Here is a 62,885-nt window from a genome sequence, read left to right as displayed (position 1 = left end):
ATATAATCAGCAAAGTGTTAAGAGCTCACGGAAAATAATGTGGTGTATGGAGACTTACTGTATTTTTCGGACTATAAGACGCACTTCTTTCCTCCCAAAATGTGTAGGTAAATGGGGGGTGCGTCTTATTGTCCGGATATATTGGCTCTGGTGGGGAGGTGGGGGAGCAGTATCGGAGGAGCAGCGGGTCACAGAGGCAGGAGCCTGCTGCTGCGGCTAACTCCTGTGCCCGCTGCTAAAGAGAAATTAATATGCACTGCATTCCACGCAAATGGGCGTGGAGGGCAATGAATATTCATTTATTCCAGGCATCCTGGTATGACTGATTGCCTCCATCCCAGTCCTGGTATCCATGGCACCATCAGAAGAGATTTAAAAAAAACAAACCTTTACTCTTACCTTCCTCCACTCCCTCGCAGTCGCAGCGTCCAGCCCCGGTGCCAGCAGCTGCTTAATGCTTGTAAGCAGTGCTTGGCAGGGACATCATGTGCTGCTCACAAGCAGAGCACAGCTGCCGGAATACTCACCGGGTGTTCATTGGAGATCGCAGTGAGTACCTGCTTCCTGCCTGCGGTCACGTGTGCCTGCCAATACTTAAGAGAAATGAATATTCTGAATAAGTATAAGTATTGGCACATGTGACCGCCAGCCGCAACAGGAATCAGGCGGCTGACAGTGCGCGCTACTGAATAGGAATGGATACTCACCATGATCTCCGATGAACACCCGGGGAGCATTCCGGCAGCTGTGCTCTGCTTGTGAGCAGCGCATGATGTCCCTGCCATGCGCTGCTTACAAGCATTAATCAGCTGCTGGCATCGAAGCAGGACACTGCGACTGCTAGGGAGCGGAGGAAGGTAAGAGAAAAGGTTTTTTTTTTTTTAATCTTTTCTGATGGGACCTTGGATACCAGAACTGGAATGAGGCCAATAAATCATACCAGGAACTGGATGGGGCCAATCAATCATACCAGCAACTGGATAGGGCCAGTCTATCATACCAGGAACTGCATGGGGCCATGTATACCAGGAACTGGATGGGGCCAATCAATCATGCCAGGAACTGGATGGGGCAAATCAATCATACCAGGAAAGGGATGGGGCCAATCAATCATACTAGGAACGGGATGGGGCCAATCACTCATAACAGGAACAGGAAAAATCAATCATACCAGGAATAGGATGGGGCCAATCAATCATATCAGAATAAGAATGGGATCATGCATACTAGGACTGGGATGTGGCCAATCATATCAGAATAAGGATGGGGCCATGCATACCAGGATAGGGATGGGGAGGACCATACTTACCAGGATAGGTGATCTTAAGGGTAAGTTCACACAGGGCGTTTTTGCTGCTTTTTTTTCTGCAGCCAAACCTGATCATCTTGGCAGAAAAGAAGCTGCGTCAAAAACGCAGGTTTAGGTGCGTTTTTGCTGCATTTTTTTTTCTTTGTCTAGGCTAATGTCCTTGAATTTTCAGCAGCAAATAATGATACCGGCGTTTTTTTTCAAAACTCATTCAAGTCAATGGGTGAAAAAAAACAGCAAAAACGCTGAAAGAAGTGACATGCTCTATGTCAAAAAACGCAGCAAAGCACAAAATACTGATCACACAAAAAACCAATGTGTGTGCATGGGATTTCTGAAATCTCATAGGCTTTGCTGGTACTGTAAAAGGCAGCAAAAACGTCCTGTGTGAACTTACCCTAAGTACAGAATTGACCACATTTTTTGCTAGTTTTTTTTTTCCTAATTTCCTCCTCTAAAACCTAGGTGCGTCTTATAGTCCGAAAAATACGGTAATTTGTTTTTAGGATTTTTTTTTTTTCCCCAGAGGACCCTGTTCCAGTGACTATGTCAGTAATCCATGGTCACCAGACCAGAGCCCCTTGGACCACCTCTCAACTGCCGCAATCCCTGGCAGTTGGCTCTTCTGATTTGTAAGTCCAGCGTTATGCCTTCATGACATTATGCCAAACCTACTAATCAAAAGAAGCACTGACAATCCCGGCAGGTATGATGTGGTTTGCACAGCTCTGCGCCAGCCACCACAAACCACCGACCAGGGTCCTGCAAATATTTTTGGTCTTCAATTTTTTATTTTATGAAAGTTAAACCAGAGAGTCCTCCAAAAGAGCAGAGATCACATCAGGAGACCTGGCGGTCGAACAATTTTTCCGATGCCCTTGTTTCATGGATGTATGAAACCGGCCAAAATTGACAACAATAACATCCTATCTTTAAAAAAAAGTATCCAATAGAAATTCCACAATTCTTTTAATTGCACTTGTTTCTTGTTTTTGTATTTTCTTGTGATGGCATGGTGCTACACAAAAAAAACCCATACATAAATACTTATTATTGTGTATAATATTCATTTAGTACCAATAAGGGCTCCCTAGATTATAAAATCTGTTAGAACAAGTGGAATACATAAAGAGATTGAAATACTATAAAAAGGTGCTATGCTTTACAGTAATTCCACACGCCACCAAACATGGCAAGAAATCATGCTGTATATACGGGGTAGAAAGGCAGCAATCATACATTCTGTCAGTTCTACATACATTTCCTTATGAAGAAATGCTTTGTAACAGGCTATGAACATTTAAAACAAAAAAATATAAAATATCAGATACATTTTAACAGGATACCCCGTCACAATCACTAATGTATTTATATACCCTCGCACACAGAGTGCTGCATTAAAGTTTATGAACCCTTCAGAATTTTCTATATTTCTGCATAAATTTTACCTTAAACTACATCAGATTTTCACACAAGACATAAAAGTAGATAAATTACACAAACAACTAAAAAATTATTACACTTTATTATTTTATTTTAGTGAGAAAAATGATCCAATATCACATCCGTGAGCTGCCAAAGTATGTGAACTCTTAGGGCTTGTGCACACGCTGCGGATTCCATTGCAGAATTTTCTGCAGCAGATTTGATAAATCCCCAGTGCAAAACCGTTGCAGTTTTTACTGCGGATTTATCGCGGTTTCTATTGCGGTTTCCTTTGCGGGTTTTCACCTGCAGATTTCTATTGGAGCAGGTGTAAACCCGCAGCGGAATCCGCACAAAGAATTGACATGCTGCGGAAAATAAACCGCTGCGTTTCCGCACGTTTTTTTTCCGCAGCATGTGCACTGCGGATTTCATTTCCCATAGCTTTACATGGTACTGTATTTTACTAGATAATTTGTACTGAAAAACAGGAGAAAAAAAAATCAAAACTAGGATAAATTGTGAAAAAAAACCATTGCAATTTTGCCATTGTTTTTTTTTTTTTTTTGAAGCACTTCTTTCTGCAGAAAAATTATCTGGCAAAATGATTCTCCAGGTCAGTACGATTTATGAAGATATCTAACATGTCCAGTTTTTCTTGTTATTTTAGTGGTGAAAGACAATTCAGAAATTTGTAATAAAAAAAATATATATTGCCATTTTCTGAGAGACGTAAAGATATGTGCACACAGTGCCTGAAAAAGCGCTTAAAAACCATTAAAATGAATGAACATATGACTGGAATATAATAAAGACTGTGCATAAGTTCAGGCTTTTGAGCTACTACCTCATGTTTGTAAAGACGCACAGCAGTTAAAAGAAGTGACCCCATGCTTCATGTGGTTTCTACTAGAAGTGACACGACCATTCTCCATCTGGCTTCTGCTTGTAGGAGTGACCTGACCATTCTTCAGGTGGCTTCTGCTTGTAAGCCACTCACAGTTTCATACAAGTAAAAAAATGCTGCCAAACACAACCACAACCACACGATTGAGATGCTTGAAGAAAAGCAGAGATGACGTTTTCATGAAGCTTTTTCTGCCTGAAAAACGTAGCAGGTACGCTGGAGTCTAAAAGACTGTGTGCATGTGTACACATATCCTAGCTTTTTAATTTTTCTGTTCATTCTTAGTGCCGTCTGAGGGCTTGTTTATTACGAGCTGAACTCATGTTTTTACTGACATAATTTAGGAGTACATATGAGGTTTATCTCTTTTAAATGTATGTATTTTTTATAGGAACTACAGCAACCAAAAAGAGGCAATTTTTGCATTTTTCTTTTTGGTGTTTAATATGGGAGGCAATTAAATTTATTTAGATTTTTCAAAACTTTTTTTTCCAAATTATACTTTATTTTATAATCCCCTAAGGAAACTTGACCTTGCAACTGTTTGATTGCTTATATTCTGCAATACCACAGTACTGCAGAATATAGAGACATCATGATTCTCCTATTGAGCTCTACCAATCCACAGCCAAGACAAATTTTGTATAAATGGAAATTCAAGACCATTATTACCGTTCTCAGCAGAGGTCGACCAAAAAGATCACCCCAAGAGCAAGGCGTATATAAGTCCACAAGGTCTCAATCTCAAAAGGTACCGAAGGTAACCTATAAACAACTAAAAGCTTTTTACACAATTTTATGTTCATGCGTCCACCATCAAGGCATTGAACAACAATGTTATGCATGGCAGATTTAGGCTGGGATCACACATGCGAGAAACATGGCCGAGTCTCGCATCTTAATATCTATCACTGCCACCGGCACTCAGGAGTGAAGCGTGCGGCTCCATGTATTGCTATGCGGCCGCACGCTCCGCTCCGGAGTGCTGGCGGCAGTGACAGGTATTAATATGTAAGACTCGGCCGTATTTCTCGCATGTATGATCCCGGCCTTAGAAGGAGAAAGTCATTGCTAATGATCACCTGGATCACTTAGATCAAGACAGATGACTATTGTAACATAATGTTTTTGTTTAGATGAGAAGCATTATGCTTGGAGAAATAAAAGTATGAAAACCTCTTACCATGTGTGAAACATGGTGGTGGTGGTATCTTGGTTTGGGCCTGTTTTGCTGCATCTGGGCCATGACGGCTGCCATGCAGTTACTGGCTGCTACATTTAGAAGGGGGATCACGCAAAGGTTCAAACTTTTTCCACTTATAGATGTGCAATTTTGGAGTTATTTTCCTCAATGATAAATTACAGACTAATATTTTTAACTCAATTGTTTGATCTGGTTCTCTTTATCTACTTTTAGATTCTGTGAAAAAAATATATGCAGAAATATGGAAAATTCTGAAGGGTTTTCAAGCCTTCAAGCATCACTATAGATCTCAAAACTAGACAATCATGTATACATTTTAGACCTTTGGTTTATTTTCCATATAGGTAGCCATTTTACAGTCTAGGCTTTCTTAAAATGCTTGGAGTTGTAGTGTGCCCTCATATCCTTCCTCAGGTTAAATTTTGCACCACAAACTCCACAAGTATACAAGTGAGTATCCATGTGTTCTTCTAGAAGTTCGTTATTTGGGAAGATCTGAAAGCACACCTGACATATAGTTTCGCCTGCTGCCAAGTGGGAAATCATGTGACGCACATGGTCATGTTTGCGAAAGTTTCCTTGGTCGCAAATTGAGCAAACGTACCTAGCCATGCCCGTGTGCATATCGTTATGCAGCCTGAGCTGGCGCTCCCGTAAAAACTGCTTTCCACAAATCTGGCATGAAAACTGCTTCTCCTTGGTGTGTACGGTATAATGTTCTCGAAGGTGGCAGCGCTGGAAAAAGCCTTTACCGCAGATGTCACAGAAATGCTTTCTTCGATGATCTTTATCGGTGTCATCAGAAACTGAACCTCTGAAGACTTCATTGTCCAAGCAGTGAGACATGTGCTCTACCACCAGGTTCTCAGCCTCAAACCGCTGCCCACAATTAGGGCAACGGTAAGGGCATGAGGAATTTTTATAAACCTCTCTGGCATTCACAGCCCCTTCATTTACGTCATCCCACATGTCTGCTAGCACCTCGCCCATTGCTGAGGATTCCTCAACGCCGTCTTCAAAGTGCATCCTCTCATCGATATGTCTACCATCGGTTTCAGGTCGCACCTGAGATTCTCCACATCTTTGAGCGTGTTCTTGAAGTTGTCTACCTTTCACAAGAACTTGCCCACATTTGCCGCAGGCACATATATTTTCTATATGTTGAGACAGGTAATGGGAGGACAGGTCATGCTCGGTGACTGTCACACCACAAAGTTCACATGCCATTTCAGATGCAGCCTCGCTGGTTTCTGCACCATCTTGATCTAGAAAGTCAACATCTTTTCTACCCAGCGCTTGATGCAAATTGACAGATTTCGGATTCATACTTTTATATTGTTCACTGACGTAATAGCCGCTGAGTGCCTCATCAACATCATCATCTAACTCATCAATGTCTGAAGACTCAAAATATTCTTTATCTGAGATTTTTACAATATTAATATCATCCATATCCACAATGGAGTTCTCATCAGCTTCGATTTTTATAATGACCGAGTTCTTCTCAGTAGTGTCTATCGTTTCGGTTTTTATTTGGTCTAGACTGATGAGTGTATTTTTTGCACTTTCAGAAGACACAGACGCCTCTAAACACTGACTTGAGTCTGCTCTTTGCATGTTGTCTTGGGTTGGAGAAAACTTAGAAACGGGTGATTCACTGCCGCTCTGGCTTTGATCGTTACTGGAGTTCTCCCTATTTTGGAAGAAATGCCTATTTGTGCAGGTTTGAGAGTGCTCGTCGAGAAGTTTTTCACAGCTGAATGCAAAGCCACAACTCTCACAGGTGTAACTGCGTCCGAAGCGTCTGCTCCCACGATCTCTTGGGTTAGACACTTTTGGGGAAGGGGTTTTCTTGCAGATGTTCTGCATCTGTTTACGCAGCGTGGAAGGCATGCTGGCTTCAGTTGGCTTTTCAGGAACAGTGTTTACAGGTAATGCAGGTTCCGAGGGCCACCTGCTCGGTTCCTCTCTGCTTTTTGTAGTGGGTTCTTCATACATTCGGACGCCAAAAACCATTTTGCTAGTCAGGCTACTTGATGCAGAAGAGGTGCATTTAATTGAAGAATCGATATCTTGTATGTCTTCCAAGCAGTCAGGGATAACATAGAGCTGCAGGTAGCTCATGGCATTCTTCAACTGCTCAAAAGTTTCTGGGGCTTTGAGGATTTTACCCAGGTACATGAATTGTAGTATCAAGTCAAAACATTCGGCGGTGATCTTGGTGTTGGTGAGATTGATCTGTGCCATGGTGTGCGGATGATTTATGAACATCATCTTAAAATAAGAGCTGCAGGCGGCCAGGATGGCCTTGTGGGCTTGGAAGTAGGTATCATTGATAGAGATACAGCAATCACAGAGGAACCCCCATTCTCTCTGATTGTAGAGTTGCTGAAGTACATAACTGCAGTGGCTTGCTTTTCCCATCATGATTTGTTTCAGCGGTACCTTTATGGGAAAAAGAAAAGGAAATAAAATTGTGATATAACTTAATTTATCATATGATGCACTTTAGACCATTTTCAGATGAGCAAATACATAACTAGTCCATTTTCATCCATGTCATACGTATGTCTTTTTTTTTTCCACATGTGTATGGCACCAGTTTTTAGCTTTATTAATGGCAGGTGAGCACTGCAGCCCATCAGCGGCAGCTGTCCAAGTGGTGGACAATCCATCAGTTTTTGTTGCACATGGAGAGAGAAAAACAAAAGTTTTTCCACCTTGCCTTATAGGTCAATCTGTGAAAATCAGATATCATCCAAGTGCTGTCCGATTTATTCACAGACCCTTAGACTTGCATTAACATTCTGATCTGAGCCTCAGATCAAAATCAGACGTCTCTGATATTTTCAGAGGACCACTCGGTCTGGGGAAAAGAAAAAAATTTAAAATATCGGACATGTGCACAGCCTCATAGACTATCATAGGTACGAGTGCTATCCGTGAAAACCATGCCTAAAACTTGTACGAGAAAATTGGACATATGTACGAGCCTTAAAGGGAACCTGACAGCAGATATTGCCGCTATAAGATATGGCAACTACCTTTCAGGGCTTATCTACAGCATTCTATAATACTGTATATATGCCCCCGGTCCGACCTGCAAGTGAAGAAAAGTAAGTTATATTATAATGACCCGGGGGCAGTCCGGTCCGATGGGTGTCGCAGGTCCGCGTCAGGTGCCTCACATCTTCTTGTGACGCCGCCCTCCTGCTTTTTCCTCGCTCCCCAGCATCGTGCTCCTGCACAGGCGTACTTCTCTGCCCTGTTGAGGGCAGAGTAAAGTACTGCAGTGTGCAGGTGCTGGGAAAGGGCAGATAAGTATGCCTGCGCAGGAGCGCCGATGCTGGGGAGTGAGGAAGAAGCAGGAAGGCGGCATCGCAAGAAGATGGGAGGCGCCAGACCAGCGACACCCATCGGACCAGACCGCACAGGACTGCCCCCCTGGGTGAGTATAATAAAATGTATTTTTCTTCCCTTGCAGGTTGGACCGGGGGCTTATCTACAGCATTATAGAATGCTATAGATAAGCCTTGAAAGGCAGTGGCCGCATCTTATAGCGGCAAAATCTGCTGACAGGTTCCCTTTAAGTGTCAGTGTTTCCCCATCCGTTATTTCATCCCCTGGCGACAACCTTCTTCTATCATGGGTAAGGGTGCAATATTTGTTACAGCCATATAACATTACCTCGGGATACAGCAGAGGCATGTGTTAGGTGTCCATTGTTGACAAGTACCGTATGTACTATATCTTCATACACACCATTGGGCAGTACCAATACAAAACTCCCTTGTCTCTGATTGCTTCATACGGATTTCAAGATGCTGTTTATGGCAGCTTACATTTTGGAAATTTCATAGCCATGCTTATGACGGTTTCATGGATAGAACTTGTAACTGGGTTACAGTCCAACATGGAACAAGCAGCTAGCAGACCATCTCTACACTGAGGGGATCACTCCAGAATCTGCAATATAACTGGTTTCCCTACCGAGGATTGCACGGAAGAGTTTTACAAGGATTAAACACATTGTGGCGCCCGTGCTTACCATCTGGTTTTCCAGCTCTGATGTGTACATGTTGCCATAGAGGAACCTTTAAACGGGTGACCTGAATTTTTTTTTCTCTTTGCTATATTAAAGTCTATGGGGCTGTTCACATGTCTGTGTTTTTTTGTGGACAGAATGTTGTGGATGAAACTCGCCTCTTCAAATCAATGAGTGGATGAACAAAACGGACAGTAAATGGACGCCATCCATGTGTCAAGTGTGTGCAGATTGATTTTCACTGTATAGGAAAAAACAAACCAGACATGTGTGTATGTGATCTGATGAGAAATATATAGTACACCGCACACTCTAAATGTATATGATGCAATAGTGAAAATTTATTAAATAGCACGAACAACTATGTGTTTTGAAAGCGACCAGAGGTAATTATGACGTTTCGGCTCTACCAGAGCCTTAATCACACAATCGCTTTATTATGCAAAAGAGAAGAGGATAGAGATCCTTGGAGATTCGAAATGCACACTTTAAGCATTTATCCACTGTGGATTCTAAGCCGCAATAGAATGCCCTGATCTGGGATCTGGAGTTGTTAGTCTGTCTAACAGCAGGGCGCGGGAGCGCCGCTCACAGACTAACAACTCCAGATCCCAGATCAGGGCATTCTATTGCGGTTTAGAATCCACAGTGGATAAGCGCTTAAAGTGTGCATTTCGAATCTCCAAGGATCTCTATCCTCTTCTCTTTTGCATAATAAAGCGATTGTGTGATTAAGGCTCTGGTAGAGCCGAAACGTCATAATTACCTCTGGTCGCTTTCAAAACACATAGTTGTTCATGCTATTTAATAAATTTTCACTATTGCATCATATACATTTAGAGTGTGCGGTGTACTATATATTTCTCATTATATTTGGGGCTTCTAGAGCCCATTACACCAGCACCTCGCTCCCTCATTATCCTGAGTGTGTGCCAATTTTCTTTACCTGTATATGATCTGAGTCAGCGATGAAACAGATGCCACGATGATGGTAATAATGGACATATGGACCAAAAATACATGAAAACTGAATCCAGTACAGTGATGAAAAATGAATGTTTTTTTGCAAAAAAACCCCAAAACATATGTCTGAATGAGGCCTAAGTATGCGCAAAATGTTAAAATGCAAGCAATGCATGATACATCCAGTTAGTGCTGATGACAGAGGATACAGTGTGCACAGATGGATATATACATTAGTCTACAGATGATCACAACAGACAATTGCAACCAAAATTATTGATTATCTGATGAATGGACCAACATATAGTGATCAGCGGGGGGATACAGTGGATAAGTGTTACATGCAGCATATCCATTTGAGGAGGCCATCAACCTTCTATCTAATGTTTATGGTCACCTTAAAGGGAACCTGTCACCCCCAAAATCGAAGGTGAGCTCAGCCCATCAGCATCAGGGGCTTATCTACAGCATTCTGTAATGCTATAGATAAGCCCCCAATGTATTCTGAAAGAGGAGAAAAAGAGGTTAGATTATACTCACCCAGGGGCGGTCCGATCCGATGGGCGTCGCGGTCCAGGGCCTCCCATCTTCTTACGATGACGTCCTCTTCGGGTCTTTACGCCGCGGCTCCGGCGCAGGAGTACTTTGTATGTCCTGTTGAGGGCAGAGCAAAGTACTGCAGTGCGCAGACGCCGGGAAAGGTCAGAGAGGGCTGGCACCTGCTTACTGCAGTACTTTGCTCTGCCCTCAACAGGGCAGACCAAGTGCGCCGGAGCCACAGCGTGAAGACCAGAAGAGAACGTCATCGTAAGAAGATGGGAGGCCCCAGACCGGACCGCGACGCCCACCGCAGCGGGACCGCCCCTGGGTGAGTATAATCTAACCTCTTTTTCTCGTCTTCAGGATACATCGGGGGCTTAGCTCACCTTCGATTTTGGGGGTGACAGGTTCCCGTTAAGAACTTCTGATTATAAGAAATTATCAAACATCCAATGGAGGAGCACCAATCACCTGAACGAGCACCTGCATTACAAGGAGGAGATGAAGAGCACAGATAGTGCATGCATCCTGCCACTCCAAAGTCTACAGCAATCGCAAAGGTAGTCAAATGCAGAAAAACCCCTTTGACCCCCCAAAACATTTATGACAGCCCTATTTGTTCTCCATAGAGCAGTTCCGGCACATAAGAGGGAGATCCGAGAACAAGACCCCTGTATAATCCCCATATGCACTAAGACCCCTGTGTCTGGCCTGTAGATATACTCCTGCAGATATGGCTGCTGCAGCATGACAAGTGACATGAATTCTATCGACACCCCATCATAATCTCCCGGCTATCTAACATCGGCCAATGAGATAGAATTTCCAGTGCAGAGGGCTCGGTCCACCGGTCAGTCTGAGATGTGACTCCACGGGTTCAGGAAGGGGTGCAATGTCCTCCCACCCCTCCACTCTGTGTTGTCATCACATGACGTCACATCCCCCAGACAGCCAATAGCACTGCTCTTATGAGTTGCAACTTGCTGGTGGCTATGGCCTGTCAATCAAAACTGCACCCCGGGAACTAGCCCCTTCCACCCTGACAGTAGCCACCTAGTGTGGGAGTACATTGTGCAGTGGCAGGCTGCTCAGTGGTGTGGGCTCTGTGCAGGAGCTGCTGCCATCACATAGTGACCACAGAGGAAGGAGAAGCTGCACTCACCTTGCTGAGGGGCTCCGGCTGCCTGCAAATATGGCTGTTCTGGAGTGGTGGGCACAGCCTGGACAAGCGCTGTATGGCTGGCAGAGTCTGTGCGCCCTGATGCCAGAGAGCTGCCCCCTGCAGCAAGAACCCCGAATCCCACCTGACGGTGACCCCGATCAGTGACTCAATCACCGATCTCCTCGCTGCCCCAGAGCATTGAGGGGAAGGGGAGGCCACACTCAGCTTCTTCCGTCTATGTCTGCTGCTCGGATTCCTGACGCCCCCTGCAGGACGCTGACAAGTAACACAGTCAGTGCTAGACGGGAAATGGCCAGAGCAAAGTATTGGGGGAACTGCATAAATAACAACTACCTTATGATTTACTAGGCTTCTAAAAGGGAGGCGACGGGAAATGCCACTTCCACCCTGCAATCTAATGCCTGTAGATGATCATGAGCTAGAGTAAGCAGGAAGAGAGCGCAGGTCACACCTTGTATGAACCTTTCCAATTGTGGCGATTTGTCATTTTGTTTTGTCTGTATAGCTTTCCACGGACGGATATGTCAGCCCTGGGTCTAGTGAGGCCTTCTGAAACAGAGAGGTGAAATACAATATAGAGGCCCATCCCGATTGGGTACACCTTGTCACGGCTTGTTACACTTTTTTTTAATCATAATAGTGTCAACTAAGCCCATGTTATTTACATGTAGCATTACTACTTACTTACTGCAGGGTCACAGTGTTTGCTCATTGTTCTTAGCCTGGGTTTTGAATTTTCATTTTTGGCACTTCCATTTTTATTTCATCTTTCACAAGCAACAACTTTTATTATTTTTCTGTCCACTTTTTTTCTCCACAAAATCTGAAACACCATTTACTTTGCCATATACTGCACGGGGAAAATGTGAAACGGGGAAAATGTGAAACGGGGGGGGGGGGGGCGGGGGGAAATGCTACATCATCGTTTTTTTTTGGAGGGGGTGTTTTTATGGTATTCACGGTGAATAAAGACAGCATGATTCTCTAGCAATACAATGATGGTGATACCAAACTTAGGCTACTTTCACACTAGCGTCGGGCTCAGCCCGTCGCAGTGCATCGAGCCGAGGTCCCCGACGCTAGCGTTGTCTCCGCCGCACAACGGGGGCAGTGGATGCATTTTTCCAGCGCATTCGCTGCTCCATTGTGAGGTGCGGGGAGGTGGGGGCGGAGTTCTGGCCGCGCATGCGCGGTCGGAAAAAGCGGACCGTCGGGAGCAAAAAACGTTACATGTAACGTTTTTTGCTCCCGGCGGACCGCCACAACACGGCGCAACCATCTCACGACGGTTGCGACGTGTGGCAATCCGTCGCGATGCGTCGCTAATGTTAGTCAATGGAGAAAAAACGCATCCTGCAAGCACTTTTGCAGGATGCGTTTTTTCTGCAAAACGACGCATTGTGACGGAATGCAGTTAACGCTAGTGTGAAAGTAGCTTTATAGTTTATATAAGTGGTTCAAAAACATTCTGAGGTTACATTTTTACTGATACAATTGTAGGGTGATAGTCGCTTTTTTTGAAGGTCATACAAGACCAAGAAATACCAATCTAGGTTTTTTTTTTCTTTAAGGTATTTCCCATATGGGTAATTTAATTTCTAACTTATTTCATAGATGTGATACAAAATATGTTAAATTTTTTTATTGATGAAAATGTTTTTACTTGTTTTCTAAGCCCCTATAGGGGACTTGAATATTTCAGCAATGCAGTATGTAGAATATCAAAGATGTTGGTGATGGGGGGGTAATGGCTGTCATGGTAATCCACCAGCTAGTTCTTCGCATGACTGTATTTTTGGTCTGGGTGCTGTCCATAAAAAAAAAAAAAAAAGTTAGTCAATAGAGCAGATGAGCAATTTTTTTTTCACTTACCGAATCTGCATGTGAAAAAAAAAAAAAATCACGTTACTTCTGAAAATCAGATAAGACTCTGCGACGCTCGCTAGGGCCATGGGGCACTCAGAACCGGATCGGACAGTTCTTCAGGGAGTCGTCACGGCAGCTGTGACACGGTCCGTGGCCCTGGGCGGGTAATAAAAATGATGAGGGACCGTTTGTAGGGGATTTAACGTGACGCCACCTGTGGTGTTCGGCAATGAGTGGCTGATGCTGCTTAAGGGGACCGCTGGTGACGCAGCTGGGATGGTTCTGCTCCCCACAGGTGGAGTGGGGCCCAAAGGCTACCGGTATAGTTTGTAAGGGATCGTGGACTTGGGGGTGCAGGACTGAGGGTGCGGGAAATGACTGGAGGACACAAGGACTGTAGTTTTCTTTACCTTTACTTGATAGTTGCAGGTGCAGTCCGGGGCACAGATAATGGACTCCGCTGTCCAGTTGCTAGCGCTCAGCTCTGGGGTGCGCTTGGTCACAGCTCCACTCCCCAGGTTCTCGACTTCTCTCCTCTCCCTCACTCTCTCAGACTCACACTAAGGCCGGGGACACACACAACATATAAAAAAACTTTCCGTTTTTCACGGACGAGAATCGCACAAATGTTTCCAAAACAGTGATCCGTGTGCAGTGCGAGGATGCGATTTCCTCGCATCAAATGATCCCTTTGACATCCGTGTGACATCCGTATGGCATCCGTATGCTGAGATTTTCTCGCAGGCTTGCAAACCCGACATCTAATGGATTTATGTGCTCAAATGTTCGTTAAAAAATATATACAGTATATATACAGTATATATAAGTATATATATATATATCTCATTGAGACACATATATATATATATATATATATATATATTCTGTATTTATATTTAATTCAGCGTGATATCTGTGAAAAGCCGGTAATTCAATTGCCGGCTTCTCATTTCTCCTTCACAAACCCGACATGATATGAGACATGGTTTACATACAGTAAACCATCTCATATCCCTTTTTTTTTTTGCATATTCCACACTACTAATGTTAGTAGTGTGTATGTGCAAAATTTGGCCGCTGTAGCTGCTCAAATAAAGGGTTAAATGGCGGAAAAAATTGGCGTGGGCTCCCGCGCAATTTTCTCCGCCAGAGTAGTAAAGCCAGTGACTGAGGGCAGATATTAATAGCCAGGAGAGGGTCCATGGTTATTGCCCCCCCCCCCCCCCGTGGCTAAAAACATCTGCCCCCAGCCACCCCAGAAAAGGCACATCTGGAAGATGCGCCTATTCTGGCACTTGGCCACTCTCTTCCCACTCCCGTGTAGCGGTGGGATATGGGGTAATGAAGGGTTAATGTCACCTTGCTATTGTAAGGTGACATTAAGCCAGAATAATAATGGAGAGGCGTCAATTATGACACCTATCCATTATTAATCCAATTGTAAGAAAGGGTTAAAAAACACACACACACGCATTATTAAAAAGTATTTTAATGAAATAAACACACAGGTTGTTTTAGTATTTTATTGTTCTCTCAATCCATCTCAAGACCCTCGCTTGGCAAAATAATAAACCCACAATATACATACCCTCTCTGATGAACTGTCAGGTCCCACGAGGTAATCCATCTGAAGGGGTTAATTATTTTACAGGCAGGAGCTGCGCTAAAGCACTGCTCGTGCCTGTAACCCCCGGGGATTGAAGGAAAGCTGGGTGATCTGTACTCACATTGAGTCGCGGTGAGGCGCCCTCTGGTGGATGTTCTCATGAACTGGAGCTTTGGAAAAGATCCCACGCTCGAGTTCATATGAGTTCATCCACCAGAGGGCGCCTCACCGCAACTCAATGTGAGTACAGATCACCCAGCTTTCCTTCAATCCCCGGGGGTTACAGGCACGAGCAGTGCTTTAGCGCAGCTCCTGGCTGTAAAATAATTAACCCCTTCAGATGGATTACCTCGTGGGACCTGACAGTTCATCAGAGAGGGTATGTATATTGTGGGTTTATTATTTTGCCAAGCGAGGGTCTTGAGATGGATTGAGAGAACAATAAAATACTAAAACAACCTGTGTGTTTATTTCATTAAAATACTTTTTAATAATGTGTGTGTTTTTTAACCCTTTCATACAATTGGATTAATAATGGATAGGTGACATAATTGACGCCTCTCCATTATTAACCTGGCTTAATGTCACCTTACAATAGCAAGGTGACATTAACCCTTCATTACCCCATATCCCACCGCTACACGGGAGTGGGAAGAGAGTGGCCAAGTGCCAGAATAGGCGCATCTTCCAGATGTGCCTTTTCTGGGGTGGCTGGGGGCAGATGTTTGTAGCCAGGGGGGGGGCAATAACCATGGACCCTCTCCTGGCTATTAATATCTGCCCTCAGTCACTGGCTTTACCACTCTGGTGGAGAAAATTGCGCGGGAGCCCACGCCAATTTTTTCCGCGATTTAACCCTTTATTTTACACGCTACAGCGCCCACATTTTGCACATACACACTACTAACGTTAGTAGTGTGGAATATGCAAAAAAAAAGGGATATGAGATGGTTTACTGTATGTAAACTATGTCTCATATCCTGTCGGGTTTAGGCAGGAACAATGAAAAGCCGGCAATTGAATTACCGGCTTTTCTCTAACACCGCTGCGTATTTCTCGCAAGTCACACTGCTGGTCCGTGTGGAATCCGATTTTTTCTCGCACCCATAGACTTGCATTGGCGAGTCTCGGCCGAGATACGCTGACAATCGCAGCCTGCTGCGAGTTCCCTCGGATCCAAAATACGGTGGAGAAAATATCGGATGATGGGAGCTGCACCATAGGTTAACATTGGGCCGAGTGCTATGCGATTTTTTAGCGCATAGCACTCGTCCGTATTACGGTCTAGTGTGACCCCGGCCTAAATCCGCCTCCAGGCCAGAACTTATAGGGGAGCTCCCCTGAAACCGGGTGTTAGAGCTCTCCCTTCTGGACTGGAGTCAGGAAAGTGTGCTAGTGTTACCTGATAAGGGGACCTCTCCTTGTTTCCAGGCATGACATCACCCCCTGTGAGGGAGGCAATGCCACTGTGGCAACCGGACTCCTGGGGTGCCACAACTCACCCATTTACATCTAAGGTAACGTTCACATTTGCGTTGTTGGGCGCAGCGTTGACGACGCAACGCACAACGCATACACAACGCAGCGTTTTGTGACGCATGCTCTCTCATTTACCTTAAATTTGACGCAGAAAAACTGCATCATGTAGCGTCGCTTGTGCCCTGACTGTTGCGCCCAAATGACGCATGCGTCACAAAACGCAAGACAACGCATACTGGCGCATGTCCATGTGCCCCCCATGTTAAAGATAGGGGCGCATGACGCATGCGTTGGTATGCTTCGACGACGCTGCGCCCAACAACGCAAATGTGAACGTAGCCTAACAAAATCGGACACCATACATGTAGCATCCATTTACGGATACATTGCAATTCTTTAACATAGGAAACTGCAAATGGTCTTATAAATTATTAAAGCGAACCTATCACCCCGTTTTTTCGATATGAGATACAAATATGGTTCAATAGGGCCTGAGCTCTGCTTTAGATTAGTACCTTTCATATCCCCCCCGATTCCCCACCTTTGCAGAGAAAATACCTTAGTATTCTCTCCGTTTTCTTCTGTCAATCACCCCGGTCCGATGGGCGGGGCATAATTGCTATCTCTCCCCCCCACTCCACGGCGTGTCAGACGTAACTAGATCTGAGAATAGCACAGATCGCGGTCGTTTTTTGCGGTTGCGCATTGAATTAGCCTCTAGCACCTGCACAGTATGCTTTGACCAACTGTGGGCAAAGCATGAAATTATTACTACGCATGCGCCGGCTTTTGACCCTATGCTCCGTGCCCCGGAAGCATAGAAAGACTCTCGGGGCACAGGACATCAAGGAAAATGCCGGCGCATGCGCAATAATGAGTTGAATGCTTTGCCCACTGTTGGGCAAAACATACTGCGCACGCGCAAGACGCCACTTGAATGTGCAGGCGCAGAAAACAACGCCGGAAAGAAGATTCGTAGAGCAAAGCCAGAGGTGGGGAGAATCAGCGATTAGGCCCCGCCTATCGGACCGGGGTGATTGACAGACGAAAATGGAGAGATTACTAAGGTATTTTCTCTGCAAAGGTGGGGAATCGGGGGATATGAAAGGTACTAATGTAAAGCAGAGCTCAGGCCCTATTGAACCATATTTTTATCTCATATCGAAAAAACGGGGTGACAGGTTCCCTTTAATGGCTGCTGCTGTAAAAACAGGAGTTGCATACAGATGACTAGTGAGAAAAGTCAAGATTTTTTTTTGATGAAAGTAACAAAAAATACACATTAAGGCTACTTTCACACTAGCGTTAACTGCATTACGTCTCAAAACGTCTTTTTTCAGAAAAAACGCATCCAGCAAAAGTTTTTGCTGGATGCGTTTTTTCCCCATAGACTTGTATTGGCGACGTATTGCGACGGATTGGCATACGTCGTGTCCGTTTTACGACGGATGCGTCGAAATTTGGCCACACGTCGTCGGCAAAAAACGTTGCTTGTAACGTTTTTTGTCTCCGCCTAAAAAACGTGTCGCGACGCATCCTGTGGCATACGTCGTTGGCTACAATGGAAGCCTATGAGCGACGGATGCGTCGGGACACGTCGTACGACGCAATGCAGCGCTGCAATACGTTTTTTTGCACTGAGCATGCTCAGAAGCTGGATTTTGTTGCCAATTGGCCAGACACCCCCAAATCTATATAAACCTGGCCTGGGCCTTCAACCCCACATATGCCAGCAAGACCCAGAGAGAAGACTGCCAGCCACAAGACCCCAGCCAGCCACGTATATAAGTGCCACGTATATAAGTGCCACGTATTTCAGTGCCACGTATTTCAGTGCCACGTACTATAAATACTATAACTACGTGGTTATACGTGGCACTTATATACATGGCACTTATATACGTGGCACTGAAATACGTGGCACTTATATACGTGGCACTGAAATACGTGGCACTGAAATACGTGGCACTATGACTGTCAGAAAATGTTCATTAAACGGTTAGGGGTGAGGTTAGGGGTAGGGTTAGGGTTTGGATCCCTTTATCATCATCCGTAGTTCATTAATCGGATGTATCCAGAGTCGCCTCCGTCTCCGTTGCTGCAGAAGCATCCTCCGTTTTTCCGCTGCCGCCTCCTTCTCCCGCACTATGATATCCAGGCGATTCGTCTCAAAGATAATGTCGGTAACCAAACTAGCAATGCTCACAAGAACACCTTCCATCGCTGCCACAAAACTAAAACCCTCAAAGATGGGCTGTAAAAACAGTAACTATATAGTTTTCCATATTTTCCAGTAGCCAATCAAATTTGGGAGCCTCCCTTTTAAAAACGGATCAGTCGTAAAAACGGATGCAACGGATGGTAAAAACGGATGCAACGTATGCAACGCATCCAGTATTTTCGACGGAAACGTTTAACGGATTTGCGACGGATCCGTCGAAATGCTGTATGCGTTGCATACGTTTTTCACTTTTTTGACGCATCCGTTTTTTCGGCAAAAAAACGGATTTGCGACGTAATGCAGTTAACGCTAGTGTGAAAGTAGCCTAAGTCACTTTCCTTTTTTTCTGGTGTTTGTTGAAATTTTTTGGCATCAAATTTTTAAAAAATAGCTCACATATTCCATGAATTTTGAAAAAAAATTGATTATATATATACACACACACTTTTTTTGCGATCCAAAATATCATAAAATTTGCAAACAATTTCAAGTGTACATAAAATTACTCCAGGTGGAGGAATACATTGGTGCAAAAATTTTGATGAAATGATGAATCAGTCAAATAATCTGGAAAGCCTAAACCACATCAACAATAAACAAAAAAGAGGAAAAGAACAGGAGAATGCATAAAATAGGCTTTAAAAACATTAAAAGAATAATGAAAAATACCAAAAACTAGACAAAAAAAGGGGAAAAAAGAGTCATACACGTAACCTCAATAGGTGGCGCCACATCAACACAATATAAATACTTTAAAAAAGTTAATAAATTATGAGTAAAGTTTGCATCTCTGAAACATTCACATTAGACTTTTCCAGTAAAAATTTATATTCTACATAAAGATTGTGTTGTGGAATCACCCTTTGTACTGGAGCATTTCTGTATTTTCATGCAGATGCTTTCCAGTATGTTTGGATGGGTGCTGAATCTGTGATGTTGGACATACATGGAACATGACATCTGAGTGCGATCCGATCATCACGGACAGACTAAATGGGAAAGGTGGAGAAACTTTTTTTTTTTCTCTCCACCTCCGAACAACATTAGATCACTATGATTAGCATAATCGGACCAATTTTCTCTGATGAGAGACAAATGGAAGTGTGATCGTATACGCCTAGGGCCACGTTCACATGTTCATTATTTGGTCAGTATTTTACATCAGTATTTGTAAGCCAAAACCAGGAGTGGGTGATAAATGCAGAAGTGGTGACGTGATTCTATTATACTTTTCCTCTGATTGCTCCACTCCTGGTTTTGGCTGACAGATACTGATGTAAAAAACTGACCAAATACTGGTAGCGTGATTGTGGCCTTAGTGTGACAACCGTTACATCCGTGTGACACGTCCTGATGCTCCCCGTTGCTTTTCTCTGACACCATACTGACCTATAGAATTTAACTGATCCATACACATTAAAAACTTGTCCATGTCACAGGTCTGTGAGAGTCAGAGGAAGTCTTATTCTCATCCATTTTGCAGATCAGACTCAACCAATAAGTCTATTGGGATCTGTGAGACACGAATGAAACTAGGAAGAGAGACCTTGTATTTCACATTTTCATCCGAGTTTCATGTTTTTAATTGCTAAATTAATAGTCACTGTGAAAGAAACCGGATAAGTGTAATGGAGGGACTGCTTAATTTATACTCAAGTCTTTTAGGAAATATAGCCCTTTATAAAAATCACACCTTTAGTTCCCTAATCGCCGACTTGGTTTTGCAGAAACGGAAGTAATCAAATATGCTGATAAGAGTGCACAATGGGTGTGGCCAAGGGGCTCAGTGGAACATTCCAGCCACTGGTTTTGCATGCCGCCTCCCTCACTGGTGATTGACAGCTGTAGCTTGCCTGGAGCAAGCACTTTCTATGAAAGTGCTGACTTGTCCATCATCAGTGAGGGAGGCAGGGCATGCAAGACCAGTGTCCAGAACGATGCATTGAGCTTCTTAGCCACGCCCAGGTTGCACCAAACATTCTAATTAGCATATATTCACACATTAGCTTTTTTTTTTTAAGTTTTATGTTTCGGAGTGCACCATTCCCCTGACTTCTGCTTGCCAGTGACAGTACACAACCTAAAAATTAGTAGTTTGGACCAGGGACATGGTGGTACTGCTGGTCCAAGCCATAAACTCGGAAAAGCAAAGAGACACTAAAGCTGGCTGAATCGTGTGCTCCAGCAGCTTTACATTAGTGTTGTATGAAAAGGAGCCTGCAAGAACAGCACATGCTCGGCCACACTGCTACACTGCAACAGTGGTTGATAACCTAGAAAAGTCTTAGGGAATAGTCAGATGGCTGTATAACATGGACAGTGATAGCATTGCAATACTCGGACTGCCTGGCGACTCTCCTGGCCCAAGTATGACAGCATGTGCTTCTAAATACAACGGTCAGACGCGGGTGGGGAGAGCCGCCGGCCAGTCCAAGCATTGCGATGAGATCATTATCTAAGTTATACGTACATCTGACTCTTCCCTTAGGGTACCGTCACACAGTGAAATTTCCATCGCTGCGACGGCACGATTCGTGACGTCGCAGCGTCGTATGAATATCGCTCCAGCGTCGTAGACTGCGGTCACACTTTGCAATCACGGCGCTGGAGCGATGCCGAAGTCCCCGGGTAACCAGGGTAAACATCGGGTTACTAAGCGCAGGGCCGCGCTTAGTAACCCGATGTTTACCCTGGTTACAAGCGTAAACGTAAAAAATCCAAACAGTACATACTTACATTCCGGTGTCTGTCCTCCGGCGTTCTGCTTCTCTGCACTGTGTAAGCGCCATAGCCGGAAAGCAGAGCGGTGACGTCACCGCGTCACCGCTGTGCTCGCTTTCCGGCCGGCAGGCGCTCACACAGTGCAGAGAAGCTGAGACGCCGGGGACAGACACCGGAATGTAAGTATGTACTGTTTGGTTTTTTTTACGTTTACGCTTGTAACCAGGGTAAACATCGGGTTACTAAGCGCGGCCCTGCGCTTAGTTACCCGATGTTTACCCTGTTTACAAGCGAACACATCGCTGGATCGCTGTCACACACAACGATCCAGCGATGTCAGCAGGTGATCAAGCGACGAAAGAAAGTTCCAAACGATCTGCTACGACGTACGATTCTCAGCAGGATCCCTGATCGCTGCTGCGTGTCAGACACTGCGATATCGTAACGATATCGCTAGAACGTCACGAATCGTACCGTCGTAGCGATGGAAATTTCACTGTGCGACGGTACCCTTAGGCAAGAACATTAAAAATTCCCTCCTTTGTTTAGGATGGAGATATTTTAATAAGATAAAGAAATTCCAAAGTTTATATTTTTTTTTTCAAACATTTTGCAATTTTATTCCCTTACTGCCATCGGACGGGATAGTACGTCCAATCGCGGTATCCCCCACTTTGATGTGGGCTCCCGGTGTTGCGCCCACATCAAAGCCAGGACATGTCAGCTGTTTTGAACAGCTGACGTGCCCCCAATAGGCGCGGGTGGAATCGTAATCCGCCTGTGCCTATTAACTAGTTAAATGCCGCTGTCAAACTCTGACGGCAGTATTTAACAAGCACTTTCGGACAGAAATGCGCACATCGGTGACCCTGTCACATGATGGGGGGTCATCGGTCTGTCGGCATGACAACCAGGTCTCCTTGAGAGCTCTATGGTTGTTGATGCCGGATTGCTACGAGCCACCCTGTAGTCGGTGCTCATAACAAGTCTGTAATTCTGCTACTTAGAGGTGATCTGAGCATTGCTCCTATGTAGCAGAGCCGATCAAGTTGTGGCAGCCTCTAGCCTCCCATGGAGGCTATTGAATCATGGCAAAAGTTAAAAAAAAAAAAATATATATGTTTTTAAAAATATGAAAAAAAAATATAAAAAGTTCAAATTACTCCCCTTTCACCCTATTCAAAATAAAATAAAAAAAAAAATCAAACCTACACATATTTGGCATCGCCTCGTTCAGAATCACCCAATCGCTAAATGGTGTAGCGATAAAAAAAAGTCAAAACACCAGAATTACATTTTTTGTGTCGCCGCGACATTGCATTAAAATGCAATAATGGGAGAACAAAAGAACGTATCTGCACCAAAATGATATCATTAAAAAACATCAGCTCAACAAGCAAAAAATAAGCCCTCACCCAACCCCAGATCACGAAAAATGGAGACGCTACGGGTATTGGAAAATGGCGCAATTTATTTTTTTAAGCTAAGTTTGAATTTTTTTTTCACCACTTAGATAAAAAAAGAACCTAGATATGTTAGGTGTCTATGAACTCATAATGACCTGGAGAATCATGATATCAGGTCAGTTTTAGCATTTAGTGAACCTAGCAAAAAAGCCAAACAAAAAACTAGTGTGGGATTGCACTTTTTTGCAATTTCACCGCACTTGGAATTTTTTTCCCGTTTTCTAGTACACGACATGGTAAAACCAATGATGTCGTTCAAAAGTACAACTCGTCCCGCAAAAAATAAGCCCCACATGGTCATATTGATGGAAAAATAAAAAAAGTTATGTCTCTGGGAAGGAGGAGAGCGAAAAACAAAAACGCAAAACCGAAAAAAGCTCCGGGGTTAATCATTATCGAACGTTGTGATGACTAGTATTTCCATGGCAGAAAACTGAAAAAGGCTGATGTTAAGGTATGTGCACACGTTGCGGATTAGGCTTAGGAATTTCTGGTGCGGATTCTGTCTCTCTTGGCAGAAAACGCACCTGCAGTTTTTTGTGCGGTTCCGCAGCGTTTTTTTGTGGGTTTTTGCTGCGGTTTTCACCCCTGCGGTTTTCTATAGTGGAGGGGGGGACAAAAACGCTGCAGATTCACAAAATAGAATTGACATGCTATTTCTTAAAAACCGCAGCGTTTCCGCAGCGGATTTTCCGCAAAGTGTGCAAAGCATTTTTTTTTCTCATTGATTTACATTGTACTGTAAATCAATTGCAGATCTGCAGCGTTTCTGCACCTCAAAAAACGCTGCGGATCCGCAGAGAATCCGCAACGTGTGCACATACCCTTATCCCGGTTAGATAGAGACTGGCAAATATAAAGAAACCTACCATTTAAAAGCGCATTATTTTTATGCAAATCGCTGCAGTTTATGGACAGGTGATTAGCACAGGTAAAACATAATGAAAATGTGTTTAACCTGGAAATAAAACAGCAACACTCCACTCCCCACAAAAAAGTAATTTTCCTGCAAGACCTCATTCATTGTTTTTTTTTTTGCATACGAGAGTCCGACTGTTTTCCCATCAGTACGCTGATGAGTATATTTGCCGATCATATCACTGGTCCATATACCCTCCTCTTCCAGTTAAAGTGGCATCACCATTTCACTTATGCAAAAAAATAAACTCGCCAACTTCTTCCCATCAAACAGTAACGAGCTGACACGTGGACAGACTTTTTCTTGTACCCATTGATTAAAATGGGAAATTTTGATCAACAAAATGGATTTGAATCCATGGGTTGTTTTGTTTTCCTTTATAGCAACAAAAAAAAAAAAATTAAAACCACAGACATGTGAACAACCCCATAGACTGTCATGGGTGCAAGGAATATTTTCATGCGTGAAAACTGAAAACATCTTTCTCCATGCTGGAAAAAAAAAATCTGTTGAGTATTTTTAGCTTTTTTTTTTTCCTCAAAAAAAATCCAGATAAAGACTAATAGGGGATTTCTAACAGATTTTGCTGCAGAATTTATGCTGAAATACTAACTAAAAAAAAATTGTAATCTTCGCCACAGAAACCAATGGAGAACAGTCGTCATGGGAACGGTGGCCACTGGGGTTCACACAAGGTGGTCACCCAGCTCAGGAATGGCAAATGACCGTCTTATAAAGTGTTACTATGGCAGCCAAATTCGCCTTCCTCACACAGCTGGTTGTCAGCGCCTCAGGACCGGTTGTCAGGCAGACTGTATTGTGTCACATCTCCTCACACAAAAACACAGGACATCTGCGGCGGCTCCTGGTCATGTGACACTGCCCCCTTCCTCCTCCTCCTCCCACTCCTCCTCGTCGTCCGTACGTGAGAACGTCACAGCCCAGGCCGTGAGCTGCCCGCCCAGCCGGTGTCTCCAGCAGCAGCTGCAGCCTGTACTGCGCGCGTATAGGAGAGCACGGGGAGCGGGGCATTGTGGGTAAGCGCTGGGAGCCGTTTCTCGTTCGCTTCCTGTGGAATTTTCCATTCGAAAGGGCGGGAAAGTGCAGCGGGCGGGGCTTGTTGGCCGCAGTGACAACATGGCCGAGTGTGTGATAGTGACAGACAGCACGGGCTTGTTGTTACCACACTGCTTCCTTTTTGTGTGTGGGTTTTTTTTTTCTAGCTGTAATATCTGCAGAATGTACTATTTTTTTCTAGGTGTTTCACACTACGGCTACTTTCACACTAGCGTTAACTGCATTACGTCGCAAATCCGTTTTTTTGCCGAAAAAACGGATGCGTCAAAAAAGTGAAAAACGTATGCAACGCATACAGCATTTCGACGGATCCGTCGCAAATCCGTTAAACGTTTCCGTCGAAAATACTGGATGCGTTGCATACGTTGCATACGTTTTTACCATCCGTTGCATCCGTTTTTACGACTGATCCGTTTTTAAAATGGGAGGCTCCCAAATTTGATTGGCTACTGGAAAATATGGAAAACTATATAGTTACTGTTTTTACAGCCCATCTTTGAGGGTTTTAGTTTTGTGGCAGCGATGGAAGGTGTTCTTGTGAGCATTGCTAGTTTGGTTACCGACATTATCTTTGAGACGAATCGCCTGGATATCATAGTGCGGGAGAAGGAGGCGGCAGCGGAAAAACGGAGGATGCTTCTGCAGCAACGGAGACGGAGGCGACTCTGGATACATCCGATTAATGAACTACGGATGATGATAAAGGGATCCCTACCCCTAACCTCACCCCTAACCGTTTAATGAACATTTTCTGACAGTCATAGTGCCACGTATTTCAGTGCCACGTATTTCAGTGCCACGTATTTCAGTGCCACGTATTTCAGTGCCACGTATTTCAGTGCCACGTATTTCAGTGCCACGTATTTAAGTGCCACGTATATAAGTGCCACGTATTTGTGCCACGTATATAAGTGCCACGTATATAAGTGCCACGTATATAAGTGCCACGTATATAAGTGCCACGTATATAAGTGCCACGTATATAAGTGCCACGTATATAAGTGCCACGTATAACCACGTAGTTATAGTATTTATAGTACGTGGCACTTAAATACGTGGCACTTATATACGTGGCACTTATATACGTGGCACTTATATACGTGGCACTTATATACGTGGCTGGTTGGGGTCTTGTGGCTGGCAGTCTTCTCTCTGGGTCTTGCTGGCATATGTGGGGTTGAAGGCCCAGGCCAGGTTTATATAGATTTGGGGGTGTCTGGCCAATTGGCAACAAAATCCAGCTTCTGAGCATGCTCAGTGTAAAAAAACGTATTGCAGCGCTGCATTGCGTCGTACGACGTGTCCCGACGCATCCGTCGCTCATAGGCTTCCATTGTAGCCAACGACGTATGCCGCAGGATGCGTCGCGACACGTTTTTTAGGCGGAGACAAAAAACGTTACAAGCAACGTTTTTTGCCGACGACGTGTGGCCAAATTTCGACGCATCCGTCGTAAAACGGACACGACGTATGCCAATCCGTTGCAATACGTCGCCAATACAAGTCTATGGGGAAAAAACGCATCCAGCAAAAACTTTTGCTGGATGCGTTTTTTCTGAAAAAAGACGTTTTGAGACGTAATGCAGTTAACGCTAGTGTGAAAGTAGCCTACCTTCAAGGGATTATATATAAAAGAGATAAAATACATAACAGTTTTCTTAGTCTCCACATGTGATTTTACCTCACATTTCCGACTTTTTCACTCCATCACCAAAAATGAGCAGCAAATCGAGCATTTGGCCTCACCGGTTGCACTGTATACGGGTGTCTGAAATATTTTACTTTAACCCCTTAATGACCGCCAATACGTCTTTTTACTGACCTGAGATAAGAGAATAGCCTCCCCATACAGGTGACACTGCAGCAGCTGTTGGCTTGACACTATAGCTGACAACTTGCTGCATCAGCTTCGATCAGTGTTTGCACCGTCCATATGAGTAAATTCAGAAGTCAGCGACATTTGGATGGTAAAAATACACTTTTTCATTCCTGTCATGCCACTTAGCATTAATTCCTGAAAATCACCTGAAGGGTTAATAAACTGTCTGACAGCAGTTTTCAATATGTCCAGGGGGTGCTGGTTTTAAAATGGTATAACTTTGGGGGTTTTCCAATATATGGGACCCCTAAACGCACTTCAAACATGGATAGGTCCCTAAAAAATACATTTTGTAAATTTCCTTGAAAAAATGAAAAATTACTGCTACGTTATTAAACCTCCTGCTAACAAAATAAAATAGCATTTTACAAATGGTGCTCATGTAAAGTCGACATGTGGGAAATGTTATTGTTTTGCTGTGGTATGACTATCTGGATTAGGCCGGAGTCACACTAGACCGTAATACGGCCGAGTGCAATGCGATAAAAAATCGCATAGCGCTCGGCTCAATGTTAATCTATGGGGCAGCTTTTATTATCCGTTGTTTTCTCGGCCGTATTCAGGATCCGAGTGAAATCGCAGCATGCTGCGATTGTCAGCGTATCTCGGCCGAGAATCGCCACTGAAAGTCTATGGGGGCGAGAAAAAATCAGATTACACACGGACCAACAGTGTGACTTGCGAGAAATGCACACCGGTGACCGGTGTTCTATAGAAAAGCCGGCAATTCAGCGCAGTGTACAGTAAAATCACACAGGTTAGAATAGAACAAATAAAATTAATGTCTACACATAGTATAGGTATATATATATATATATATATATATATATATATATATATATATATACATATATATATATACATATATATATGTCAGTGAGACATACATATATTTATGTTTAATACAGCGCTAGATAGCAGAAAAGCCGGTAATTCAATTGCCGGCTTTTGCTATCTCCTTCCCAAACCCGACAGGATATGAGACATGGTTTACATACAGTTGACCATTTCATATCCCTTATTATTTTACATATTCCTCACTACTAATGTTAGAAGTGTATGTGTGCAAAATTTGGGGACTTTAGCTGTTAAAATAAAGGGTTAAATCGTGGAAAAAAACTGGTGTGGGCTCCCGCGCAATTTTCTCCGCCAGAGTGGTAAAGCCAGTGACTGAGGGCAGATATTAATAGCCTAGGGAGGTACCATGGTTATTGCCCCCCTACCCTGGCTAAAAACATCTGCCCCCAGCCACCCCAGAAAAGGCACATCTGTAAGATGCGCCTATTCTGGCACTTGGCCTCTCTCTTCCCACTCCCGTGTAGCAGTGGGATATAGGGTAATAAAGGGTTAATGTCACCTTGCTATTGAAAGGTGACATTAAGCAAGGTTAATAATGGAGAGGCGTCAATAAGACACCTATCCATTATTAATCCAATAATAGTAAATGGTTAATAAAACACACACACATTAGGGAAAAATTATTTTAATGAAATAAAGACATGGTGTTGTAATAGTTTATTATACTCTCAATCCAATTGAAGACCCTTGTCACCTGAAACAAAGTTAAAATAAAAAAACAACAATATTCCATACCTTCCGTCGTTCAGTCTTGTCCCACAATGTAAATCCATCTGAAGGGGTTAAAGATTTTTTACAGCCAGGAGCTCTGCTAATGCAGCTGTGCTCCTGACTGTAAAATCTCGGGAATGAATGGGAAGCAGGGGAAGGTAGCTACCTAGACTTGCGGTTCTGTGCCACCTGCTGGTATAAACTCATATGAACTCCAGCATGGGAATTTTTCTGAATCTTTTCTCACGCTGGAGTTCATATGAGTTTACATCGTGGGACATGACTGAACGACGGAAGGTATGGGATATTGTTGTTTTTTTATTTTAACTTTGTTTCAGGTGACAAGGGTCTTCAATTGGATTGAAAGTATAATAAACTATTACAACACCCTGTGTCTTTATTTCATTAAAATAATTTTTCCCTAATGTGTGTGTGTTTTATTAACCATTTACTACTATTGGACTAATAATGGATAGGTGTCTTATTGACGCCTCTCCATTATTAACCTGGCTTAATGTCACCTTTCAATAGCAAGGTGACATTAACCCTTTATTACCGCATATCCCACCGCTACACGGGAGTGGGAAGAGAGTGGCCAAGTGCCAGAATAGGCGCATCTTACAGATGTGCCTTTTCTGGGGTGGCTGGGGGCAGATGTTTTTAGCCAGGGTACCTCCCTAGGCTATTAATATCTGCCCTCAGTCACTGGCTTTCCCTCTCTGGCGGAGAAAATTGCGCGGGAGCCCACGCCAGTTTTTTTCCGCAATTTAACCATTTATTTTAACAGGTAGAGTCCCCAAATTTTGCACACATACACTTCTAACATTAGTAGTGAGGAATATGTAAAAAAAATAAGGGATATGAAATGGTTTACTGTATGTAAACCATGTCTCATATCCTGTCGGGTTTGGGAAGGAGATAGCAAAAGCCGGCAATTGAATTACCGGCTTTTCTGCTATCTAGCGCTATATGAAATATAAATATATGTATATATATGTGTCTCAATGACATATATATATATATATATAGAAGAAAAACCTTTGGCACTCAAAAATTGATCCACAGTAGATTGACTTTGAAAGAATATTTATTCGCAACACTCGGCCGGTATTCAATAACCAACAGACATCAAAAATGATCTGACGTTTCGGCAAAACAGTGCCTTTTTCAAGGAAGTCTGTATAGAGTAATCAATTCATAGGGTATATCACTAGCCATAAGGCTAATAACTTTAGTGGTGCTGTAATCGGTGGCCGGCATGTGTCCGATGGTGTCAGGAGGCAGTTTTTTTCTTCTATATATCACTATTTTTTCCTTTGGGCACCTATTCTTGTTGAGTGCGCCACTCCTGACTGTTTGGACTATATATTTATATATTTAGACTGTATATATGTTTTTACTAATATTTGAGCCCATGGATCCATTCTATTTCTGTTTTGCAAGCCGGCGAGAAAATATCGCCGTACGGATTACATACGGATGACACACGGATAATTTGATGTGAGGAAATCGCATCGTCGCACTGCACACGGATCACTGTTTTGTAAACATTTGTGCGATTCTCGTCCGTGTAAAACGGACCGTATTTTTATATGTTGTGTGTGTCCCCGGCATTAAAGGCATAATCATTCAAAGTTTGAAAATTGCAAATTTTTAAAAATTTTTCTCAAATTTCTGATATTTTTTTATAAATAAACACAAAACATATCGACCTAAATTTATTATTATCATAAAGTATAATGTGTCACAAAAAAATAATCTCAAAATCACTGGGATTTGTTGTAGCATTCCAGAGTTACCACATAAAGTGACACTGGTCAGATTTTAAAAATAATTTTTCGCATTCCTCATTTGCACCTTTTTGTTACAGTCACTTTTTTCTGAGTTTGCCTTGGTTTTTTGCTTTATGTTAGCCATGGCGGGCCAGGTTTGGGGTTTTCAGATATTTGCTGCTGAATTATCAATCACGCAAGTTGCAAATTTTTTATGGAAAATGTTCTCCAGTTCTTTCCGGGAGTGATGTCTGACATTTTTGAGCAAGAAGATGAGACATACATGGCACTCCAAATCTTTATTCAGGCAATCTAAAAAGTGAGACAGTGACATTTCGGCTCTTCAACATGGGCTCTCATCAAACTTGGGGTTTTAACAATACTCTCCATGTGCCAAGCCGCATGTCATCTCCCCATTCAGAAAGAATCTGGCTTGGCATATGAAGAGAGTCGTTAAAACGTGGTGGCCTTTCATCTCACATCCTGTCTGATGAAAGCCCATATTATAAGGCTGAAACATGACTCACCTTTTGGATTGCCTGAATAAAGATTTGGAGTGCCAAGTATCTCTCGTCTTCTTCATATGCATAGGGTGGAACCCTTCTTGAGCACCAGATTTCTTTTCCTCAAGAGTCCCGTACCTCTTGATTGTGATCCAAGTACCGTAGCAACATTTCTCCTTGCGGAGAGTGACATGTTTAGCATGCCGAGATGAGGAGACTTAAAGGGAACCTGTCACCCCCAAAATCGAAGGTGAGCTATGCCCACCGGCATCAGGGGCTTATCTACAGCATTCTGTAACGCTGTAGATAAGCCCCCGATGTAACCTGAAAGATAAGAAAAAGAGGTTAGGTTATACTCACCCAGGGGTGGTCCCGGTTCTTTTCTCCTACGCCTCATTGGGGGACACAGACCGTGGGTGTTATGCTGCTTGCCACTAGGAGGACACTAAGTGATACAAAGAAAGTTAGCTCCTCCCCTGCAGTATACACCCTCCTGCTGGCCCTCAGCTAACCAGTTCTTGCTTAGTGTCTGTAGGAGGCACTTGGGTCTGTTTTCAGACCCCAACTTTCTTATTTTAATTTTAATTTTTATTTTTCTGTAAATTTTTATTTTTTATTCAACGGAGTGAAGGGGGCGACGGATCCTTTTTTATGGGACCCGCTCTCCCCCGAACCAGCAACAGGCGAGCACGGCGAGTATACCTCCCCGTCCCTCTCCTGCGACGCGGGAGCACGCCAAATTTTACTCGGGCAACGGGTTTCCATCTTTGGTCCCGATTTCCCTTCCCCCTGCAAGACGGCGAGCACATAGAGCCTGCTCTAATGTTCCTCTCCGGTGGCCCGACATACAAGGCCCACATCACATGGCGTTGCATGCTTGCGGCAGAGCCCAAAGGGATTGCAGATGAGGATGGAGCGCGCAGGGACAGGGGGACCTGCATTACCGGACTGTGAGTACATCAGGAGTTCCCCTCCTGCGCTCCGGATCGCTTTGCGGCCGCGCCACCTCACACCGCCGGGCAGGCCGGAAATTTAGTCCCCGGCTTTTCAGCCGGAGTAGGCCGCAGTGGCCTCTATGGGGTAGGCGCCGGCGGTACTTTCGGCAGAGCCCCTGGGGACAGGCGCCGGCGGTCGGGAACTGCGGCGGTTAGCGTCGCTCCGTTGCGGCCGCCGCGCATCCCCAGGCAGGCTGGAAATTTAGTCCCCGGCTTTTCAGCCGGAGTAGGCCGCAGTGGCCTCTATGGGGTAGGCGCCGGCGGTACTTTCGGCAGAGCCCCTGGGGACAGGCGCCGGCGGTCGGGAACTGCGGCGGTTAGCGTCGCTCCGTTGCGGCCGCCGCGCATCCCCAGGCAGGCTGGAAATTTAGTACCCGGCTTTTCAGCTGGAGTAGGCCGCAGTGGGCAGATCCCTCCCACGGCCGTAACTCCGCCCCCTATATCGGCGCTTCTCGTCTGGGACGAGAGGCGCCCTGCAGATCTCGGGGGCCATGCTTCCTCACGCTGCCTGACTGGAAGATACGGTCTTGGGGGTGCCACTGGCCGGTACGCCAGCGGCAATCATTCGGGCGCGGCCCGCCGACGCGCTCCACCGGCAGGCTCCATAAATTTAGTCCCCGGCTTTTGCAGCCGGACTAGGCCGCAGTGAAATACCTTTCAGGAGCGGAGGTGCTTTCATGGTCCCGATGGGCTGAACTTCGTGGAAGAAGCCCCCCTCCATGGTCCGGGCAGCCTCCACCACTGTGAAAGCGGACAAGGAGGCGGACGGTTCCTCTCCACCTCCCTAACAAAGGGATGATGGATTGAGGTTTATCTCTCTACCCCTGCACCGTCCACGCTGCAATACCTGACATCCGCGGCGGCTCCATGCCGGGACGCGCACCGTTGGTAAGTGGATCCTGCCAGCAATGGGCTTCTGCAGCGGGATATTGACAGGCAGTCTCAGACTTCCCTGTGACCACCTCCCTGAGGTAACGCTCCAGCCGGCTAACAAATTTAGCTCCCGGCTTCGGCCGATGTGTAGTCCGCACCTCCAGAAGCGCACTGTGTCGCCTCAAGGCGGCTTAGCCTTTTTTCCTGGCGCTTAGCGCCTGACGCGGAAGCGCTCAATTTTCTCGAGCAACGGGTGACCACCCCTAACTCTTACGCTGACGCCGGCTGCAGAAATTTACGCCCCGGCTGGGGCCTATCATGGAAGTTTCGAGGCTCCGCCCACGTCGTGCCTGTAGCTCCGTCCCCTAAATTGGCGCTTCTCGCTCGCTGCGAGATTTTACCTAAACCCGCATGACCAGTATTCCCGGTCTTAAAGTCACACGACCAGTATTCTCTGGTCTTAAAGGCACGTGACCAGTATTCCCTGGTCTTAAAGGCACGTGACCAGTATTTCCTGGTCTTAAAGGCTCGTGACCAGTATTCCCTGGTCTTAAGGGTACGTGACCAGTATCCCCTGGTCTTAAAGGCACGTGACCAGTATTCCCTGGTCTTAAAGGCACGTGACCAGTATTCCCTGGTCTTAAAGGCGCGTGACCAGTATTCCCTGGTCTTAAGGGCGCGTGACCAGAATTCCCGGGTCTTAAAGGCACGCGACCAGTATTCCCTGGTCTTAATGGCGCACTACCAGTATTCCCTGGTCTTAAAGGCACACGACCAGCATTCTCTGGTCTTAAAGCCACACGACCAGTAATCCCTGGTCTTAAAGGCACACGACCAGTATTCCCTGGTCTTAAAGGCACACGACCAGTATTCCCTGGTCTTAAAGGCACACGACCAGTATTCCCTGGTCTTAAAGGCACACGACCAGTATTCCCTGGTCTTAAAGGCACACGACCAGTTTTCCCTGGTCTTAAAGGCACACGACCAGTTTTCCCTGGTCTTAAAGGCACACGACCAGTTTTCCCTGGTCTTAACGGCACACGACCAGTATTCCCTGGTCTTGAGGGCACCATGACCAATCCGAAACTGGTCATAATTGAGGAGCCCTCTGCCGCCGAGCCCAGTTTATCCCAGTGTAACTAGTTCCCTCAGCCTAAACTCCCTCGTAGAGCTTTTGCAATCCAGTACGGATATGCGATTCACTGGACAGAAGCCTCTACGCGGGACGCTATGCCTGGTCTGATTTTTAAGGGCGACAGGCACTTTAAAGGGCGCCGGTCTCCCCACACCATCAACAGACGGGCACTCGAAGGTCCAGGCCTAACGCCAGACAGCCTGTCCTGTCCACCCGGAGACCTGCACTCTGTGGATGTACAGAGGCATCCTTTTTTTCGGGCGTCTGAGCACCCCCCTCTGCATCACCACTATTTAACAGAAGATGCAAGTAGGCGAATTTCCCTCTCCACTTCCTTGTTAAGAGGATGGTGGATCGAGGCTCCTACTTTTTAACTCTGCAATGACCTGCTGGAAGCAGCGGCGCATTCTGCCACTCGGCAGATTAACCGGGTACAATCTCCTGTGGGTTACCTACCAGTATCCCTGCCCGATATGTCCTTAATTAAAAATGCCACGATCTGTCAAATAGCACATCTGGTTTGTTCCGTTTGGCAACTACGGGTTCAGCCCTTTAACCTCCCTATCCGCCGCATGGATGCTAGAGCAACGGTCTCCTGCTTAGAGCCCTTAACTACTTTGATTCACACCAGTATCCCTTTCCTGAAGACAGTTCAGCTGGTCAATCATATTCTTGAGCGGGAGACTAACGAACAATCGTACGTTTCCGCAGCCCCGACCAACAGTGAAAGGGTTGTCCAGGACAGTCTAGATCTAAGGGATCTTGGTTACTAAAAGGTGGAACGATAAGTAGGACCGATTCCGGACCTCAAACTTCTAACAATCTTTTCACAAGGTTCTTCTTCTTCTTCGAATGGAGTCTCATCCGCTCAGCCATTACTTCAACAAAGAAGGTGCAGTTTCGGGCATCCATCGACATTCGGGATGCCTAACCTCTTCAAAAATTCCTTTGCTTTTCCATTCGTGAATAGCATTTAAGTCACGACCTTGTTCTTCGGCCTTGCTACCGCATCCAGGGTGTTCGCAAGGGTCATGGTGGCTGTCATCTTGCACCTAGAGGCGTGGTCGTCCTATCCTGTTTGACCGACTGTTTACCCACCCTTGCAGGACTATGCTAAGTCGTCTATATCTCTTGCGATACCCTCTTACCTGGGCTGGTGGCTAGACTTAGACAACTCCTCATTTCCAGCCCAGCAGATATCCTTTTTGAGGATGATCCAGTATTCCTCCAGAAGGGTGGTATATCTCCCTCCGGACAAGGTCATGGTTTTTCAACGGGAGCTCGCGCTCTTGCTCACTCATCCCCTCATTTCATTCGATTTGCTGGGAGGGTTCAAAAAAAAAAAAAAAACCGGAGACGACAATGGAAACAGTTTCCTTTGCTCCGTTAGTTTTCAGCAAGTCAAGCAGCCTTTCAGACGATAGTCTCTGAGTTCCTTCTTCATCCGGAGTTTTTTTCTCCCGGTTCCATGGTTACTAGTAACTTCCAATGCCAGTCCCCTTCTCCCGATCATTGCTCTGGAGATTCCAAGGGTAGTCCTATAGTAGGTCCACTCCTTATGGCGGGTCAACCCATCCGAATTCAATTGGACAACGCCACGGCTGTGTCATACGTCAATCATCTAGCGAGTACCCACGTTCAAGCACCATGGCCAAAGTACCTCACATGGGCCGAGATCTATCACTCGGTGATATTGGCAGTTCATATCCCAGAAGTAGAACTCTGGGCTGCGAACATATTTAGTCGTCAGGGTTTCACCTCAAGTGAGTGGGAACTTCACCGGAAGTATTCCATCAGACCCGCCTTCACTGGAGCTCTACAGTTGTAGCTCGGATAGCGTCCTGACTGATCGCCGGCGTACTGGAGTTGGTTGTTCGGCCTCGAGATCCAGGAGCCTTCGCACTGCATGCTCCGGTTATTCCGTGGTACCAGTTTCCACTTCCGAAAACTTTTCAGAAGCAGAAAGGGCCCCAGTGATCCTCGGACATCCGTATTGACCACGTCAGTTCACTTGCGGAGCTGGTAGCTTTCTGTATTTCTGCAACAAAACTGCAAGTAGGGACCACCTCGCAGGATGTTTTTTACATGTAATTCTTCCCTATTGCATACCGTTAGATCATTGGGATCTATTCTATTAGGGAAGGTTGCCCCCTTTTCTCTCGGCTATATCCTCATCCTGACGAGTCTTCGGTGCTAACGGGTCTTTTTCAGTCTTTTTTCTCTTATTTCCTTCAAGGCAAGGTTGTCCTCAAGCCTTCCCTGTCCCTAGTTACCAAGGTGGTATTGTATTACTACTGTCATGAGGGCATAGTTCCTCCCTCATCTCTTTTGGCACCACTCCACAAAATGGAATGAGGTCCCCATATTCCGGACAGAGCAAGTGCTCTGAGTAGGTATGTCTTGAGGACGGCGTCCTTCCGAAGGTTGGACACTGTATCTTGGGTTTCCTACCGGTAAGAGGAAGGCTTCCTGACTTTTACAGGAAGGGTTTGGCCGTCTCCATCGGCCATTTAGCTTGGTGTATTCTTTCACCATCCAGTAGTCCTTCCGTGTTAGATGACAGCCTATCTCCCCGTCTATCGTGGGTTCCAGGCACCAGGCGTCAACAAGACACGCCTGCACGTTTGCGGATTCGTCCAGTCCGCATGCATTCTTGAAGCATTATAATTCCCAGACTTCCACAGATGTGACTCTGGGCAGGCGGACTCTGCAGGCCGCGGTGGCGCACTTGTAAGTAGCGGTTACACAGAGCCTGATCTGATGTTGTCCCCACCCAGGGACTGCTTTGGTACGTCCCACGGTCTGTGTCCCCCAATGAGGCGTAGGAGAAAAGGAGATTTTTGTTTACTTACCGTAAAATCTTTTTCTCCGAGCCAATCATTGGGGGACACAGCTCCCACCCTAGTATTGGCTTATGCTTGTTTTTACAATCCGATATGCTATACTCTCATATATGATATGACATGCTGTAAGCTAATATGTTGTTACTGATCTCCTACTGCTTTTTGCACCGAACTGGTTAGCTGAGGGCCAGCAGGAGGGTGTATACTGCAGGGGAGGAGCTAACTTTCTTTGTATCACTTAGTGTCCTCCTAGTGGCAAGCAGCATAACACCCACGGTCTGTGTCCCCCAATGATTGGCTCGGAGAAAAAGATTTTACGGTAAGTAAACAAAAATCTCCTTTTCTGGTCCGATGGGCGTCGCGGTCCGGTCCGGGGCCTCCCGTCTTCTTACGATGACGTCCTCTTCTTCTCTTCACGCTGCAACTCCGGTGCAGGCGTACTTTGTCTGGCCTGTTGAGGGCAGAGCCAGGGGCGTAACTACCGCGGTCGCAGCGGTCGCCATTGCGACCGGGCCCCGCAGGTCAGGGGCCCCGGGCCGGCAGGTCTGAGCAGGGCCAGGCTGGCCATCGGGCACTTCTGGCAAATGCCAGAAGAGCCGATGCCAGTAGTGGGCCGCTGCACTGTTCCTCCCCCGGAACCCCCCCCAGTGCCGCCGCCGCCGCATTTAACTATACCGGCGTCTATGACACCGGGATAGTTCAATGCAATGATGGGAGGAGAGAGCGTCACCTGACGCTCCCTCTCCCATCATTCCCCGCTCTGCCTCTGACAGTACACTGCAGGTGCGCGATGACGTCATATCATCGCGCACCTGCAGTGTCCTGGGCAGACTGCAGCCACCAGGAGCAGCGCGGGCAAAAGGAAAGGTGAGGAGAGTTTTTTTTTTTTTTCTTTTTAACCGGACTGTGGGGCCATTATCGGGGGGGGGGGGGGGATGAGATGAGATGTGGGCTTTGCTCTATATATCCCTGTGCGGGCTCTGCTGTATATACCCCTGTGGGGGCTTTGCTCTATATATCCCTGTGCGGGCTCTGCTGTATATACCCCTGTGGGGGCTGTGCTGTATATATCCCTGTGCGGGCTCTGCTGTATATATCCCTGTGCGGGCTCTGCTGTATATACCACTGTGCGGGCTCTGCTGTATATACCACTGTGCGGGCTCTGCTGTATATACCACTGTGCGGGCTGTGCTGTATATACCACTGTGCGGGCTCTGCTGTATATACCACTGTGCGGGCTGTGCTGTATATACCACTGTGCGGGCTCTGCTGGATATACCACTGTGCGGGCTGTGCTCTATATATCCCTGTGCGGGCTCTGCTGTATATACCACTGTGCGGGCTGTGCTGTATATACCACTGTGCGGGCTGTGCTGTATATACCACTGTGCGGGCTGTGCTGTATATACCACTGTGCGGGCTGTGCTGGATATACCACTGTGCGGGCTGTGCTCTATATACCACTGTGCGGGCTGTGCTGTATATACCACTGTGCGGGCTCTGCTGTATATACCACTGTGCGGGCTCTGCTGTATATACCACTGTGCGGGCTGTGCTGTATATACCCCTGTGCGGGCTGTGCTGTATATACCACTGTGCGGGCTGTGCTGGATATACCACTGTGCGGTCTGTGCTGGATATACCCCTGTGCGGGCTCTGCTGTATATACCACTGTGCGGGCTGTGCTGGATATACCACTGTGCGGGCTGTGCTCTATATACCACTGTGCGGGCTGTGCTGTATATACCACTGTGCGGGCTCTGCTGTATATACCACTGTGCGGGCTCTGCTGTATATACCACTGTGCGGGCTCTGCTGGATATACCACTGTGAGGGCTGTGCTGTATATACCCCCTGTGCTGGCTGTGCTGTATATACCCCTGTGCAGGCTGTGCTGTATATACCCCTGTGCGGGCTGTGCTGTATATACCCCTGTGCGGGCTGTGCTGTATATACCACTGTGCGGGCTGTGCTGTATATACCCCTGTGCGGGCTGTGCTGTATATACCACTGTGCGGGCTGTGCTGGATATACCACTGTGCGGTCTGTGCTGGATATACCACTGTGCGGTCTGTGCTGGATATACCACTGTGCGGTCTGTGCTGGATATACCACTGTGCGGTCTGTGCTGGATATACCACTGTGAGGGCTGTGCTCTATATACCCCCTGTGCTGGCTGTGCTGTATATACCCCTGTGCGGGCTGTGCTGTATATACCCCTGTGCGGGCTGTGCTGTATATACCCCTGTGCGGGCTGTGCTGTATATACCCCTGTGCGGGCTGTGCTGGATATACCACTGTGAGGGCTGTGCTGGATATACCACTGTGCGGTCTGTGCTGGATATACCACTGTGCGGGCTGTGCTGGATATACCACTGTGCGGGCTGTGCTGGATATACCACTGTGCGGGCTGTGCTGGATATACCACTGTGCGGGCTGTGCTGGATATACCACTGTGCGGGCTGTGCTGGCACCCAACACCATGTTGCAGTGCAGGAGATTCCTGCAACAGTCCGAGGCGTATCTAGGGGAAGCGGGGCGGGGGAAGGTGGGGGGGTTGTGGGGGCGGGGGAAGGTGGGGGGGGGTAGGGGGGGTAGGGGGGGGGGCCCCATTTGGAAGTTCGCACCGGGGCCCATAACTTTGTAGTTACGCCACTGGGCAGAGCAAAGTACTGCAGTGCACAGGCGTCGGAAAAGGTCAGAGAGGCCCGGCGCCTGCACACTGCAGTACTTTGCTCTGCCCTCAACAGGGCAGACAAAGTACGCCCGAGCCGCAGCCTGAAGACAAGAAGAGGACGTCATCGTAAGAAGATGGGAGGCCCCTGACTGGACCACGACACCCATCGGACCAGAACAGAACCGGGACCGCCCCTGGGTGAGTATAATCTAACCTCTTTTTCTCATCTTTCAGGATACATCGGGGGTTTATCTACAGCATTCTGTAATGCTGTAGATAAGCCCCTGATGCTGGTGGACTTAGCTCACCTTCGATTTTGGGAGTGACAGGTTCCTTTTAAAGCTGCAATGCTCCCCTGGGAAATATGCAAATAGTCTCTTCAGAGAGGAAGAGGACCGGAATTCTAGTGCCACTTATTGGAAGTAGCAATCCTAAATGTGAACCCTTTAACAAGCCTTTTGACATGAGTATAAGATCTGGTTTGGCTGTGTGAGAAGCATCTGACTGTGATCCAAGGCTGGGGCCACACTAGCGTAGAATACGAACGAGTACTATGCGAGAAAACATCACATAGCACTGGACTACTGTTAATCTATGGGGCAGCTCCCATCAGCGTTTTTTTTTTCTCGTGCATATTTAGCGTGCTAGTGAAATTGCAGCATGCTGCGATTGTAGGCGTATTTCGCCGAGTCTTGCCAATGCAAGTCTATGGGTGCGAGAAAAAAATCGGACACCACACTGACCATCAGTGTAGCTTGCGAGAAATACACAACCATTTTTCTAATTTCAGCCCATTAAGCCATAAAATTAAATGGGGGAAAGCAGTGAGAAATGTAAAGCCATACGCATGTCATACGGATACATAGATGCGAGAAAATCGCATTGCAAACGTATTACACACGGATGACCATACAGAGAACACTTGTGTGACTCTCAGCAGGGAGACTCGGACCAATTTTCATGTGGTAAGTGTGACCCCGGCCTTATTCACACATCGATGTATGTGAACAGAGTTTAGTCAAAAACTATGGGTTTTTCTAATGGACAACGCTTCAGGAACTGCTCCTTCTTTACGGAGTGTTTGGAGGAATTTTGTGTTTTCTCTATGATGGATTTTTGCAGCCTGGTTTGGAGCGTTTTCCATCAGGAGCTGCTTCATAGAGGTAACATGTTCTCACTTTTTCCAAACCAGGTGTTTTTTAGATCCTGAAACTGGAAAAAAAGCTCAAAAGACTGAACATAAGTGGTTTTACAATAAATGAATAATTTCCAGCTTTTTGAGTGTTTTGTTAGGCGTCTTTTATAGCAAACCTGCTCCTATAGACTCCTCAAAAAATTTCATGTGCACATATCATTTTAGGTATGTTCACGCTACATCTTTTTCAGGCTTTCAAAATGACCATTTTTCAGGCTGTAGTCTGTTCAGGAATCACTCCTTTTTCTGGCATTTTATAATTCAGTGTTTTTTGTTAGCATTTTTTTTTTTTTAAATTGTTTCCTAAAGCTCTTTTTTGATGTTTCTTCCCTTTATTAGCATTTTTCTGACTTTTTTTTAAATTCATTAAGCAATAGATAACATTTGCATTTTTTTTATTAGAAAATACTTACAAAACACTCAAAAGACACCCAAGAATCTTCTGAGCATTTTTTAGAGCATTTTTGACACAGCGTGAACATGCCCTTACTCATTCGATTGCTGTCAGTTTTTTTTACACGTACAGCACATGTACATATATTCTGTGAGGTTGTTCACATGTCTTTGTTTTCACAAGATGGAAATACCCCTCTAAAGTAAATGTCACTCTGGATCATTTCTTGCATTCCTATAAACTTTTCTCAATATATATCTTTTATTTGCAGGAAGGATGGATCAGTCTAGCCACAGTCTGGTTCTTCTCCAGCAACTGAACATGCAGCGAGAGTTTGGATTCCTCTGTGACTGCACAGTAGCCATTGGGGACGTGTATTTTAAAGCACACAGGGCTGTTCTTGCCGCCTTTTCCAACTATTTCAAGATGATCTTTATCCATCAGAGCAGGTGCTGAGGTTTATTTATGTTCCACGTTTGATCTTGTTTTGTTTTTATTTTCTTCTACATTTCTTTAAGTCATTACATAAAGAGGTTTAAAAGCGGTGCAAAACTTAAGAGGTTGTCCAGGCTTTGGGTTCCAATCTGGCGTGACTCTATGTGACTGCAGACTTGTTAATTCTCACAGTGCACGCTGTCAGGATTCTCCAGTGTTGGCAGCGGTAGGTCATGTGACCATAATTATGCGATTTGCATATTTCCAGCCACATTCAGACTAGACATGTCAGGGTGCGCATGCCTAATTGGCACTGACCGTAAGTAAGTAAGCAAATCACATACACTCCCTGACAGAAGTTATGTCGCTTATCCATGTTATGTAAATAAAAGCTTATAACCTGACGTTAAATTCATCCATTGGTTGTATAAATTATTCTTTTGACAGCTGAAACCCTCGGAAATGTGGTTTAGGTTAAGAAAATAAATTGGTATCAATGCAAAAATATTGATCAGTTAATGGACACAGAATGGTCAGATTTTGGCAAGACAAAAGTTTGGTCGCCTGGTTATATAATGCACCCAATCCTAGTTTACATCCTCACCTGTGCTCAGTAAATGATCGGTTAATTAGTGTGTGTTTATAAAAAGAAACCCAGCACCCCAGACCTTCACTTGAACTGCAACTTGAGCTCTGACAACATGCCAAAAATCCACCCTGCCACCAAAGCCTGGATTATCAAGAGGCTGAAGACTAGATCCACTGCAGAGGTGGCTGGCACCTGTAATGTGTCTCAGCGTCAAGTACAAAGAATTAAAAAAAGATTTGAAGAGACTGGAGATGTGTTTGACAAGCCCAGGTCCGGCAGACGCCGCAAGATGCTCAGGAGAAACGTTTGTTGGTTAGAAAATCCAAAGTAAGCCCCTCTTCCACTGCAGCAGAGCTCCAACAGTCCTGGTCACCTCAAGTCCATGTGTCAACTAGAACAGTTTATAGGATTCTGTCTCGAAATGGCTTCCATGGTTGAATCAGTGCTCAGAAGCCAGCACTAAACAAAAGGCAAATAAAAAACCGTGTGGCATTTCCAAAGTCCGACAGCCTGCTAAACAGATGGACTCTGGAAAAGTGGCAGAAGGTGGATTTCTCTGATGAATCTTCAGTAGAATTACACCACAGCCACCGCAAATACTGCAGGAGACCTACTGGAGCCCTTATGGATCCAAAATACACCCAGAAAACAGTTAAATTTGGTGGTGGAAAGATCATGGTCTGGGGTTACATTCAGTATGAGGGTGTGGGAAACATTTGCAAGGTGGAAGGCAATATCAATAGCCTAAAATATTAAGAAGTATTAGCTACCTCTTATATTCCAAATCATAAAAGGGGTCAAATTCTGCAGCAGGATGGTGCTCCATCTTATACATCCATCTCTACAACAAAGGTCCTCCAGGCAAAAAAGATCAAGGTGCTCAAGGATTGGCCAGCCCAGTCACCAGACATGAACATCATTGAGCATGTTTGGCGTAGGATGAAAGAGGAAGCTTGGAAGACAAAACCAAAGAATCTAGATGAACTCTGGGAGGCATGTAAGACTGCATTCTTTGCTATTCCTGATGACTTAATTAATAAATTGTATGAATCATTGTTGAACCTCATGGATGCAGTCCTTCAGGCTCATGGAAGTCACACAAAATATTAAATATGACTCTAATAGCACCACAACTTCATTCACCAATGTTATGCAACATATATTTGTCTTGCCAAAATCTGACCATTCTGTGTCCATTAACTGATCAATATTTCTGCATTGATGCCAATTTATTTTCTTAACCTAAACCACATTTCGCAGGGTTTCAGCTTTCAAAAGAATAATCTATACAACCAATGGATGAATTTAACGTCAGGTTATAAGCTTTTATTTACATAAGGCTACTTTCACACTAGCGTTAACTGCATTCCGTCTCACAATGCGTCGTTTTGCCGAAAAAACGCATCCTGCAAAAGTGTTTGCAGGATGCGTTTTTTCACCATTGATTAACATTAAGCGACGCATTGTGACGGATTGCCACACGTCGCACCCGTCGTGCGACGGATGCGTCGTGCAGTGGCGGACCGTCGGGAGCAAAAAACGCTACATGTAACGTTTTTTGCTCACGACGTTCCGCTTTTTCCGACCGCGCATGCGCGGCCGGAACTCCGCCCCCACCTCCCCGAACTTCCCCGCACCTCACAATGGGGCAGCGGATGCGCTGGAAAAATGCATCCGCTGCCCCCGTTGTGCGGCGGAGACAACGCTAGCGTCGGGAACGTCGGCCCGACACACCGCGACGGGCCGAGCCCGACGCTAGTGTTAAAGTAGCCTAACATGGATAAGCGACATAACTTCTGTCAGGGAGTGTACTTGCAATTATGCACCTGCCTGCTCCCGACACCAGAGAACTGTGACAGCGTGCACACTGAGCACCATGAGAATTCACTAGTCTGCAGTCACATAGAGTGATGCAGAATTGAGCCCCAGGCCAGGATAGCCCCATTAAGGCCTCGAAACGCATTAGATAGCCAACTCTCCCGACTCCCCCATACACAGAAATTCATCTCTGTTCACAAAGAGAGCCGCTGCAAGACTCCTCTGGTGAATTATCTCCATGGAGCAGAAAGGGATCGACCGTAGAAATTCATCAGGCCGGATCCTTCATCCTGCCACATCATCTGTTAGGGGAGAGTTGGGAGGTCCTCATACACATTAGTTTGTGAGTCAATATCGTCCGTATTTAGTTTAATCTGTACGAGGGGTTAGTATCACCTACCACCAGGCTTATTAAGCAAACGGTCGAAGGGTCTTTTCTAGGTTTTCAGGGCTAATTGCACAGGAGTTCCCTTCATAAGAATACACCGGTGAACCAGTCAGAGGTGGGAGTTACCTGTTTAGCTGTCATCATTCCAAAAGGATTAAATGACCAAAATCTGACATTCCTACAATCCTGGCTGATAAAGCGGCACTTCAGCTGCTATTAGATAGGCCACCACCCAGTCCAGGGCGACACAAGACATCCATACAAGACATGGCGCCCTGATGCTACAGCCGTATATTAGTTGCCATAAAAATACATATTGATGGTAGTAAAGGGATTAAGAAATATAACACATTTTTCACTACTATCAAATTTTTGATACTTGAAATTCCATAATATAAGATGGAATTAACCCCTTCACCCCCGGAGCTTCTTCCGTTTTTTCATTTTCGTTTTTCGCTCCCCTCCTTCCCAGAGCCATAACTTTTATATTTTTCCGTCAATATGGCCATGTGAGGGCTTATTTTTTGCGGGACGAGATGTACTTTTGAACGATACCATTGGTTTTACCATGCCATGTAACAGAAAACGGGAAAAAAATTCCAAGTGTGATGAAATTGCAAGAAAAGTGCAATCTCACACTTGTTTTTTGTTTGGCTTTTTTGCTAGGTTCACCAAATGCTAAAACTGACCTGCCATTATGATTCTCCAGGTCATTACGAGTTCATAGACACCTAACATGTCTAGGTTATTTTTTATCTAAGTGGTGGAAAAAAATTCCAAAGTTTGCAAAAAAAAAAAATGCGCGATTTTCCGATACCCGTAGCGTCTCCAATTTTCGTGATCTGGGGTCAGGTGAGGGCTTATTTTTTGCGTGCCAAGCTGGCGTTTTTAATTATATCATTTTGGTGTAGATACGTTCTTTTGATCGCCCGTTATTGCATTTTAATACAATGTCGCGGCGACCAGAAAAACGTAATTTTGGCGTTTTGATTTTTTTCTCGCTACGCCATTTAGTGGTCAGGTTAATCCTTTGTTTTTATTGATAGATCGGGCGATTCTGAACGCGGCGATACCAAATATGTGTATGTTTGAATTTTTTTTAATTGTTTTATTTTGATTGGGGCGAAAGGGGGGTGATTTAAACTTTTATATATTTTTTTTTTATATCTATTTTTAAACACTTCTTTTTTTTTTAATTTTGGCATGCTTCAATAGTCTCCATAGGAGGCTAGAAGCATGCACAACTCGATCGGCTCTGCTAAATAGAGGTGAAGTACAGATCACCTCTATGTAGCAGAAATCCAGGTGTACTTTGAACGCCGACCACAGGGTGGCGCTCAAAGCAATCGGCCATCAACAACCATAGAGGTCTCAAGGAGACCTCTGGTTGTTATGGCAATGCACCGCTGACCCCCGATCATGTGACAGGGGTCAGCAGCGCGAGCACTACCGGCCGCGCGGCCGGAAGCGCTAGTTAAATGCCGCTGTCAGCGCTTGACGGCGGCATTTAACTAGTTAATGGGCGCGGGCGGATCGCGATTCCGCTCGCGCTCATTGCGCGCACATATCAGCTGTACAAAACAGCTGACATGTCGCGGCTTTGAAGTGGGCTCACCGCCGGAGCCCACCTCAAAGCAGGGGATCTGCCAGCTGATGTACTATTCCGTCAGCTGGCAGAAAGGGTTAACGATGACTTAAAGGAGTTTTCAATATTTTTAAAGGAGCACAGATTTGTATAAAATAATAAATGAAGCAATACTTGCCAGCACCGATACCTCACCCCTCTTGTTCAAGCATTGTTCCTGATATGTGCTGTTCTGTACTGCTTGGTCCTGTCGCAACACGTTGGAAGTGGATATTAACCCCTTCCTGACATCCGACGTACTATCCCGTCGAGGTGGGGTGGGCCCGTATGACCGCCGACGGGATAGTACGTCCAGCGCGATCGGCGGCGCTCACGGGGGGAGCGCGGCCGATCGCGGCCGGGTGTCAGCTGCCTATCGCAGCTGACATCCGGCACTATGTGCCAGGAGCGGTCACGGACCGCTCCCGGCACATTAACCCCCGACACACCGCGATCAAACATGATCGCGATGTGCCGGCGGTGCAGGGAAGCATCGCGCAGGGAGGGGGCTCCCTGCGGGCTTCCCTGAGCCCCCCGCAGCAACGCGATGTGATCGCGTTGCTGCGAGGGTCTTACCTCCCTCCCTGCCTGCTCCAGACCCGGATCCAAGATGGCCGCGGATCCGGGTCCTGCAGGGAGGGAGGTGGCTTCACAGAAGCCTGCTCAGAGCAGGCACTGTGAAGCAGCCTGCACTTCTCGCAGATCGGTGATCTGTCAGAGTGCTATGCAAACTGACAGATCACCGATCTGTATTGCCCCCCCCCCCCCTGGGGCAAAGTAAAAAAGTAAAAAAAAAAATTTCCAAATGTGTAAAAAAAAAAAAAAATATTCCAAAATAATGAAAAAAAAAAATATATATTATTCCCATAAATACATTTCTTTATCTAAATAAAATAAAAAAACCAATAAAAGTACACATATTTGGTATCGCCGCGTCCGTAACGACCCGACCTATAAAACTGGCCCACTAGTTAACCCCTTCAGTAAACACCGTAAGAAAAAAAAAAAAAAAACGAGGCAAAAAACAACGCTTTATTATCATACCGCCGAACAAAAAGTGGAATAACACGCAATCAAAAAGACAGATATAAATAACCATGGTACCGCTGAAAGCGTCATCTTGTCCCGCAAATAACGAGCCGCCATACAGCATGATCAGCAAAAAAATAAAAAAGTTATAGTCCTGAGAATAAAGCGATGCAAAAATAATTATTTTTTCCATAAAATAGTTTTTATCGTATAAAAGCGCCAAAACATTAAAAAATAATATAAATGAGGTATCGCTGTAATCGTACTGACCCGAAGAATAAAACTGCTTTATCAATTTTACCAAACGTGGAACAGTATAAACGCCTCTCCCAAAAGAAATTCATGAATAGCTGGTTTTTGGTCATTCTGCCTCACAAAAATCGGAATAAAAAGCGATCAAAAAATGTGACGTGCCCAAAAAGTTACCAATAAAAACGTCAACTCGTCCCGCAAAAAACAAGACCTCACATGACTCTGTGGACCAAAATATGGAAAATTTCTCAAAATGTGGTAACGCAAAAAATATTTTTTGCAATAAAAAGCGTCTTTCAGTGTGTGACGGCTGCCAATCATAAAAATCCGCTAAAAAACTCGCTATAAAAGTAAATCAAACCCCCCTTCATCACCCCCTTAGTTAGGGAAAAATAAAAAAATGTATTTATTTCCATTTTCCCATTAGGGTTAGGGTTAGGGCTAGGGTTGGGGCTAGGGTTAAGGCTACAGTTAGGGTTGGGGCTAAAGTTAGGGTTAGGGTTGGGGCTAAAGTTACGGTTAGGGTTTAGATTACATTTACGGTTGGGAATAGGGTTGGGATTAGGGTTAGGGGTGTGTCAGGGTTAGAGGTGTGGTTAGGGTTACTGTTGGGATTAGGGTTAGGGGTGTGTTTGGATTAGGGTTTCAGTTATAATTGGGGGGTTTCCACTGTTTCGGCACATCAGGGGCTCTCCAAACGCGACATGGCGTCCGATCTCAATTCCAGCCAATTCTGCGTTGAAAAAGTAAAACAGTGCTCCTTCCCTTCCGAGCTCTCCCGTGTGCCCAAACAGGGGTTTACCCCAACATATGGGGTATCAGCGTACTCAGGACAAATAGGACAACAACCTTTGGGGTCCAATTTCTCCTGTTACCCCTGGGAAAATACAAAACTGGGGGCTAAAAAATAATTTTTGTGGGAAAAAAAAAGATTTTTTATTTTCACGGCTCTGCGTTATAAACTGTAGTGAAACACTTGGGGGTTCAAAGTTCTTACAACACATCTAGATAAGTTCCTTGGGGGGTCTAGTTTCCAAAATGGGGTCACTTGTGCGGGGCTTCAACTGTTTAGGTACATTAGGGGCTCTGCAAACGCAATGTGACGCCTGCAGACCATTCCATCTAAGTCTGCATTCCAAATGGCGCTCCTTCCCTTCCGAGCCCTCCCATGCATCCAAACGGTGGTTTCCCCCACATATGGGGTATCAGCGCACTCAGGACAAATTGGACAACAACTTTTGGGGTCCAATTTCTCCTGTTACCCTCGGGAAAATACAAAACTGGGGGTTGAAAAATAATTTTTGTGGGAAAAAAGTTTTGTTTTATTTTTACGGCTCTGCATTATAAACTTCTGTGAAGCCCTTGGTGGGTCAAAGCACTCAGCACACATCTAGATAAGTTCCTTAGGGGGTCTACTTTCCAACATGGTGTCACTTGTGGGGGGTTTCTACTGTTTAGGTACATTAGGGGCTCTGCAAACGCAATGTGACGCCTGCAGACCATTCCATCTAAGTCTGCATTCCAAATGGCGCTCCTTCACTTCCGAGCCCTTCCATGCGTCCAAACGGTGGTTCCCCCCACATATGGGGTATCAGCGCACTCAGGACAAATTGGACAACAACTTTTGGGGTCCAATTTCTCCTGTTACCCTCGGGAAAATACAAAACTGGGGGCTGAAAAATAATTTTTGTGGGAAAAAATTTTTGTTTTATTTTTACGGCTCTGCATTATAAACTTCTGTGAAGCCCTTGGTGGGTCAAAGCACTCACCACACATCTAGATAAGTTCCTTAGGGGGTCTACTTTCCAACATGGTGTCACTTGTGGGGGGTTTCTACTGTTTAGGTACATTAGGGGCTCTGCAAACGCAATGTGACGCCTGCAGACCATTCCATCTAAGTCTGCATTCCAAATGGCGCTCCTTCACTTCCGAGCCCTTCCATGCGTCCAAACGGTGGTTCCCCCCCACATATGGGGTATCAGCGCACTCAGGACAAATTGGACAACAAATTTTGGGGTCCAATTTCTCCTGTTACCCTCGGGAAAATACAAAACTGGGGGCTGAAAAATAATTTTTGTGAGAAAAAATTTTTGTTTTATTTTTAAGGCTCTGCATTATTAACTTCTGTGAAGCCCTTGGTGGGTCAAAGCGCTCAAAACACATCTAGATAAGTTCCTTAGGGGGTCTACTTTCCAAAATGGTGTCACTTGTGGGGGGTTTCAATGTTTAGGCACATCAGTGGCTCTCCAAACGCAACATGGCGTCCCATCTCAATTCCTGTCAATTTTGCATTGAAAAGTCAAACGGTGCTACTTCCCTTCCGAGCTCTCCCATGCGCCCAAACAGTGGTTTACCCCCACATATGGGGTGTCAGCGTACTCAGGACAAATTGTACAACAACTTTTGGGGTCCAATTTCTTCTCTTACCCTTGGGAAAATATAAAATTGGGGGTGAAAAGATAATTTTTGTGAAAAAATATGATTTTTTATTTTTACGGTTTTGCATTATAAACTTCTGTGAAGCACTTGGTGGGTCAAAGTGCTCACCACACCTCTAGATAAGTTCCTTAGGGGGTCTACTTTCCAAAATGGTGTCACTTGTGGGGGGTTTCAATGTTTACGCACATCAGGGGCTCTCCAAACGCAACATGACGTCCCATCTCAATTCCTGTCAATTTTGCATTGAAAAGTCAAACGTCGCTCCTTCCCTTCCGAGGTCTCCCATGCGCCCAAACAGTGGTTTATCCCCACATATGGGGTATCAGCGTACTCAGGACAAATTGTACAACAACTTTTGGGGTCCAATTTCTTCTCTTACCCTTGGGAAAATAAAAAATTGGGGGCGAAAAATAATTTTTGTGAAAAAATGTGATTTTTTATTTTTACGGTTCTGCATTATAAACTTCTGTGAAGCACTTGGTGGGTCAAAGTGCTCACCACACCTCTAGATAAGTTCCTTAGGGGGTCTACTTTCCAAAATGGTGTCACTTGTGGGGGGTTTCAATGTTTAGGCACATCAGGGGCTCCCCAAACGCAACATGGCGTCCCATCTCAATTCCAGTCAATTTTGCATTGAAAAGTCAAATGGCGCTCCTTCGCTTCCGAGCTCTGTCATGCGCCCAAACAGTGGTTTATCCCCACATATGGGGTATCAGCGTACTCAGGACAAATTGTACAACAACTTTTGGGGTCCAATTTCTTCTCTTACCCTTGGGAAAATAAAAAATTGGGGGCGAAAAATAATTTTTGTGAAAAAATATGATTTTTTATTTTTACGGTTCTGCATTATAAACTTCTGTGAAGCACTTGGTGGGTCAAAGTGCTCACCACACCTCTAGATAAGTTCCTTAGGGGGTCTACTTTCCAAAATGGTGTCACTTGTGGGGGGTTTCAATGTTTAGGCACATCAGGGGCTCCCCAAACGCAACATGGCGTCCCATCTCAATTCCAGTCAATTTTGCATTGAAAAGTCAAATGGCGCTCCTTCGCTTCCGAGCTCTGTCATGCGCCCAAACAGTGGTTTACCCCCACATATGGGGTATCGGCGTACTCAGGACAAATTGTACAACAACTTTTGGGGTCCATTTTCTCCTGTTACCCTTGGTAAAATAAAACAAATTGGAGCTGAAGTAAATTTTTTGTGAAAAAAAGTTAAATGTTCATTTTTATTTAAACATTCCAAAAATTCCTGTGAAGCACCAGAAGGGTTAATAAACTTCTTGAATGTGGTTTTGAGCACCTTGAGGGGTGCAGTTTTTAGAATGGTGTCACACTTGGGTATTTTCTATCATATAGACCCCTCAAAATGACTTCAAATGAGATGTGGTCCCTAAAAAAAAATGGTGTTGTAAAAATGAGAAATTGCTGGTCAACTTTTAACCCTTATAACTCCCTAACAAAAAAAAATTTTTGTTCCAAAATTGTGCTGATGTAAAGTAGACATGTGGGAAATGTTACTTATTAAGTATTTTGTGTGACATATCTCTGTGATTTAAGGGCATAAAAATTCAAAGTTGGAAAATTGCAAAATTTTCAAAATTTTCGCCAAATTTCCATTTTTTTCGCAAATAAACGCAGGTAATATCAAAGAAATTTTACCACTATCATGAAGTACAATATGTCACGAGAAAACAATGTCAGAATCGCCAAGATCCGTTGAAGCGTTCCAGAGTTATAACCTCATAAAGGGACAGTGGTCAGAATTGTAAAAATTGGCCCGGTCATTAACGTGCAAACCACCCTTGGGGGTGAAGGGGTTAAAGAAGTTGTCCACTACTATAACCTTTTTTTTTTTTTTTCATAAATCTTGCTATTATGTGCCACTGAAAACATCTACTGTGTTTATTTTAGCAATATTACCTTTTATCATGCTGTAGCAGCACATTTTAGTGCTGGATTCAGCTCTCATGGGGTTAATCGACAACTTCCTGTCTCCTGAGTCATTGTGCTCTAATACTACAAGTTCCATGATGCATTGCACTGCTACTAAGCCTGAACCTAGCACACCCACTCCAAAACACACCCCAACCACTCCCTCCTCTCCCTCCTCTAGCTTCAAAAAGATTTGTGATGTCATTTCTGTCCAACCTCCTCTTTTACATTTGTCCAACCCACACTCCATTACAGACAGATAGAGGGAAAGATAGATAGATAGAGGGAAAGATAGATAGATAGATAGATAGATAGATAGATAGATAGATACAGATATATCTATGTCTATTTCCATAGATATGTCCATATCCATGTTTCTAAACCCCTTCACCCCCTGGAGCTTTTTTGTTTTCGTTTATCGCTCCCCTTCTATCCGGAGCCATAATTTTTCCGGCAGTATGGCCATGTGAGGGCTTATCTTTTGCAGAACAAGTTCTACTTTTGAACGCCATCATTGGTTTTAGCATGTCGTGTAGCAGAAAATGTGAAAAAAATTCAAAGTGCAATGAAATGGCAAAAAAGTGCAATCCCACGCTTGTTTTTTGCTTGGCTTTTTTGCTAGGTTCACTAAATGCTAAGGCTGTGTGCACACGTTGCGGATCTGATTGCAGATCCGCAGCGTTTTTTGCTGCACTGAATTGCATCAAATCCGCAGTGTAGTGCACAACCAATGTAAGTCTATGGGAGCCGCAGACTTGTGCATATGCTGCGGAAAAAGCCGCACCGAAACCGCACCAAGAACTGCATCAAAACCGCACCAAAAACTGTATCAAAACCGCACCAAAACTGCGAAACTGCACCAGGTTTTGATGCAGTTTTTGGTGCAGTTTTTATGCTTTTTTGGGTGCGGTTTATGCGCGGTTTTAATGCCGTTTTTGGAAATAAGTAAATAAACGGAAAATGTGCATGATTTGAATGGAAACATGCATGAAAAAACGGATTCAAAGGCCGGATTCATCATTTCACAGCTCAGTTTCATACTTTTTTTGCCGGATCCGTCGCTGTGCGTTTTTTCGCCGGACAGAAAAAACGTTCTTCTGTATGTGTTTTCCATCCGGCGGAAACAGCTTTTTTGACGGATCCGGCAAAAAACGGATGAAACTCTATGAGAAAAAGACGGATCTGTCGGAAAAAAATGGATCCGTTTTTTTCAAAACTCGCCGGATTGTGCCTCACGGCAAAAACCTGATGTGTGAAAGCAGCCAAATATATGGATAGATACATCTATGTATCTATAGATATATCTATAGATAAATATATCTATAGATAGATATATCCATAGATATATAATAGAAAGGCCGATGTTTCTATAAGGCTACTTTCACACTTGCGTTTTTGGACGCTGCGTTTTAGTGCTAAAAAACGCATGCGTTTTTTTCCTATACTTAACATTAAAAACACATGCGTTTTTTCGCATGCGTTTTGACGCGTTTTCGGCAACGCATGCGTTTTTGAACGCGCGCGTTTGTTTGCGTTAAAAACGCATGCGTTTTTATAGAAAAAAAACAGAAAAAACACTGAAAAACCACCCACCACCATCAGGGTGATAAAGGGATCCAAACCCTAACCCTACCCCTAACCTCACCCCTAACCGTTTAATGAACATTTTATGACATAGTGCCACGATATTTCAGTGCCACGTATATAAGTGCAACGTATGTAAGTGCCACGTATGTAAGTGCCACGTGCCACGTAAGTGCCACGTATGTAAGTGTCACGTATGTAAGTGTCACGTATGTAAGTGCCACGTATGTAAGTGCCACGTGCCACGTATTTAAGTGCCACGTATGTAAGTGCCACGTATGTAAGTGCCACGTGCCACGTATGTAAGTGCCACGTATGTAAGTGCCACGTATATAAGTGCCACGTATGTAAGTGCCACGTGCCACGTATTTAAGTGCCACGTATGTAAGTGCCACGTATGTAAGTGCCACGTGCCACGTATGTAAGTGCCACGTATGTAAGTGCCACGTGCCACGTATGTAAGTGCCACGTATGTAAGTGTCACGTATGCAAGTGCCACGTATGTAAGTGCCACGTATGTAAGTGCCATGTATGTAAGTGCCACGTATTTAAGTGCCACGTGACACGTATTTCAGTGCCACGGATTTAAGTGCCACGGATTTCAGTGCCATGTGTCATGTATTTCAGTGCCACGGATTTAAGTGCCACATATGTAAGTGCCACGTATTTCAGTGCCACGTATTTCAGTGCCACGTATTTCAGTGCCACGGATTTCTGTCACGTTTAGGGTTAGGCCCTAACCCTACCCCTAGCTATTTCTATTTATAGTGGGTTTTCTTGTGGATTTTGATGATTGGCAGCTGTCACACACTTCTCAGCATGCATTTTAAAAACGCAAACGCATGAAAAAACGCATGTAAACGCGGCAAAACGCCGCGTTTTTTTCTACATGCAAAAACGCATGCGTCTAAAAAACGCAGTGTTTTACCACGTTTACATGCGTTTTTTCACACATGCGGTTTTTAAAAAAACGCATGCAGATAAAAACGCAAGTGTGAAACCAGCCTAAGCCCCTCTCTTCCCACTCCCGTGTAGCGGTGGGATATGGGGTAATAAGGGGTTAATGTCACCTTGCTATTGTAAGGTGACATTAAGCCGGGTTAATAACGGAGAGGCGTCAATAAGACGCCTATCCATTATTAATCCAATATTAATAAAGGGTTAATAAAACACACACATTAGGAAAAAGTATTTTAATATTCTTCATTTCACCATACTTACCATACTTCAGCCCCTGCAAAAAACGTAAAATAATAAACCGTATACTACCTGTCCGCCGTAGTCCAAATAATAACGAGTGTCCCACGACGATCTCCCCTATAGAACAGTGACATCGGGTGATGTCACTGCTCTATAGGACCCTCAGTGACACACTGACAGGAGACAATGGCTCCTGCAGTGCATCACTGAGGTTACTATAGTTCACTGGTCTCACTTTATGGCAAAAAGCTGCGTGGGAACTTTCTCATACAGCATACCATAAAGTGAGACTAGGGACTATTTTCTCACAGGGGCGTAGGAATACATTGTGGGGAATACATTGTGGAAGGATACCTTCCTCCCCTCATTGTCTTCCTGGAGCCCCTGGAGAGTGGTTGCATCAGCAGATGCTCCTGTTCTCCACGGGAGATCGTCGTGGGACACTCGTTTTAATTGGATTTCTGCGGATCAGGGAGTATATTGGTTGTTTATTATTTTAATATTTTATATGACACTGGCTTCGGGGATCAAAGTGACAAGTGATGGTGAGTATGTAATCTATGTTATATGTACTGTATGTATGTACTGTATGTCTGTATGTATGTACTGTATGTCTGTATGTATGTATGTACTGTATGCGCATGTCGTCGCATGCCACATGTCGTCGCATGCCGCATGTCGTCGCATGCCGCATGTCGTCGCATGCCGCATGTCGTCTCATGCCGTCGCATGGCGCATGCCGTCGCATGGCGCATGCCGTCGCGTGGCGCATGCCGTCGCGTGGCGCATGCCGTCGCATGGCGCATGTCGTTGCATGGCGCATGTTGTCGCGTGGCGCATGTCGTCGCGTGGCGCATGCCGTCGCGTGGCGCATGTCGTCGCATGCTGCATGTCGTCGCATGGCGCATGTTCTGTATGTGTGTATGTACTGTATATGTGTGTTTTTTTTTTGTTTTGTTTTTTTTTACATTCAACACATTAGCCGGATGATGGGACTACTACTGTCCCATCATTGGCTAATGTGTCACTGACTGTCACTGTAGCAGGCACAGCACGATGGGACTTGTAATCCCATCGGACAATGCCTGCACACAGAGACACACACACACACACACCAAAGACCACCCCACCCCCCGCAGCAGACCCAGCACATACCGGCAGCAGAGCCCCGGCCCCCACCCCCACCCCCACATGCCGGCGCAGAGCCCCGGCGCCGTACCCACATTCCGGCGCTGGCTCGCAGAGCACCGGCGCCGGCCCCCACCCCCACATGCCGGCGCAGAGCCCCGGCGCCGTACCTACATACCGGCGCTGGCATGCAGAGCACCGGCGCCGGCCCCCACCCCCACATGCCGGCGCAGAGCCCCGGCGCCGTACCTACATACCGGCGCTGGCACGCAGAGCACCGGCGCCGGCACGTACATACAGACCTCAGCGCCCGCACCTTCATCATCACTGCCTAGCCCCGCCCGCCCCCAGCACAGCCCCGCAGGCAGCCACCAGCCCCGCCCACAGCCCAGTCACTCTTGATGAGTGACTGCTCTGACTGTGCGGCTGGGACACACCTGTGCTGACGTCACGTCAATTTCCAGAGCCTGGAAATTGACGTGACGTCGGCGGAAATAAGCGGCGGCTGCAGCCTGGGGGTCACGTGACCCGGACTCAGCCGCCGCTACAGCGCCGCTCACAGGCAAAAACGGCAACAAAAGGTATTTGCACAATTCATCAGGGGCCCCGGGGGGATACATTGGGGGGTTAATTGAAAGTAGTGGACAACCCCTTTAATGCCTGCTCAGCCACTTACTGTCTGTAGTGCTGACCTGCCTCAGCCGTTGATTGGCATCTCTGCCATTTTAATTTTGTCAGGACAGGACTCGGAAGTAGAGACTACGAGCGATAGGGTAAGGCTACTTTGACACTAGCGTAGTGCGCTGCACGTCGCTATGCGACATTGCGGCGCACCGACGCTAGCTGTGGAAGCGCCGCACAACGGGGGCAGCGGATGCTGTTTTTCAACGCATCCACTGCCCCATTGTGAGGTGCGGGGAGGCGGGGGCGGAGTTCCGGCCGCGCATGCGCGGTCGGAAATGCTGCAGATGACGCACCAAAAAACGTTACATGTAACGTTTTTTGGTGGCGACGGTCCGACGCAACCGTCGCATGACGGTTGCGACGTGTGGCAATGCGTCGCACTACGTCGTTAATAAAAGTCTATGGAGAAAAAACACATCCTGCAAGCACTTTTGCAGGATGCGTTTTTTCTGCAAAACGACGCATAGCGACGTGCAGTGCACGACGCTAGTGTGAAAGTAGCCTAAGAGATGGAATAGTGGGTGCAGAGGATCGGTGACAGTGAGTATTACGTCATTTATCATTATACAGCAGTCTGAGCCCTTATAGATACATATTTTTTGATGGACAATGCTTTTCTAGACTAGAAACCCCAGTTTCAAGTCACCATTCTAGTCGCCTTTTGGTTCTAAGGATTTGTTAGGTGTTAATGTGAGTTTATTATTTTATTACCATTCACCTTTTTCCAATGTGTTTTTTTCCCTTTTACAGTGAATGCATTAAGATTCAGCCAACTGACATCCAACCAGACATATTCAGCTACCTTTTACATGTCATGTACACAGGGAAGAGCCCCAAACAAAGTGTGGACCAGTACCGATTGGAGGAAGGAGTAAAATTTCTCCACGCTAATCTATTCACAGCACCAACCAGCGAGCCAACAAAAGTGCTACCTTCAGACGCCATACAGACATCTAACTTATATGGAATTCAGATCTCAACGACCCAAAAAGCACCAAAAGAAAGTGCTCATCTGAGGAAGAACCAACCAAGTGCAACAAGACCGGTCCCACCAGGAGACCATCCGCAGTTACAGTTGTCGCTTGCCATCGGACTAGAAGGCGTAGGTTCTGAAAAACAAAGTTCACATTTTGCGGGCCAGATCGGTGCCACGGTACAATCGATAGAAGACATCCAAAAAAGTGTGAGATCGATAAAACAGGAGACTGGCGACCTTGAAGATATAGGGTCTCCACACCAATCACTTCCTTCCCCAGAAGAGGTTGAACCAAATCTCATTACATCCAGCAACAGAGTATACTCCTGCCATTATTGTGGTGAGCACTTTGAGTCCCGTCTGATTTTGAGAGATCACTTGCATATTCACGTATCTCAGTCACTCCCATTTGGGGTTCCAACATCAATCCTAGAGAGCGATGATTTAGGAGAGGTCCGTCCCATACTGGAAAACATTGACAATACCGATAGTTGCCGACTTGGGGCCTATCTTCTAAATAAAAGTGAGGAGCCACTTCTAAACACAGGCCACACAGAACAGCTCCAACTCAATCAATTATCTTTTCTCACGAAAGACACAGATCCTATAGAGCTAAACTTCTCATTTTTACGTAAAAGAAAGTACAGTTGTACGGTGTGCGGACATAGATTTTCCAGACGGAGCCAATTGGCGGAGCACGTATACACGCATAAAACAAAGTCATCACACAAGCACCAGAGAATCGGGAATCAGATCGAGCAGAACTTGCACAGCTACTGTAGTACCATTTCTGATATCAGCCAGAAAGATTCGGATCTGCTGCTAGACCCTCCTGAGTTCTTCGAAGAAGAAGAGCCCACAGATTCACAGGAAAATGTGGAATCTGTCCTTGTAGAATAAGATATATGTGCGTGTTTTCCTTGAAGAAATCTATGAATATTTCCAGGGCAAAATGATTTTACTTGAGAGAACCATTTTTGCCTATATGGTCTAATTATATATATATATATATATATATATATATATATATATATATATATATATATATATATATATATATATATATATATATATTGGTTTAGATTACTTGTCCCACAATCAGATTTTACTTTTCTCTGTTAGATTGCGCAAAACTTAGCATTTTGATTTCATTGGAATCACTTAAAGAGAATAAATCCCCTATGTTTGTTTTTACTAATTCAGATACTAATACATAAAAATTTTCCAAACAGGTTTTTTAATTTTCTTAAAGTGTTTTTGCCCCCCAAAAATCAAGTTACCTAGGGGATAACTTTCTGATCGCTGGAGGTCTGGCCATACCAAGACGGGGCATCGTAGACTGTTTTTTTGAGCCAGACATTTATAGGACTACCGTAAAGAGAAGTTCCATAGACAATGAAGGGAGCAGAGGATGACCATGCACACCTCCACCAATCCCTTTCTCAGGACTCCAGAGCCCTGATGTCGAGATCACACTGATCAATAGGTTATCCCGCATCCTTTATTTTTTGGGAATAACCCTTTTAATAGTTTTTTTTTTATTGTCACTATGGAGGCACTGTTAACAGAATCCAGAGATATCCTTTATGGAAGCCACTTGGGTGTTATGTGGATTTAGAAATAGCTTCAAAATTTGACTTCATGTAAAAAAAATGATGTTTCTTCGGACTTGGCAAAATACATTAATATTTAATTGTTGGGGAATCCCTTAAATATGTTTTTGACACTATGCTTGTTTATGGTAGGAAGCAAAACTAGAGACATCGGGTTGCTTCTTTAGAAAGGTTGTCACTTCAAGACATCACAGATAAAACGACTCGAGTTGGGACTCCTTTCTGTTGTTGAACAAATCGCAAGAAGCAATGTGACTATCACTTTGTTTCCCTTTTACGTAAGTTTATATATTGCAGGCTTTTTCTGCTCTGGATTTTACAGCAAATATGTGATGCGTTCATGACAAAACTTTGTCAATTTTACCCTTGAATTGCCTATTATTCTTGCATGCTATTAATTCTTTAGAAAGTTTCTTCTACATGTTATTCATTTTTTTAAAAACCCCATCCAAACATCTTGTACAGTTATTTGCTGCAGATTTTCAGTACAAAATCTCTGAAGATCTGTAGTAATTCAATAGCGTGTTAATTCACCCATAGACATTTTCCAGATGGACCAACATAGTCAGATTTGTCACTGTGTGAAGCAGTACTGTTTTATTTTAGTTTAGATTTTTTTTATAAATATCCTCATTTCCTTACAAACAGTATTTCCTACTTAAGCAGTACGGCTGGCTATGTCCCCGTTTGCACAATGGATATCAATCAAAATTTCTATCAAGCTTGACAGTAATTTTGATTATACAAGCTGCACTGTCTGCAGGGCCATTCTTGATGTCAAACATACAGAAATCCCTGTAGTGCCCATTAAAGGCTATGTGGACAACTTTGAGATGGGAAATAAATAATATTTTCATTTATTAGTGGTCACCTTTACTTAGTACCATTGAACTAAGTTTCAGTTTGCAATATAAACTCCTTTGTTCATTTTCAAACCCCCTGATATGCAGTTTAAAGCCAGATCAAAGTTCCAGATTTTTCTTTTATGGGAGTGTCTCTTCCAGGAATATAGGCTGGATGTGAAGTCTGTGTGTATCCTGTCTTTATTGGTACATATATCAGCACAGCTTCTATCCTGCACTCATTTCCTCCTCATTTATGTTCCTCCTTATCTATAGCCTGTGTTCTTTGCTCTCCCTGAGACCGTACGTGCTTTGTCCCCTCTCGAGATCTGCATACAACCACCTCATCTGGACATTGAATCCAGAGACGTTATCTATATGGATGGTGATCTTCAGGACTTTAGTTACTATTGTCTCTGGATGGCTTGATGGATTTAGTACTTTGAGATAAGCTGCTGTAGTCGTTGTCTATCTTTAGACATCTATGGTCTATTATTTTAGGTTATTAATATGGTTAGCGCCCTATGTGTGTGACTGCTGTGTGAGTATAAGAAGTACCTCCTTGGACAAGGCATTCCAGAATAGAACTGAACCTAACCTGGTATATACAAGGTAATGGGACAAAGGATTCGTCCTGCCATATAGCCTGGGTGTACTTTGATAAATATGACAGTTCCTGTATGTAATATAGTATATCTATTCCTGAGTTATTGCTGAAACTATATGTATGATCATAACAACATGTATTCCTTGTTTCTAGTTAACAATATATGTTTCTACAAATATTTCTTGTTAAACTAGTAATATGTTTGTTACAATGATTTGAAGTCTTGTGAAAATCTCAAATATACTGTGATGGGCACCTGAAATAAGTGTTCTGTATTGATTATCGAGCTATATTCTTTGACCCCCTAAATATAGAGAGTGCGGCAAGATTTCTGACTGGTTGGTTTACAACGATAAAGGCAGATAATGTTTTGGCTGACAGGTATATAATGTGTATGACCACTTTAAAAGAGTTTTTCAATTTCCCCCCCAAAAAAAGTCTGCCTCTCCTCGCCAAGCTCATTGGTTGCATTGTAAACCTTAAATTACATTTCCCAGTATGCCTTGCAATAATGAGACTAGTCTTTTCTTCCTTCACCCTCCCTAAAACCTATTTTGTTCATCTATCGCCTCTGTAGAGGGTTTACTAATCGGTAACCTAGTAATATAGATGGAAAAAACATCTTTCCATACAGTGCAATGTGAAGTCCTGGTTTGATATATTCCTGGAAGGTGCTAGTCCATCCAGTGATTGCGACAACATAGAACAGGAGAGGAGGATGAAGCTCTGCACAAACTTCCAATAAATAAAATTTAAAAAATTATGAAATGAAAAACATGATTAACCCCTTACCGACATCGGGCACAATAGTACGCCGATGTTGGACTCCCTCCCTTTGATGTGGGCTCTGGCGGTGAGCCCACATCTTTCCGAGCACATGTCAGCTGACATGTGCCCACAATAGCCACGGGTGGAATCGCGATCCACCCGCGGCTATTAACCAGTTAAATGCCGCTGTCAAACTCTGACCAGCGGCATTTAAATCGCACTTCCAGCCATCGGGCCGGAAATACACCGATGATCGCGGGTCACTGGTGTGTTGGCATGACAACCTCAGGTTTCCTGGAGGCCTCTATGGTTCTCAGTGCCGGCTTGCTGTGAGCGCCACCCAGTGGTCCCCGCTCATAGCAGGTCAGTAAATCTGCTATATAGAGGTGATCTGAACATTGCCTCTAAGTAGCAGAGCCAATCGGCTTGTGGCAGCTTCTAGTCTCCTATGGAGACTGTTGAAGCACGCCAAAAGTAAAAAAAAAAAATTCAAAATATAAAAGAAATATAAAGTTCAAATCACCCCCCTTTCACCCCATTCAAAATCTAATATATAAAGCTGAGTGTGTGTGTGTATGTATGTTTGGGGTTGGCATCTGCACCGTCGCAGCTACAGCCACAAAATTTTGCACACGTCTGGACCCCGAGAGCGCCATAGGCTATGTTGTGAGGCTAAATTTTAACCCCGTACGTTCCAATTCACCAAACAATTTTGCCCCTATCTACATAATGGGGAAAAAGTGAAAGGAAAAGTGTTGGAGGCAAATTGACAGCTGCCAGATGTGAACATCGGGGACTTAAAGAATGAGAGCAATGGCGCCAAAGAGTATATACCATACAGTTGCTAAGGTGAGGCCCTGACATGAGATACTCACCACACACAGGGATATGAACACACACACAAAATGCGCCACACACTACCACATGCTTGAACACATATACCACCCTCAGCACACATTTCACCACACATACACCAACCTCGCCACATAAAAGTCGAAACACAAAAGTCGCCACGCGCAAAATTCGCCACATGCAAAACTAGGCTCACACAAAACTCGCCACACGTGCAAAACTCACCTCATGGACAACTCGACACGCAAAACTTGCATACGCGGAAAAATTGCCACATGCACAAAAGTTGCAACAAGTGCAAAAGTTGCCTCACACAAAACTTGCACATACTCAAAACGCACCACACATAAAACTCGCCACGCGCAAAACTTGCTGCACACAACTTGCTACACTAACCTGTCACATGCAACTCGACACACAAAAAGTTGCTACACGCATGTCGCCACACAAAACTCGTCTCACAAAAGTCACTTGACACATGAAACTCGCCCTAAAACACACACAAGTCTGGTATTATCCTTCAAAAATAAAAATCTGATTAATAAGCAGACAAACTACAGACAAACAAGTACTAGAGCAACAAATATACCATATAGGAAATAAGGCAGCTGTCAGTCACATGACCTGTCTATTATGTGTATGTGTGAGCTAGCATATACTGCCAGAGGGGAGGGCTTCCTGTTGGCTGGGGATTTATCAGGCTGCCAATTTAGCTTACAAATACTGAGGTAAAAATACTGACCAAATAATGTGTGAACGAGGTCTAATACAGGAGGAGATGACACAGATATTTACTATATACAGGAGGAGATGACATACAGGTGCATACTATATACAGGGGAGATGACACACAGGTATATACTATATACAGGAGCAGATGACACACAGGTATATACTATATACAGGAGGAGATGACTTACAGGTATATACTATATACAGGAGGAGATGACACACAGGTATACTGTATACTATATACAGGAGGAGATGACATACAGGTATATAGGTATATAGAGGAGGAGATGACAGCAGGTATATACTATATACAGGGGAGATGACATACAGGTATATACTATATACAGGAGATGACATACAGGTATATACTATATATAGGAGGAGATGACATACAGGTATATATTATATACAGAAGAGATGACATACAGGTATATACTATATACAGGAGGAGATGACACATAGGTATATACAATATACAGGAGATGACATACAGCAGGTATATACTATTTACAGGGGAGATGACATACAGGTATATTCTATATACAGGAGAGATGACATACAGGTATATACTATATACAGGAGATGACATACAGGTATATACTATATACAGGAGGAGATGACATACAG

The 62,885-nt window shown here is 44.8% G+C and overlaps 2 protein-coding genes across 5 annotated transcripts; one reads left to right on the top strand and one right to left on the bottom strand.

The window, feature by feature from the left end:
- Positions 1-2,261: 2,261 nt before the first annotated feature.
- ZBTB1 (zinc finger and BTB domain containing 1) lies at positions 2,262-24,741 on the bottom strand. 4 transcript variants are annotated; one of them, XM_077266045.1, is made up of 5 exons: positions 24,626-24,741; positions 13,853-14,002; positions 13,486-13,598; positions 13,240-13,383; positions 2,262-7,290 (listed from the first exon to the last, which is right to left on the bottom strand). In XM_077266045.1, the coding sequence occupies exon 5, from the start codon at positions 7,270-7,272 to the stop codon at positions 5,206-5,208; it is 2,067 nt and encodes a 688-aa protein (XP_077122160.1). In that variant the 5' UTR covers positions 7,273-7,290; positions 13,240-13,383; positions 13,486-13,598; positions 13,853-14,002; positions 24,626-24,741; the 3' UTR covers positions 2,262-5,205. The 4 variants fall into 4 exon arrangements, with proteins under 4 accessions (XP_077122160.1, XP_077122168.1, XP_077122177.1 ...); XM_077266053.1 differs by lacking the exon at positions 24,626-24,741 and adding an exon at positions 20,138-20,211 and having other exon boundaries at positions 13,240-13,598; XM_077266062.1 differs by lacking the exons at positions 13,240-13,383; positions 13,486-13,598; positions 13,853-14,002 and having other exon boundaries at positions 24,626-24,739.
- A 7-nt stretch (positions 24,742-24,748) lies between these two features.
- On the top strand, positions 24,749-57,843 carry ZBTB25 (zinc finger and BTB domain containing 25). Its single transcript, XM_077266075.1, has 3 exons — positions 24,749-24,891; positions 41,038-41,215; positions 56,619-57,843. The coding sequence occupies exons 2-3, from the start codon at positions 41,043-41,045 to the stop codon at positions 57,742-57,744; spliced, it is 1,299 nt and encodes a 432-aa protein (XP_077122190.1). The 5' UTR covers positions 24,749-24,891; positions 41,038-41,042; the 3' UTR covers positions 57,745-57,843.
- The last annotated feature ends 5,042 nt before the right edge of the window (positions 57,844-62,885 follow it).

Source organism: Ranitomeya variabilis, chromosome 1 (genome assembly GCF_051348905.1).
Source record: "Ranitomeya variabilis isolate aRanVar5 chromosome 1, aRanVar5.hap1, whole genome shotgun sequence".
Classification (NCBI taxonomy): Eukaryota; Metazoa; Chordata; class Amphibia; order Anura; family Dendrobatidae; genus Ranitomeya; species Ranitomeya variabilis.
Note: the sequence above shows the minus strand (reverse complement) of the source record. Positions and strands in the feature narration are given on the sequence as shown.

Bases quoted from the DNA above. Each gene is read 5' to 3' on its own strand.
- ZBTB1 (XM_077266045.1), bottom strand. From the start codon at position 7,272: ATGATGGGAAAAGCAAGCCACTGCAGTTATGTACTTCAGCAACTCTAC.
- ZBTB25 (XM_077266075.1), top strand. From the start codon at position 41,043: ATGGATCAGTCTAGCCACAGTCTGGTTCTTCTCCAGCAACTGAACATG. The intron at 41,216-56,618 runs GTGCTGAGGTTT...TCCCTTTTACAG, and splicing joins ATCTTTATCCATCAGAGCAG to TGAATGCATTAAGATTCAGC.